This window comes from Centropristis striata, chromosome 22, assembly GCF_030273125.1.
Source record: "Centropristis striata isolate RG_2023a ecotype Rhode Island chromosome 22, C.striata_1.0, whole genome shotgun sequence".
NCBI lineage: Eukaryota > Metazoa > Chordata > Actinopteri > Perciformes > Serranidae > Centropristis > Centropristis striata.
This window is the reverse complement of record NC_081538.1, coordinates 18857221-18910967: the sequence shown is the minus strand read 5'-3', so window position 1 is coordinate 18910967 and position 53747 is coordinate 18857221. Positions and strand designations below refer to the sequence as shown.

Sequence of the window (53747 nt, the reverse complement as noted above, 5' to 3'; positions counted from 1 at the left end):
TCTTCTCTGGTAGCTGAAACAATAATGTATACTGTGTCACTGATTCTGGTGGCCTAAATAACATATGTGATATGACATTTTATACACTGCATGTTACCTTTCTTTTTTCCTGGCAAGATAGTCAGCTCTTGCTACCGGATCTGCATTGATCCGCTGCCTGTAGCGAGCAGTCTTTTGTTTGCTTGTTAGTGAGGCCATCTAGAAAAAAGTTATATAGTTAAACATACATAGAGCTAGAAAAGGAACTGAAAAATAGAATGAATGCTTAATATTCACACATTTCTCTGATAATGACACAATAATCAAAAAGAAGTGGTCATCTCTAAAGTAGTATGGAAATGTTTGAAATTTAGAAAAATATATGTTGAAATACAGAAAGAGCTATGTTAAAACAGAGAACTAAATGTATATAATGAATGAAAACATAAGCATACAGAAACTACAAATACAGGATATGTATTTTCTATCATTTAAACCGTCGACGGTGGTCGCCCCACATGATGCTCGGTCGCCCCACATGATGTTTTCAAGTTTAATCAAATATAACAGGCTAATGGTTAGCTATAGAATCCAAGCTAGCTACTTCTCACCACATATCACTAACAAATTTACCTTCAAAATATAGATTTGCGAATAAAAGTCATTATTCACAGTTTTAGGGTGGTCGCCCCACATGATATCCAAATGTGACGTATACATTGCAGCAATTAAAAAGATGATTTATTTGTAAAGATGAGAGAGACTACTGACCTGCAAGTTATCTCTCTGGGACCCTCACAGGTGTGGCTGGCTGATGCAACATCCTCCTTGAGATGATTGTCAAAATAAAAGTCCCATAATTATATTTTCTTGATGGTCGCCCCAGATGATATTTCAGACAATGAATATATTCGGACAAGATTTGTTTGTGTATTATGATTGAAATGTATGTACAAATGCTTCATAAATTCGTCAATAAATAGAAAACAAGTTTGAAATTATGCCAAATAGGGCAAGGGTTATATTTAAATTGTTTTAATATGATTTAAAACTAGTTGTCCAAACAGACGTCAAGGCCGGACGGTCGCCCCACATGATGTTTTCACACTTCAGATGGCAGAAAATGACCAATAACCAACATGTTTAAAGAAAGAAGAGTGGGCACATGTATAAGGAAGGTATTAGACATGTTATATTTTTATGCATTTTATTGTTTATTATTAGGTAATAAGTTCTGTCGGACAGAAAAAGCAAGCGTCACGTCTTTGACCCATCTATAGACCACCGATATACAACATAAGCTTTTTTGATGACTTTGCTGAGCTGCTGTCTGTAATCTGTATTGAATTTGACTGTTTATTAATTGTGGGAGACTTAAATATTCATATTGACAAACCCGAGGACAGATGTGCGAAAGAACTGTGCTGTGTCCTTGAAAACTTTGGATTACAACAGCATGTGGACCAGCCTACACATAACAAAGGACACACTTTGGATCTTATCATTTCCAGGGGCATGAATATCTCAAAAGTGGGGGTGACTGATGTGGGTCTCTCGGACCACTACTACTACTGTATTTTTTGAGAGTACAACTTCTGTGCACACAACTGATCAATCAAAAGTAATCAAAAAACGGTATATTACAGAAAATACCGGTGAAACATTTATTCATGCCTTTTCTTCAATACCCCCTCCCCCATTTAACTCAGTTAATGAGCTTTTAGACAACTTTAACGCCAAAATTACAAGCGTTATAGATGCTATTGCACCCACTAAAATGAAGGTTGTCCCTAGTAAGAAAAGATCTCCCTGGAGTAATGCCCCACAGGTCAGACTCAAAAAAAGAGAGTGCCGTAAAGCAGAACGCAGGTGGCGAAAAACCAATCTCCAGGTTCATTATGACATCTTCAAAGAGCAACTTTGCACTTTTAACTCAGAGCTGAAAAGTGCAAGGCAGTCTTTCTTTTCTGACAGCATTACCAAAAACAACAACAATACACATGTCCTATCTGCTACTGTCGACAGATTAACAAACCCTCCTGTGCCAGTAGCATCTGAACATCTTTCCACAAGAGCCTGCAATGAATTTGCCTCCTTTTTCACAGACAAAATTCACAAAATTAGACAAGCGGTCACCGCATCAATACCAAGTTCAACATATGTGTTTTCCCTGTGCCCACCTAAAATCAATGCAAATAAAAATGACAGAATTTTATCTGATCAACCACAAAAACCTGGAGGACATTATACAACACCTGAACTCCTCTTCCTGTTGCCTTGACATACTGCCCACAGGCTTCTTTAAAACCGTTTTTAGCTGTATGGCCTCAGATGTTTCACAAATTGTAAACATTTCCCTTCGCACCGGTGTATACCCACAGGCCCTGAAAACAGCAGTCATTAAGCCACTCCTAAAAAAGAACAATTTAGATACATCACTCATGAACAATTATAGGCCCATATCTAACCTTCCATTTCTAAGCAAAATCATTGAAAAAGCTGTTTATCAACAGCTAAATAACTACTTAGCAATGAATAACTGCTTTGATGTCTTCCAGTCAGGTTTTCGACAACACAACAGCACTGAGACCGCTCTGGTTAAGGTCCTCAATGACATCCACTTAAACACAGACAGTGGCAAAAGTTGTGTCTTTGTTTTACTTGATCTCAGTGCTGCTTTCGACACAGTTGACCACAACATATTACTAGATCGCCTTGCAAACTGGGTTGGACTTTCTGGAACTGTGCTAAGCTGGCTTGAATCCTACTTAAAGGACAGAGAATACTATGTGTCAATAGGCAATTTCACATCCGAGCGAACAAATATTGAATGTGGGGTTCCCCAAGGTTCCATTCTTGGGCCTCTTCTGTTTAACATCTACATGCTCCCACTAGCTCAGATTATGAATAAGAACAAATTATGCTACCACAATTATGCAGACGACACACAAATTTACATAACCATATCACCAGGTGACTATAGTCCAATTCAAACACTAAGTAAGTGCATTGAACAAATCAATGATTGGATGTGCCAAAATTTTCTTCAATTAAACAGCAACAAAACTGAAGTAATTGTCTTTGGTGCCAAAGATGAACAATTAAAAGTCAGTGCGGAGCTTAAATCTGTTATGTTAGAAACCACACACCAAGCCAGAAATCTTGGTGTTGTCATAGACTCAGGCTTGAATTTCAAAAAACACATTAAATCAATTAATAAGTCAGCCTATTACCACCTTAAAAACATATCAAGAATTAAAGGGCTTATGTCTCAGCAAGATTTAGAAAAACTTGTCCATGCATTTATCTTTAGTAGACTTGACTACTGTAACAATGTCCTTGCAGGGCTTCCAAAAAAATCTATCAGACAGCTTCAGCTAATTCAGAACACTGCTGCTCGAGTACTCACCAGGACCAAAAAATTGGATCACATCACCCCAGTTCTGAGGTCTTTACACTGGCTTCCTGTCACTCAAAGAATTGATTTCAAAATATTAATGTTGGTTTATAAAGCCCTAAATGGTCTAGGGCCAAAATATATTACCGATCTGCTGATACGTTATGAGCCGTCCAGAGCCCTTAGGTCGTCTGGGACAGGTCTACTTACAGTCCCCAGAGTTAGGACTAAACAAGGAGAAGCAGCGTTTAGTTTTTATGCACCAAATCTCTGGAACAAACTCCCAGAGAACTTGAGGTCTGCTGCAACTCTCAGCTCTTTTAAATCAAGTCTGAAGACTTTTCTGTTTCCATTTTAACCTGTAATTTTTATTCATTCGCTCTTAAATGTTTTATTCATTCATTTTATTTTATTTTTTTTTCAATTCGCTTTTAAATGTCTTCTAATGTCTTTTATGTATGTAGTGGTATGAGGCACTGTTATATTTTTGGTTTCACCCTGCCCTACTTGGCTCATCAGCCAATCACTGTTTACACCGAGAGGATAAAAGTAGGACAGGTCCCCCCCCTCTGCCCTTTCGCTTCCTGCCTCTTCGGCCCGCCCCCTTCCGGGTCGTTGTCTCTGCCGCGCACCGCATAGCACAGGTAGGCACACCTTTAGCTCGCCGGTTTTTCACTTATTAAAGTATTATTTAACTAAAACATAATCTTGTCGTAGATCGGCATTACTGAGGTGGCCGTGGTGATGCATTTGGGCCGTTTGCCTAGGTTGACCGGAGCATAGGTGAGTTGCTGTGAGCCACCGTTGCTAATTGTTTTTAGCCAGGTGCTAAGCCATCTCCGCTCCTCTCCCTCTAACAGCTGCTGGTCGCATGGTGTGTGGTGGCAGTCCTCCCCCGCTGCGCCGACCCTCTTCACCCCTCTCCCTCTTTGGTGGGGACGCAAACCGACCGGACTGGAAACCGGTATCTTGACCGTCACGGCCAAGTAAGAACAGTATAGAGTGATCTCGGCTATTTAGCCGCGGCTACCTGCTACTTTGCTGCTGCCTGCTACTTTGCTGCTACCTGCTACTTTGCTGCTACTTCGCCGGCTTGGTGTGGGGGTCCTGGCGGCCGTTCCCGGCCGACCTGTGTCTCTCGGCGGGCCCTGTTTCCTGCTGCTGCTGCTGCACGCAACGCAGTGTGGGTTTTGGGTGTGTGGCTCCGCTTGCACTGGACATTAAGAGTCCCGTTCGGAGACTCAGCCACCTGATCGGACTGTGTGTGTGCGTGGATGTTTGTGTGTTTTAATGTAATTAATCAAGGTGTGGTGTAATTCTGTTTATTTCTCTGGTTTACCTATTTTGATAATTTCTTATTATCTCAGTTGTTTATTGTTTTGTTTGAATAACCTGTTTATTTTGGGGAGTTTGTTGAAATTATTTAATTTTCTTTTGGGAGGGAAATTTGCTTTATAACTGGATTAATTGATTTAAGATGAACTGTTGAGTTTACCTCTGGCCAGAGACTCCTTAATTTTCTTTTTCATTAGTTTGGTTGATTTCTGATCAATTAAATTTACTATTCTTTAGCTTCTTATTTGATCATTCGTTAGTCCATTTATGTTTTGGAATATTGTTTGTTTCTTTGACGGTGAGCCCTGTTAACTGTGTTTTTATTATTTTCCTAGAGTTGGAGGCCGACGGTGGTGGTGGTGGTGGTTCCTCCTGGGTGGTGGTGGTCCCCTGTGTGCGTGTGATTCCCATTCAAGATTATTTTGTGTGCACCTCACGTTTTGCTGTGTGAATGGGGTGTTCCCCTCTTTTTTGGACGTCATTTCCCTTTTGTTGACCCCTCCTCCATCCGGTAAGCCTCAGCTCGCACCCCCTTCTACAGTTGGGCTCGCTTCGTATTTATTTTTTTCATTATCCCAGACCTTGTGATTATTTTTAACAATAAAGTTTTGTATAACATTTTGAACTCCGTCTCCTAACCTCCCTGTTTTGAACGAACCTGTGTCCTTTTACAATAGTTGATAATTGACCTTTCCTACGGGTCCTTGGGCCCTAACCCAAGGTGGCGTTGTCGGTAATATAGGAGAAAAGATCATTTGAGAGATAACTTAGTAAATCACCCCTAGTGCCGCCACATGTATTTTAATCTTGCCCCTGTAAAGCACTTTGAATGTCCCTGTGTCCGAATTGTGCTATATAAATAAACTTGCCTTGCCTTGCCTAAATAGTGCAGACATGCAAATCAAATTTCAAATAAAAAACACATCAATGTCATTAATTTATTAAATAAAAATTAAATAAAAATCGTATGCCTCTTTTCTATTTGCATCCTTCTGATTTAAATATCAAAACAAACTTTTTCAACAGGTTAACAAATTCTGCCTTTCTTTTCACCATTTTTGGGAAGGGGTAGCTCGGAGACAGCTCTAGCTTGAGGTTGCTATGACGACTGTCACAGAGGAGCGCGTTTCTTGGTCCTGTCCTGATTGACGCGCCAAAACAACAGCAGGGCATTGTGGGATTTGTAGTATTAGCGGTAAATGCGCCGTATAATACCCGCGGGTCAGCTTTTATAGTACAATAATTATATAATAATTTGGTATTGCCTCGCGGCCAGAGTTTGACACCCCTGCCCTTGAAGGATAGGGATATTTAGCTAATCTTAGCTTAGCTGTAACTGAAATGTTTGTTAAAAAAACTCAGTGACTTTGGAAGAGAGTGCTCAACGAACAAGTTTAGTTCCTCTATTTAACTGCAGGTCAAGGGGTTACATCCTGCCCTCATCCTGAGCAAGGCTCACTTCTTCTATTTGGCTATAGGTTAAAGCAGGGATGTAGCCTGGGTATACCCATACTGCCTTGCACGCTCGAATTTCATTTCGAACCTCCAGGCAGTCTGGCAACCAGAGAGGTTTCTTAGCCCTGTTTTAGGGATCCAATCACAGAACGATGACGCGTACTACTCGGCAGACGGAAGCTTGTAGTTTTCTTACGGATCCAACATAGCTGCAGCAGACGCGAAACTCTCTTTAGCTGTATGTGTTTTAAATAGTTTAGAGCGAAAGTTGAAAGGCGAAAGGTCTCTTGGCAGCTTCGCTGTCCCCCGGCTCGTAGCGAGATCACCGGCGTTACGGTAGCAGGGCTATTAGCTATTAGCCCCGCTAATAGAAATGTGTCTTTATGTATCCTGGGTCTATGTGTGTATATATGTTTGAAGTTCATGTACAGGCTGCGAAAACAAATTTCCTGAAAAGGACAATAAAGTATCCATCCATCCATCGATCCATCTTGTCAGTTGATGGAACATGTGGAAATGTTTTTTCTTCTTTTGTTGTAATTTTTTTATATATAAAAGCTGAAAAAAAAAAAAAAAAGTAAAATCCAATTGGAAAAATCTAATGAAAGTGGGAGATTTTTTTCTTTTAAGCACTTTAATAATATAATAGTTGTTTGAAGCTCAAATTAATTTGGAGTGTACCCGCTGTTGTACCATTTAAGAATTATGTATTTATGTATTTATACTTAATTACAGCAATACCACAGAAAAGTCTGGGGCAAAGTGACCTTTCACAAGGTGCCAAATCTCTAGCAACCAAAAATGACGTTAAACCATAAATGTTTGGAGGCATATCCTTTATTCCCGATTTATCGTAGTTTAAAATGTAAAAATGGAGACAGAACGAGCAAACATTTGAGAGAACAGACAACAGAAGACAAATGATCACTTGAGGAATAAAGAAATGGAGAGGGACACTTACTATAAAACAAATGTACATCTATATTTACCCCTGCAATAAAGTATTCAAAGAAGAAGCTTATAACAAAAAGAAACTGACACACTCCTTTATAAACACTGCACCTTTATAAAGCTCATCAAATTTTACTTCACTCAGGAATATTTGAGGGATAAAAAAGAGAGAGAGAGAGAGTGCTGGAGGCTATCAAACCGTTAATTTTTAACTCCTGTTCCTGATCAGCCTACTTTATTTTACTAGTTATACATTGATGGAGTTGTAAACCTCCTTACCTCAGTGTGGAATGAAGGTTTGAACTGTGAGTTACCATCTGGCTATTCACGTCATTACTACAGTGCAGTTTTTGTTTTATGGACGGACATGACGTCAACATCTGACCAAAGTTTGCTGAGTGAGTCGGTGAGTTTCATTGTCTGATTATCACGTTCGTTTTTGTAGTTTTTCTCATTGCGTATCAACTTTAATCGTGGTCCTATCTGCTCGTTCTTGTGCTTAATAATTAGGAGTCTTGATGACGATAATCTGTAGCTGTCTGTGAGTATTTAACTCCTTCCTGTGCAGTAGTTGATGTTACTGAGGTCATATTATGGGCTTTCCTTACTTTTCCTTCACACTAAAGCTGTTGTTGTTGCTGATGTCTGTGGACAGCGAGTCGGGACAGAGCCTGATGCCTTATCTTCATAAATTAAGAAGATAAGGCATGAACAAAATGAGAAACAGGTTTGTTTTAGCTGAATTAATGATTAATGCCGCAGTGCCGTCTGTGGTCTCTACCAGGCTTGGAATTTCGTCATTTTAGGGGCAAGGCCATTTGGCCTTCCCGTTCACATTTTTTTAAGGGCACAAAGGCCACATGACAGGGCACAAAGGCCGTTTGGTTAAATTCCGCTGGTTTTACCTTTCAGATTAATACAGAGAGAGAGAGACAGAGAGAGAGAGAGAGAGAGAGACTGAAACAGTGTACAAAGTCTGGCCATAGAAGTGAGAAGGTTCAGACAAATACTGCTACAGAAAGACAATAGCCACCACTGTGACCTAAACACAGAAGTATCAGTGATACACTTTCTCCTGACACAGTGCTGTGCACAATATATTAAATATATTAGAAAGAACCTTTTTGGAAAATGACAAATGAACCTGTTTTGAAAAGATGGCAAATGCATATATTTTGAAAAGATGGCAAAATGAATCTTCTGCGTGAGTTCATCTAAGAGTAAGGAAAGACACATGCCTCCTCCCTGCCATAAAAAGGAACCTGAGGTGAAATTGACATCAGCTAAATGTCAAGCCCTTGTCCCTGAGGTAGGGGAGAAGTTAGCGCTATCCCAACTAGCTAGCTATTGCTAGTTTTCATGAAGCAAAAATTTAATGTTAACGAGCTGACTTTAAATAGGCTAATACAATGGTAATTACCTATCAATAGTACTTTCTATAAAAACGTAAATGTTAAGTCCTGTCAAATACTACCACATAGTTCAGTTACAACATATCAAAACAGCTTGTCCGCTAGCTTACCTGTGCTGTGCATCAACACATGGCTCATTTGAATATTTAAATTAGCCATGTGTTGATGCGCATGTCTGAAGGACGGGGAGTGGGTCGGGTTTGAGCACTAGGATGGCTGTATAATTCCATAAGCCCAACACCCGTCAATAGCGTTGTGTTTATACTGGAACTTTGACAGGGGCGCAAAGGCCACCTTGGCCATAAATTGAACATTTTTTCACAGGGCATCAAGGCCAAAGTGCCGGGCAATGACGGCCATGGCCGTCGTGGCCGTAGTGAAATTCCCACCCTGGTCTCTACCCTCAGTCATTACTGGAAGGCAGCAGAGAGAACAAACTCTCCTGCAAACCAGAGAGACAAATGGCAGGAATACACTAACACTTCATCACAGGGGGTGGTCGGTAGCGTAGTGGGTTACGCAGGCGCCCCATGTGTAGAGGCTACAGTCCTCGCTGCAGCTGGCCCCGGTTCGAGTCCCGCATCGGACGGCCGTTTACTGCATGTCATTCCCCTCTCTCTGCCCCCTGCTTCCTATCTCTCTTCAGCTGTCCTGTCCATTAAAGGCATGAAAAAGCCCAAAAAAATACATAAAAAAAAAAAAAAAAAAAAAACACTTCATCACAGTGCTGTCTCTGCTGAAGAAAGACACATGTAACGCATAAATAAACTAAATTTAAAGTTGAATTTAAGGGAATAGAATATCCTTACCTAACCCTAACCCTTACCAACCAGCGAACCACTATTGTTAATCAGTGTTTAGTCAGTGTATTTGGTGCACAAATGGTTTACAAATCTCTCTGTACGACTTGTGAAAGACCTATATGACTTTCACTTCTTACAATCTTACAAGTACAATAGGACATTGAAGTGTAACCAGTGCCAAAGTGCAAAACTTAATACAATGATCATACCAAGTGTTCTATGAAAGGAGCTGTAATTTGCACAGACTTTTCCTCCTGAGGCCGTCAGAAAGTCCTTCTATCTCGAAAAAAATAAAAATAAAATTATAACATATATATTGTCTTGGCCCAAATCTCAAAACCAGCCTTGCCTGTTTGTAGGGCAGCAGTGAATGTATTATGAACCAAAAACATCTGTTAAATGCATTGTACAGGTCAGGTGGCATAAAGGCCCATAATAATTTATAGATACACATCTTGGTCTGCATGTAAGGTGTGTATAGCCAATGTTCCCTCAATCATTGTAATATCATCGGTTATAATAACCAAGGTTGCATTGTTTACTTTGTAAATAAAATGCAAGTTGACAAATTTGCTTACACAACATCAAGCTCTCTAAAGCCAGTCCGAGATTTTCTCATCTGGAGGTTTCTTGCTTTGCCACTCTCTCCTTTTTCTCCTCACATTTTCCTCCGTAATTGACCATTCACAAAATGATTAAAAAAAAATGCTGGATGTAACAAACATTTCTTGTTTTCATTAAGTTACATTGCTACTGAAATAGCAAGGGTTTGCAAACAGTTGTTAGTAGTATTAGTATGCAATATGTCTTTAATATCACTCTGATTGATGTAAACTAACACCTTCATTGATGTTTTCATTAAAGAATTATAGTTACCCTCAATGTGTATTGTACGCAGGGCTGAACTGGCCATCTGGCTGATGACCTTGCAAGTGTGGTCCGAACCACCTTTTTTAAATTTTTATTTTATAACCAATTTTTTTTTTTTAAATGTCAGACTGACATGTTCAGTAGCAGCAGCAGCAGCTGGACTTTTCTCAGCAGCTGTAGCACCACTGGTTGCAGCAGCGCCGGCCTCCGTGCATCGTATCCATATGAATTACTTCCAGTTGCTCAACATGTAGATTTCAAAATAAGAGCACATTGAATGTTGACAAGAAAGCTCTCAAAATATGCAACCTTAAATAAATATACAAATAGCCTTATTCTCCTTTATAATAAGTCCCTACTTTACAATCAGGTAGGCAAACTCATAATTTTAAGATCAGAGATTAAGATCAGTGTATATAATGGAATAGTAGCATAAGAATGTGCTAAAGGCCTCAAAATTTGGGCTTTCACTGCAAACATTTTCAGAGCTGGCTACTTTCCCCACTGGCTGACTTCTCCATGTCTGCGAGGAAAGCCCTGATTCAGGGGAGCACTCGGATAGTGGTTGTTTTGTAATCACTTGAAGTGGGCCGGTCAGGATAAAAATGGCACTGCAGTTTTTTTTTGTTCATGTACAGCCCTGATCGTACATGTATAAGTCAATAGCCCTGCACCCCGCAAGAGTGGTACGGCACACTGAAACCATGCAAACTGTACTGAAATGGAGTGCGCCATTAGTATCCTGTACTCGGGCCCGTGGAATCATAATTACACCAATGGTGTTAGGGATTCTTTTTGGAGTAATACCTCCGTGAGGTGGGCTGCCCACTCACAAAATGCTACAAAGATTAAAATAAATTTGTTCACAATGGCCTGTTGAGATTTTATGTTCAACATTGATATATATATATATAACTCACCAACTGTAGTTTTATTGAAGGCTGTAGCCCTTCCCAAAGATGTTGCTTCAGGCATATTGAAGGAGAGATGGTGGCGTGCCAAAAAATTCTTCAACCAATCTTTACCAAAAAAAAAGTAATGGTACTGTATTGAACGACACAAAATAAATGAGTCTATGCCACCTAATGAGTCATGTTATTTCTTGCACATCCTACCGGCTAAACCTTTCTCTATCCAGTTGCTGGGGGTAGGAATATTATTCCTTTCTTCCAATGACAATGTTGTAATTACGCAACGGGGCGTCAACTATGTTGGGGTATCTGTTTAAAGATACCAATTGCCTTCATCAAGGATCACCAAAAATGTTGGGGATTAAGGATGGCTCGTTTATGAATAAATGATGACCTTGCACAGGGCGTCAAATATATTAATAAAAGGGCGTTATCATAAATGCTATCCCTTCCATAAGGATACCAAATATGCAGAATGAACCTGAGCAACACTTGTGTGGATCTCACGGTTCAAAAGTGTGGTTGGATGGCTATAAGAATTATTAATAATTATCATAAACAATTATTAATTATAAGAAATGATATGACTTGATTTACTCTAAGTCAGCTCGTAAAAAGGGGCACCATCTGTAAGAACAGAAAAATATAGCCAATTCACCTAAATCAGTCTCATAAAGTTATTAAACTATCAATTTGGAACACTGATTATTAATTATGAATATAATAATCAAATTACCATATTAATATTTAATAGTGGTTGAAGGAATCGTGAGTTCTTGTCAAAGAAGAGGATGGCATATCATTCATAATGTAATTATATAGACAGCATTCGTAATCAAAGGTATTTATTCTAAACAAGTAAAGCAAATAAAAGCACACATCTATAAAATAGAGAATACATTACAAAAGAGAAGGAAACGTGTGTGTGTGTGTGTGTGTGTGTGTGTGTGTGTGTGAGGGGGGTTGCCACTCCTCAAACAATGAGCTGTGTTCAGCTCCAGTTAATTTAATCAGTGTGTAAGACTGACTGTCTGTATAAAGCAAGATTAACATACAACTTTGATCGTGACACGAATGTCACATAAATATACTTACAACACACATATAAACCAAATCATTAATCACAGGTCAAATCCTAGTTGCTAAAGTCCTTGCTGATTTCTTATCTAAGCCCAGTTACATTACTCACGAGTCCGGTGAAAAAGGGGGGGAAGCCTTTTCAGCAGAAGAGTGGAAGAAGGAAGTTGAGTTCAATAATTTGCCGTCTTGCAAATTAAGTTGCTGGTTATCCTTGTTGTTGAATTCGAGCTTTCTCTGACAAACGCAATGAACTTTGTGTTCATTAATGCAGCTTTGGTGTGCAGAGAAGGTCAGAGTTGCAGTTGTTCAGGATCCTTATGGAAAGGAGATTCTTGAAGCTTGAAGTCTCAGAAGAGAAGAGGTCTCACCTCAGCAGGACTCTGCGGGGGTGAGGGGGTAGGGCTGGTGGATCCAGGCCTCTGGATCTGCTTCCCCAAGCAGGAGCGGTGGAGAGAGAGCGATGGAGAGAGAGCAGACAGGGAGGACTGTCTCCTTTATAGTAGGCCAGTGGACCTCCTGTGGGGTCAAGGGTGCCTTGACCAATGACATGACACCTGAAAGGTGTCATAAATGCAGTGCATTCTGGGAACTGAAGTTCTTGAGAGGGGATAAAATGGAGGTTCTGCCATTTTGTTGAGTTGACTCAAGACAATGTCTCATTTAGTCCACAAATGTTAAAGTCCACAAATGAACCCAAAATTCACCTGTGGTAGAATCCCAACACCAAAGCTAGTTTACGGCATTTCTTTGGAGTAAGGCCATGGAACTGCTCCGAGAGCTTCTTGACATGCTCAGCTAGCTCCTTCTCCACTACCCTACTGTTTTCACTTTTTTTGCCTCCCTCTTTTTCACGTATCTCCTCAGTGTTGACCTGTCAATAATTCTCTCTTTTGCCACTGATCTGAAGAACTTTCCGCCCTTGACATCAGTGGCTGCTCTTTCCATTTCTTCAAGGGGTGTTGAGCTCCAGCTTGTTTTCCTCTTGTAGGTTCTCGGCATGATACCTTTTCTACAATGGTTAAGATATGACAAACACACCAAACCAGTTGAGTATACTCAATTGAAATACCATTTTATATGTCAGAGACTTAACTGAATTTCAGTGCCTTATGGTGGGGTAAGTTGATCCATTGGATCATAGCCTTTGGCTCACTTTGCCCCATACCCACCATTTTGGAAAAAACGGGCTAGCTTAGAAATTCAGGCTAATCTTTAGTGAAGTGATTCACATGATTTTATACGTTAGCAATTCAGCAACATGTATAATATATAATTTTAGACCTGGATAAATTTGTTTTGACATTCCAATGATTTTACCTCATATGCAGAAAATTTACTTTGACAAGCAAAAAACAGCTTTTTGTGTAAAAAAAAAAAAATACTTCTCCCATGTGCTTCTCTGCATCACTGCAAGATGGAAATGATGGGTCACATCATTCACTTCCTGAATTCATGGTCACATGACAAAACATGTGCATGGTTACCTAGATACAAGGGGTGGGTCAACTTACCCACTGGCTCTTCTTACCTAACTCTCCCCTACTTTACAGGGCTGCACATTTACTTTTTTTGCTCATAGCACTCGTGCTACAGAGATTGATAGTGTTGTAGCACAATCCACAAAATCTCTAGCAGCTGTGTGTAGTTACAAACACCTCATCTGTAGGCTACACTTTAGAAAACATGTAAAATAAGGTGACACTGGTGTTAAGATGGTAAATCATCCATAGCAGAGACTGATGTTTTGTAGCACGTGCTACATATATGTAGCACTGCACAGCCCTGTATTATGTTAAGCTCCTAGCAACATTGCTAGCTAGCTTAGTGTGCTAATTTTACAGACGTTATCATTAACATAAGTTTGTTGGACTAGTTTTGCACTAGTGGTGGTACTAGTTGATGGGAACCATAATTGTTAAATCCAGTTTGGGTTATCTCATGTAACATAGCTAGACAATCGTTAGAAAGCAGTCTAATGTGACTAACCAGATTAACCCAGGTTTTTAAGTATATTTTTTATTGCTATATGGCAAACAAGGTACCAGTAGGTGCGGTAGGTTCTCAGAAAACCAACAAGACCCAGCCAAGATTCTTTTTAGTTAAGTGTTTATTGATAGACACAGAGGCGTGGCAGCACCGGCTACCCCTGAAATGTGATTGGCCACCCTGCTGGCCACCACCACCAGAGCTGCCAATCAGTTTGTCCAAGTTGATTTTCAAAAATATGTAGGATTCACCAAAGAAGAAGTACTCTGCTCCGGTCGAACTACAACTCTCATTCAGACTCTCATTGCACTTAGCTTGAACTAGATCACCTTAAAAGAAGAAAAAGAGGGTAAGTAAACAGTCACTCACAATGAATAGTGTTAAATGATTTGCAAATGTTTAAAAAAATTTGATAATTAAGTCGTATCTAGAGTTAGTAGTGCACTAGTGTTAGAGAAATGCATTGAGGAAACCTTTAAAATTAAATTATCTGATTCCAACAGTAAATCCTCTCACCTATTTCTCTGTGCCGATCGTTTGATGGGGAATGATGAGCAGGAGACATCCAAGTTCTCAGTTTAACATCATTTTAATTACAATATGTAAAGAAATGTGCAGTTTAGAGTCTCTGGTTTCAAACCACACTTCCCTGATTTACACAAAAAGGCTGATCAGTTCATGAAGTCTGGAACAGCCTTCTTTCCCTCAAACTCTTTTTTATATCCTGACAAAGTTTTACTAAGAATGTAGGTAGATCTCCTCCAGAAGGTGCGTCCCTCTCGAACCGTTGATTTGTCAGTTTTAATCAATATTGTGGACACGTCATGTCACCAAGCAGAGAAGGTTGTTATCTTTCTGCTCAGCCTGTGCCGGTCAAGGAGGAAAAAAACAAACATTACCACAACCCCAAGCTAGACTAATTGACTGTAAAGACACACTATTTGCGAGCATATTGTGTATGTCTGTTGCCTTTCAAACAAAAGTTACGAAGTGCTTCATAAAGGAGACCTTTTTCATGATTAAAAAAAAAAAAGGCTGCAGATAACGATGATCAAGGTATCAGTCACTCCATCCTGAATCAGTCACACTCAAACTCACACTCCACCTCTGCCACACAACAATCAAGAACTAGAAAAGTTCCTCTGGGGAAATTCTGAAAGGGCCATGGGGGCTACTGCCGGTGTGTGTACACTATGATGAGATTCATCAGAGATTTCAAACAATAATACTAGTAATGTTATGATACTATATAATATACAAGAAGCACACCTACAACAAGCATTCCTTTTCAAGTATTTGGGGGAGGACACAAGTATCTTTAATGAAACTCAAACTCTTTCAGTTCACTGTGTTTTCTAGTAGACAATGAGTAGTGACTGCAAGCTTATGAGACTTGCTTTTTGAATGATCTGTAAATTTCTCCACAGCCTTTTTCCAATTTCTGAACCCAGTTGAGACCAAGGTTATTATAGTTAACGAAAACGAACGAAATAACGAAAACTAGAATTGAAAAAACATTTTCGTTAACTGAAATAAAAATAAAAACGAGAGTTTTGAAAAAAACGAAAACTAACTGAAACTGTATTGTGTAGTTACAAAACTAACTAAAACTAACTGTAATTATAGTTAAAATGTCCTTCGTTTTCGTCTTTGTCAACTTTTTTCATACATAATCCTTTTTGGTTAATATGAAATGTATTTATTTAGCTCTGGCAGTTTTACGCCAGCTGCCGACACATTACGGGACCTCATGGTCTCCGACGTCACCTCTGTTGACAATCTACACACGCCGCTTGGCACTATGGCGACTGCGAAAGTTGGGAGAAAGCGACAAAGTCCTATTTGGGATTTCTTCGAATACGACAGTGTTACAGATAGCAGCAAGTGCCTTATAGTGGAAGCAGGTAATAACGTATGTGGACAACTTCTGAAGGGGAAAAACCCCACCAACCTGAAAGTCCATTTGAAAAGCTCTCACAAGAATGCTAATTTAGAGTACCTGGACAAGGTAGCCTCTCTGCCCCCCTCCCCCGGAGGAGAAGCTACAGCCAGGCAGCACGGGGAAGGAATACAAAACAACCGTAAACATAATGGACTCCCTCCACCGGCGACCAAATAGCTGCTGGCTAGTAAATACGCAGGAACACCGCAAGCGGGAGGAAGCTTTAGTGAATATGTTTATTGAGACTGGGATGTGTACTAGATTGTGTGAGTCAACTGGCTTCAAAAAGTTCAGCACTTCGCTCGAACCAAAATCCAGAACACCCGGAGCTGCGAGACTCAATAACCTTATTGGGGCTAAGATGGATAAAGCAAAACAGAAATTGAAAGAGCTCATAAAGGAGGCGAGGAAGCTGACCCTGTGTGTAGATGGTTGGAGCAAGCGAGGATTAACAGCATCTTTCATGGGTGTGTCAGCCTGTTTTTACCATCGGCCTGGAGGCCAGGCTCACCATGCTTTGATTAACCTACACCGAATGGAGCACCCACACACCGGGGAGTCCATTGCCCGCTGCATCGATCAGACATTAGATGCATGGGATATAGGAGAGGACAAGGTGCTGCTCATTGTGACTGATAACGGCTCCAACATCGTCAAGGCTGTGCGGCTGCTTGGGGACAGACGCCGGGAGCAGTGTGGGAGTCAGCAGCAGGTTCACAGGCTCAGGCAAGAGGCGCTGGAGACGGCCAGGATGCTCTGACAATCGAGTCAGAGTCAGAGGAGTCAGACGTGGAGGATGAGGAGAGTGGAGACCTCGGTAAGTGTGGTTTTGGTGACAAATAATAACTACTTAAATATTTGATCGTCTGTTTTTTTATATAAAATATTATGATTTAAACAGCATTGTAAGCTTTACTTGATATTTCCCCATTGACAGTTGGAGAGGAAAATCCTTGTTTACTTGCTCTCATTTCGTGCAATTATGTACTCCTTAGATACTACAGATAGCCTTTGGTCATGTGTATGCTGCAACCTTGCCCAACCTTAGATGAATGTGGTCCCTTTTATTTTTTTCTTTGAAACCTAATATGAGTTATGATATTTAGATATTTTATATAAGTCATTATTGACACAAAAACAATGCTTTTGTACTCAATTAGCCTACACCAGCAGTCTGTTGGCTACTGATATAATCCAACTCAAAATCTAAAAGTTTCCAACCCAAGTAGTACACACCTTTTAAAAAGTAAAAATAAGTAGACTATTTTAGCACAGGTTCAAAAGTTTGAAGTTCACATTTACAGTCTTCACTTTGATATTATAGTTATTATCATTTCCTATTATTTTATGTCCATGATTGCAATTAATTGTGGAGACACAATATAAAACAATGTCATGAGTTCAGGAGGAGTTCAGGAGCTCGTAGTGTAAGAAATTAAATGTATTAAAACAAGCAAGGTTATGCAAGTACAGCTATTTTAGTGTGTTGTACATTTGATGCTTAAAACTAATTATTTGTCTGTTTTCTCTTTTTGCAAAGAACTTGACCTGCCAGATGATTGGGAGAACAACAAGTTCCAGAGAATGCCATGCCTTGCCCACACCCTTCAGCTCACGCTGAAAGATGCCATGAAGCACCCAAGTGCTGATTCACTCATAACAAGAGCAAGAAAGCTGGTACATGCTGTGAGGAAATCGTCAGTGGCAAATGAAGCAATGATCAAAAAGTGTGGCAAAACTCTGGTCCGGGACTGTAGCACACGCTGGAACAGCACTTTTGATATGGTGAGAAGACTGCTGGAGATCAGAGCTGAACTAAACCAAGTACTTGAGGAGTTGGGCCTGGACACACTTCTCACAAGCGACTGGGCTAAGCTGGAGAACCTGGTCAAGCTGCTGGAGCCCTTTGCCATTCACACAGACCAGCTTCCGAGTGACAGCCAGTCACTCTCACAAGTAGTGCCATGCCTGCTCAACCTGCTCACCTGCTGACGACTACTGCTGGGAAGCAACTGGCTCAAATCCTGCTGAAGTCCTTGCGAGAACGTTTTGCTGCCATTCTTAACCCTGATCCTACTGTTCTTCAGAAATACCGCTTCCTTGCATCCCGTATGGAGGTCAACGTGTCATCAACACATCAGCCTGATGTGAGCAATAGTTTGTCGACCGAAATGAAGAAGTATACCGATGATGTCAAAGTGGGTGTGTTTAATGAAACACCATTGCAGTTCTGGAGAGCAAGAGAGGGGGTCTATCCAAAACTGGCCCCTGCGGCATTAGATCTCGTTAGTGCCCCTGCCTCACAAGCCTTTGTGGAGCGCATCTTCTCTGTGTGTGGGCTTTTGTCATCTGGCCTGAGAAACAGAACAACCACATCTCTGGAGCAGCGTGTTTTCCTCAAGATCAACAAGAAATTGTTGCTTGACTGAAGTACACCCATCTCTCTCTTTCGCACCACAGTCAGACAGACAGACAGACAGACAGACAGACACAACACACACTCACACACACCTTGAAAAGCTGTATTTGAGACAGCTCATGCATTCAAAATGCAAGGACTTTTTGTTTACCATGTTGAACAGAAGGCTATGTATGTACGTTTAAATCAGGGCTCTTTATGTGTTCAAAACATTCACTTTATTTACTTTATGATGTATAATATAACACAAGAGGTATTGTTAATCAACTGCAATAATTTGCCATATAGCTGCTGCACCTCTAGTGCTGGGCAGTGCAATTCATATGCAGTTAATTTTGAGTTAGTTCGTCTGATGGGGTTTTTGAGTTTGTTCCTGTTTTTCTCAGATAGAGCTCACTGAGACTTGTGGCTCCTAAGCAATGTGACATGTCTCATAAATGGGTTTATCTTGTTATGGTCATGTGTGTCTCTTTAGTCTGTTGGCTATAGATATTTACCTGGCACACTACCTGCATCTAACCTCAGAAGCAGTATTATAGATGTTTTGTACTTAAGTCTATCTTGTGAACTGTGATTTGTGGATGGCTGTTCATCTTTCCTAACTAAATACATTTTTTAAAATTGTGTCTTTGTGTATGTGTTTTTATTACACAATATTTAAGGTGACCTTTTTGAATCTTGCACCCAACAAATACCCCATTACAAAAAACTAAAACTAACTAATACTAACTAATAAAAACTAAACTAAAACTAAGGATTTTCAAAAAATAAAAACTAACACACTCACTCTAAAAACTAACTAAAACTAACTAAATTTGAAAACAAAAATTAAAAACTAAATAAAAACTAAAACTAACAGAAAATCCAAAACTATTATAACCTTGGTTGAGACAAATGCTGGATCAGTGTTTTTTGTGAGTGAAGACTGGTCAATTTGAAATGCTTTTCGACAGTAAAAGCAAAGGACTCCATTCACACTATGGCTGTAATGAATCCAAGGAAATTCTTTGAACCATTTCTCTTGGAAATGTGGGGTTCTCTTTGCAAGTTTTTGAACTGCTATTTCCTTTGGATTGGGCTGATATGGCTCAGTTATCTGATCTGGCCCTGCTCTTCCATCTTATGCTCCTTTACTGCCTGAGCATCCACTGACCCCTGGCTGTTGCTGATCCGGCTAAGATAAACATAATAAAAGGTGAAATGTCTATCCTAATATTAATATTGCCTAATAAACTATGTCACTCCCTCCCTACTGTGAGTTCTTGACCCAGCTCATGTCACAATGCTTCATCTCATGACTAATGTTTATTCTTTCAACCTTACCTGTGAGCCTCCAGCCGCTCCTCCTCTACCTCCTCCAGCCTCTACTCCTCCATCTCCTCGAAGAAAAAAAAAAAATAAAGTTGCTCCTAACTAAACTCAACTGGTTGTTTCTGTCTCATTAAGGTAACAAAGAGCTAGGCTTAGATGCCTATGAAACACAAGTTTTATCGTGCTGAAACTTATACTATTACTACTAGGTTATACACAAGTATACTCTTCAGGAGCATAGATAAACCCATTCAAACAAAGAAAACATTTTACTCAGTCAGATATGATTTCTAAATGCCGGAGGTTACACTGTTCTGTGCAATATTTGGGTAAATAAAATAGTTCTATACATACCTCAGCCTACTGTTTATTATGTTTAAGACTGTGGGACATTTCAAATGTAATTTCAGTGTGCCACCTTTCCACAGTCTGTGCCCCGAGCATGCCCCCCCCCCCCCCCCCCCCCAAAAAAAAAATAGAAAGAAAGTCCTAGACACGCCCCTGGATATTTGGTGCGTGTCCCCATTCTTCTCAAATCTGGTTCTAACCCCCTGACTATTAGGCTTCTGTGTCCATATCTGTGTCAAACTTACAAGCCCTTACAAGTCAGTGTAGAAAAAAAGGATTTTGAAACATTTCTCTCATACAGGTTTGCCAGCACATCATTCAGTTGTTTTTTTCCCCCTATAGTGACCAAGAGAAAATCTGCTACTGCTGGGGAGAAGCATATATGAACATTGACGAACATAAAACCGGGTAAGTTCGCTAGTTAAACAAAGTTGTTTCTTAACAAGGAGCTTAGATAAATGATACAAACAAATGTCAGGAAAACTACATTCTATGACATTCCCTCCAGTTGATTTTGAGCAATTTTTGTAAATGCTACAGTGTGCTCGAGGCACTGCGTATTGATTGATTGATGGTCTTTTTGTCCCTCCTGATCCACCATCCTAACCTACTTACTTAATTTCAATATAGATACACTTACCTGATGCAGTCATGGTCCATACTGCTGCAACTATTTACTAATATACTGTTTCTTGCCAATGTATCACTTTATAATCTTACACAACATTCAAATTTTCATTGTGTTTTTTCTCCAAAAATGTGACGTTTTTTTCTTGGATTATTGCACCTCCTTTTTGAATATACAGTGGCAAGAAAAAGTATGTGAACGCTTTGAAATTACCTAGTTTTCTGCATTAATTTGTCATAAAACATCTTATTTGCATCTAAGTCTGAAGTATAGACAAACACAATGTGCTTAACCTCATATCAGACAAACTACTATAATATTTCATGTCTTTATTGCATCCATTAAACATTCAAAGTGATGGTGGAGAAAGTAAGTGAACCCTGGCTAATGACTCCATAAAGAGCTAATTGGAGTCAGGAATTAGCAAACTGGAGTCCTTACAATGAAAGGAGATTTGAGTGAGGTGTAGAGATACTTTGACCTGTAAAAAACACTCAAACTTTTTGAGTTTGCTATTCACAAGAATTATCTGCTGATGTGAACCTTGCCTCGCAAAAAAAGAGATCTCTGAAGAAATCAACAATTCTTGATCTGCGATCAACAATTCTTGATCTGCGATCAAGAATTGTTGATTTGCATCAGACTGGAACGGGTTACAAAGTAAATCAAATACTTTAGGTATTCACCAGTCCACAGTCAGACAAATGGTCCTCAAATGGAGATGATTTAGTCCTGCTACTCTCCCTAGAAGTGGACGCTCAGCCAAGTTCACTCCAAAGGCCCAACGCAGAAAGCTCAGTGAGGTAAAAAAAAAAGAACTTCAGAGTAACAAGTAAAGACTTGAAGAATTCATTGGAACTGGTTAACATCTCTAGTCATCTCTAGTCTACCAACACACACAAGATTGAACAGGCATGGCGTCCATGGCAGGACACCAAGGAGGAAGCCGCTGCTTTCCAAAGAAACATCACTGCATGCCTGAAGTTTTCCAAAGAGCACCTTGACGCTCCGCAACACTACTGGGAAAATGTTTTGTGGACCGATGAAATTATCGTGAAATTGTTCATGAAGAACAAGCAGCAATAGTTATGGTGTAAAAAGGGCCCTGCATTCAATAGGAGAACATCATCCCAACAGTGAAGTATGATGGAGGAGCATCATGACATGGGGCTGTTTTGGTGCCTCAGGGCCGGGACCACATACAATCATTGAAGGGAAAATTATTATTAGTATTCCCAATTTTATCAAGGTATTCTACAGGTTAATGTCAGGGTGGCTGCCTGTCAGCTGAAGATCAGTAGAAGTTGGGTGATGCAGCAGGACAATGACCTTAAACATCAAAGTAAATCTACTTTGACTTCACAAAAGTAAATCTGCCTTTTGGAGCAGCCCAGTCGGAGCCTAGACCTCAATCCAATAGAGATGCTGTGGAATGACCTCCAGAGAGCCGTTCACACCAGACATCCTATCCATATGGCTAAGGTGAAGCAGTTCTGAAAGGAAGATTGGTCCAAAATTCCTCCTGAACGTTGTTCAGGTCTGATCAGCAGCTATCAGAAGTGTTTGGTTGAGGTTATTGCTGCCAAAGGAGGTTCGACCAGTTATTAAATCAAGGGTTTACTTACTTTTTCCACCATCACTTTGAATGTTTAATGGATGTTGTGCTGACCCCTGTTCAGTGATCCCTTCAGTTACTACCACCTAGTAGACAATTTTGGTAGTGTTGAGTTTCCTAAGTTTCGTTTTCACTTGTTTCACTTTGAGTGAAAGTTTCACTTTGAAGCCATGTTTTTCAGTTGAACAAAGAGCAGCCTAGAGTGTGCATGCAGCCCAGTGTTTTCTTTATGTTTGAGCCTTGGAAAAAATTCCGAATATTGCCAACAATCATCCCACTTTTAATCCCGACTTCTTCCTTTTGATAAAAGAAATATCAGCACAAGTTGTTTCATTCATTTTTGTTTTGTAGGTTAAATTGTTTTATATGGTGTGCTCCTGAGTTAATGTTGCTGATCAATTTGAATTTATTATTTATTGATTTTATTTAATTTTATTTTTCAGTATCAAACTATTAGAGCACTGAATTAAAAATCTTTATAGTTAAAATAAGGAGTTAATATACATTTTTTATTTTGCAAATTGCAAGCATTTTGATGCACTTTAAATATTTTCTGTTACAGACTAAAAACAATGTTAATAAGGTTATTCTTTGTTGTAAGTTGATCTTTATTTCAGTCAGACAACTCACGTTGAAATGTTTATTGCAGCAGTAGCACAAGATTTACATTGGCGTTTAGACTCCGACCTCATCACTCCTCGCAGACAATTTAAGCAGGCATATATTGAGGAGTGATGAATATATTCCCCCCAGTCGGAGTCTACAGGTGGATGCTGGGGTGGTGGTGGGGCTGAGAGAGCAGGCAGCGATATGACGGGGTAGCAGCAGCAATGACAGGCAGAGGGAGACCTGTGGGATTTTACTGATGAGGTGTGTCGCCTCTAAGGCTTTTTGTAATGTTTACTTTAGATCATTTATTGGTATTTAATTTAAGTTAGAAACAAGAGGTGGATGATTACTTAAAGTTTACAAATTTATTTTGTAAATATATTATTTGTTTACTTAATATTATGATGTCACATTCTGTTTAGTCACTTCCTCTGGGATCAACCCCTATTTAGTCACTTCCTGTTTAGTTACTTCCTGTTTGACTGGAACAAAGGAAGGCAGACATGTGTTGCATGAATCTGCGCATCCACTCTGAAGCATCATAGAGGCAATGCCGTAAGTTTGATTTGCATTTGACATGTTTATATATAAGCAGTGATTTCATAAATTAATGTATTTGATAAATTAAGTTAAGTGTTTTCATTTACAATTATATACAAGCAATGTTTATCATGTTTACAGCTGTGTTTGTTGTAATGTTTAAGTTAAAAATCGCTTTATTTGCAGTTTTCACCAACATGTTAATGAAGAAGTGTGAGGCATGTCTTGTGTTTAGCAGAGGACATATGAGGAGTGAGGCATGTCGTGTGTTTAGCAGAGGATATATGAGGAGTAAGGCATGTCGTGTGTTTAGCAGAGGAAATATGAGGAGTGAGGCATGTCGTGTGTTTAGCAGAGGATATATGAGGAGTGAGGCATGTCGTGTGTTTAGCAGAGGAAATGTGAGGAGTGAGGCATGTCGTGTGTTTAGCAGAGGAAATATGAGGAGTGAGGCATGTCGTGTGTTTAGCAGAGGATATATGAGGAGTGAGGCATGTCGTGTGTTTAGCAGAGGAAATATGAGGAGTGAGGCATGTCGTGTGTTTAGCAGAGGATATATGAGGAGTGAGGCATGTCGTGTGTTTAGCAGAGGAAATATGAGGAGTGAGGCATGTCGTGTGTTTAGCAGAGGATATATGAGGAGTGAGGCATGTCGTGTGTTTAGCAGAGGATATATGAGGAGTGAGGCATGTCGTGTGTTTAGCAGAGGATATATGAGGAGTGAGGCATGTCGTGTGTTTAGCAGAGGACATATGAGGAGTGAGGCATGTCGTGTGTTTAGCAGAGGATATATGAGGAGTGAGGCATGTCGTGTGTTTAGCAGAGGATATATGAGGAGTGAGGCATGTCGTGTGTTTAGCAGAGGATATATGAGGAGTGAGGCATGTCGTGTGTTTAGCAGAGGATATATGAGGAGTGAGGCATGTCGTGGGAATTAAGCAGAGCATCTCAAGTCGTCTGCCTGAACTAGCTCGCAGGCGTAACTCCATTTTTCTTTTTTGTTTTCTTTAATGTTAATAAGGATACAATGTTATGCATATAATATAAGTACACCTAACACCATTGTTATAAGTCCTTAATTTTAAAGAGAAATTCTACTATTTATAGTCGCAGCGGAGAGAGGGGGGGCACAAAAGGTTTTCTTCTTCTTGGGGGGGCATAACAGAAAATAATTGAGAAGCACTGGTTTATAGTAAGCAGTGTATGCAGAAAATGTATATATTTGTTTGTATTGTATGCTTCAGTTTTACAGTAGAAACATCAGTAAAGCCACACCTTCTTAAGTACACGTTTTATATGAGTTTTTGTTCGCTATCTGTCTAGCTTTGCTTGGATACGTCGTGAGGTCAGAATAGATGTGTTCAATAAAGACATGAAATATTATCATTGTTTGTGTGGCATTAGGTTAAGCTGGGACAACACTGTTGAACACACCGACGGCATCTTGATTTACAAACTCTTCCATGGCAAAGCACCTCCTCCATTACAAGAATTTGTGAAAAAAAACTCAAACAGATCAACAAGAGCTGCTTCTAGAGGTGACTGTGTAGTTCCTTTTAGAAAAAGTGCCTTTAGTCAAGCCACTTTCTCTGTTCGTGCTTCTCACACCTGGAATTCAATACCAAACACAATACGTGAACTCCCGACTCTCGCCTCTTTTAGCAAACATCTTAAAGCTTGGCTATTGGCAGAACAACACTGTTGTCACAACTGTGCCTAAACTTGTATATTTGTTTTAATGTTAGCTAATTGTTGGGGTACCATCCGCAATTTCTACTGAGTACATACATAAACATCACTGCTTTATTATGATTACTATACTCCCTCTTCCCCATTAATATCTTCGCTATTTATTATATATTTATTTACTTTTTAGGTATTAGGGCTACGTGCAAGGCAAGATGCACTTTATATTCTTAAAAATGGGCACTCCCAATATCATAAAATTACCATTGCTGGTACTTAATAAATGTAATGTGTATTGATTATTGTGCATTTAAAATAAGACTTTATATTTACTGTGCAATCGGGCAATCTGCAATATAATTACGCACCTAACACTTTAACACTTAAGCACTCTGCACTTTAATCAACCCTTTGATATAATAAACATAGCGTTTAACACTAGTGAAATACGTTTGGTCCCCTGACCCCTGGCCTGGATGTTCCATGATCCACTATACTTTTCATTGTTCTTGCTTCTCTTTTTCTTTTCTGTTCTATTGTGCTGAAGGACACGTTTTCTCTCCTCCTGCTCATTCTGGCCATGAAGGCCAACTGCCAACTTGTTATCGATGTTTTATTGTTTTTATTGTTATGGTATTGACATCAACCTGCCAAAGGGACTAAAGATGGAAATTAGCTGTTGGCTATAATCTTGCATATTTACATGTATATGTTCATTAATATGTATTGTCCCTGTTTTAAATAAATAAACTCAAACTCAAGCACATTGTGTTTGTCTGTACTTGGGACTTAGATGCAGATCAGATCACGTTTTATGACAAATTAATGCAGAAAACTTGGTAATTGCAAAGGGTTCACATAATTTTTCTTGCCATTGTGTATATATAGTATATATTTTCCCCAATAACAAAGGTGTCATTTACCCAGTTGTATTTTTGCTTATATTTTTTGATTCAGTACCAAAGGAAGTGGTCTATCATGACTATCATGAATGTCAGAGCTTGTATGAGAAGGGAGTACATCGCCATCTTCCTTTTTCTGGCTGTGGCTGTCCTAATATTTATGCTACGCAACATGGAGGTCCTGAAGGTGAGAACTTGGATTTTGTAGGATTACACAAAAAGTGGAACATATTACATATTGATTGGCAGCCTGAGCTATGTTTCTTCCTTTTCTACTGAAGCAGGGCCCCACCCTCCTAAGGGCTCCCAATTGACATTTATTTTCTCTAAACAGTTCTAGGAGTTGATTAAAATGCTTATTGTAGGTATATATGCTCGTTAAATTAAATTCCAAAATCTTATATCTATATTTCCTTTTTATAGTGTACTTTTAACCTTCTGCCTTAGAAAAACATTGAATAACAGTTGACACAGAGTTGTAGGGGCTGGGAAGTTGTGTGTGTGTGTGTGCGCGCGCGCACTCTGGGAGTGCCATCCTATTTTGTGTGTGTGTGTGTGTGTGCATGCGTGTGTGGTTTCTTCTAGAGGTTTGTGTGTCTCTTCCTGTTCTCTGCTTAGTGTTTAACTGCTCTCAACTTTACTTTGTCAGCCTGTACATGTATTTACATTCACATAACACAATGTGCCTGTAAAAATCACATATTTGAAAACACATTTAAAAATTATAGCACATTTCACAGTCCAGATATTGAAAGGATAACAACAATGTCAGTCAGTCCTTAGTATAAGTGGTGTTTGGTATATAGACCAACAGATATGTAATTAATAAGATATTTGTTAATTTTTGCCCATTAGAGTTGGAAATTACTTGTTTCACAATCAAAATTTGAACAATTTGGTCCTGTTACATTAGGAGAGTCAAATAGAGCCTCACAATTACATTTTTTTAGACTCTAGAAAGTCAAAGTAAGGTTAAACTGGAAGTTTGATTCTTCAGCCAGCGGAAGTCTCCTCTTGTTTGGTTTATTAGTACAAATTTACATTAAAGGCGCATGCTGCTACCTACTGAACCAGGGTGTATAAGCTTTACTCTGGAACTGTTCATTGGGCCTTGAAATGCTCCCCAAAAAGGCTAAATCACACAGCACTGTCTTTCTTGTTGGAAAAAACCAAGATCAAACAGCGCAATTTGTAGTCATGTCCATTTTTATTGTTGTCACTGAATCACCTGTCCTTAGCCAAAAATGGTCAAAGGTCAACTTCACTGTTCTGGCCATTGTTCAACACCATAACCCAGGAACAGTCATTTGGTCAGATACTGAAGTGCTTAGACCAAAGTTGCATGGCAACCTTAAAACTGTGGTAATTGTACAGATCTTCTGAGAGAACTGGTTGAAGATGTGTGCGAAGCATCCATTTTTTTTGTAGCTTCTTTGATGAAACATCTGTATTTGAAGTAATGTCTACTGTCTTGGCTAAATGCGTGACTGGACAGACATGGATGTAAACTGCAACTCGACAGGTTTGCAGAGGGGCATACAACCCCAGGCAGTAACTGTAGATTTTGGATGAATTTAATTAATTTGATCAGACAATGGGGAAAAAGCATGAAATCTGGTGCATTTTCACTCAGTTTAAGTTTTCTCAACTCAAGGCTTTCACGCACTTAGAGTGGAAAAATGAGAGGCGCTCAGCAAAGCAAATGCTAGTTAGTTCAAGCTGCCTAAGGGATGCAACAGGAAATGTTAATGTCAATCAGTATTCACGGTATTGCTTAATACATTTGCATTTGTTTGATGGCACTTTTCTCTTTCTCTCTCAATCTTTTGCCAATTTCAGCATGAAGTCATTACAAGCACTATTAGTGTTCTGAGTGATTCCACTGAGCATGCCAAGCATCACAGCTTCTGCACCTTCCAGCCACAATCACCTGAGGATGCTCTGGAGGAACGCCTCCTACTAGACTCCATTGCTTGGCCTGAAGCTCCGCCTCTGTCAGCTCCTCTTTCCCTGGATCAGACCAGTGATCCAGCTCACAGCTCCTTCACCATTCTCCCAGGGAGGGGAGGAGGACAGTGGCATGTAGGGGATCAGCTGGAGGTTCTGATCAAAATGTCTGACTTCCAGGGCCGTCCCAAGAAGTTTGGGGGAGACTTCTTACTCGCCCAGCTGCGCAATCAGGAGCTTGGTGCAGGTGTGGCTGGGCAGGTGGTGGATCATCTCAATGGCAGCTACTCTGCTGTTTTCTCTTTACTCTGGGAAGGAGACGCACAGGTTCAGGTGATGCTTCAAACTATCATTTCAAAATAAGATGCACTGTAGGGATTTTAAATTGATATACCAAATCATTGTTTACTAAGCATTGCCCCCCTTGTTAAACCTGCTAACCCTTCACTTCTTTCATTGCACTAAGTAGTTTATGTTTTTGACAAAAGCAGGGTCTCATTTCGAGCCTTCCACAGAAAATGTCAGGCCCAAGAAGGCCACATTAGCTATCAGCAGTAGCTAGGTAGCTTGTTAAAGCTACAACTCTATGAGTTGGGTGAAAACGTCTGTGCTATGGATTTACCATCTTAGCACCAGTGACAGTGTTTGTAACTATAGTTCCTTACCGCTGATAGAGATTTTGTGGATTGTGCTACCAAACTATCAACCTCTGTAGCACCAGTGCTATGAGCAAAAAAAGTTAATTTTCAGCCCTGCACATACATATGCATTGTTGAATGTGTTGAACATAACCACCCAACCAGGCGGCAATCTCCATGTCTGAGCATTGAGGCCAGGAAGTGCCTTAAGCCTGCAATCCACCGAAAATTCCAGCAGGGGGAAAATCTGTCCATTCATTTCAGTGCAAAATTTGAAAACTTCTGACTTGATTTATTACCTCAGAAAAAATTTTCAGGACAACAATATGGTCTCAGTTGCTAGTAAAAAATCATCTTCAAGACAATTTGATGTCAATAGTTCTAATAATGGTAGCCTGGCTAACACCAGACTAATCTCAAATGAGATTTGGGCTGGCAACCAGCCGTTCATTTCTCCGTAGAGGAGGCGTGGTTTACGATCCTCCGGAGCCGTTTATTGGGCGCTACTATTGTCTATCAAAAGCGTCTGTAGGTAGCTCTTAGCCAATTGTATCAGTTAAACCAGATGACGTAGTAGAGCAACAGAAATGGATGTTTGTCGTGTGTGTGTGTCTGTGTGAGAGTGTTGCTTGCTGCGTTGCTTCTCCAGTTCTCGCTTTCTGCAAGAAGAAAGCGGGGCTATTATCGCTAGCGGCGATAATAGCCCCGCTACCGGTGATCTCGCTACGAGCCGGGGACAGCGGAGCCACCGAGAGACCTTTTGCCTTTCAACTTTCGCTCTAAACTATTTAAAACACCATCTAGAGCTAAAGAGAGTTTTGCGTCTGCAGCAGTCATGTTGGATCTGTAAGAAAACTACAAGCTTCCAAGTGCCGAGTAGTACGCGTCATCGTCTTGCCGTCCCTCCCCGCTCTGTGATTGGATCCCTAAAACAGGGCTAAGAAAGGGTCCTGGTTGCCAGACTGGATGGAGGTTCGAAATTAAATTCTAGCGCGCAAGGCAGTATGGGTATAACCAGGCTATAATAATGGCCCCATTTAGAAGAAAATAGAAGATAAAGAATCGTATGATTTGGGGCGTGGCTACAGGTCACTAACAAGGCGAGCCGTCATAAGGAGAGAAGCAGAGCAATGCGTATCCACAGCAACGTGTCAATAAAGTTATATATAACGTTATATAGATAGAAAAGAGGACTTTACCGATTTGGTCTCATAACTTTGACCCTTTCACACTGTATTTTCACTTAATGACAATTTGTTTGAACGTTTTGTTAAGTAAAAATGTCTTGTTCAACGTTTGGTTGGACTAACAGACACCCCAAGGAGTTGCTGCTCAGTTTTCTGAGGTAAGAAAGATACATTTTGTTTTTGTTTTTTTGCTAGCCAAAACTAACATCCCAGTTAATGCTCCAATTAATGCTAACATGAATTAGCAGCGGCTTCTCTCAGTCGGGTTGCCGGTGTAGAGAGGCGTGTAGTCAGTGATCAGATCCTTCTCGCTCCTCCATAGTCCAAATATGGTCCACTCCGCGTATCGGAAACAAGATAGCGATGCAAGATGGCGACGAGTATAACAATGAACTCAAGCCTTCCAACGGGCAGTCCACAAACCAATGGGTGACGTCACGGTGACTACGTCCATTATTTATATACAGTCTGTGCACCCAACAGGCCACTATGAACTTATTTTAATCTTTGTAGCATTTTGTGAATGGGCAGCCTGTCTTGTGGAGGTATTACTCCAAAAATAATCGCTAACACTTGCGAAACATCAAATCTCTGATCCATCGCTGCTGACAGTCCTAGGAGCTTGACATACATGGCAACAGTAATCAAGGGACCAGAGTTTTTGAAAACGGTGAATTAATTACCGCTGTTTGCAATGTGATTGACTGTTTTGGGTCTCTCAGTGAATTAAAGATAGAAATACAATAGTAGGCTTGCCAATTTCAAATAAAGATTTAAAAATAAAATGCAGACTAAATGTCGGATTAAAAAAAAGATTAAAATTAAACAAAGAGTAATATACGCTACGGCTAGTTACGTATGTCTGCAGATAATTGTCAGCCTCTTACATGACTGGTAGCTCATTGCCAATTATTATCAGGAATAACCATGGCTGATTGTGAGAGGTGCAAATGGGGAAAAAAATGAAATGGTCGCACAAACGGACTTTATTTTGTGTCCAACTTGTGCATGAAGTAAATAATTCAAGGTAAATTTGGAAATGGGATAACTGGAAAAGACAAAAAAAATAAAATAAAAGCAGAGGAAAACATATGCCAGAGAAGCTTTCAAAAGCTCAGAATCACTAAAGGTTTCTAAAATGTTGACATGATCGCAAGGCAGATTACCAGCAGCTGCCATTTTATGATTGTTTGTGATTTGCACTGAGTGACATTGGAGTCCTCTTAACCACTTCTAACTCTTCACAGATTTGGGAGATGGTTTTAGCCCTAAAACCCTTTGTGAAATAGTCGATAGGCAATCAAAAATTTAGAAGTCCTTAAATTAGGGCCGACACTCACCTTATTTTGAAGAGATACTCCTAAATCAATAAGTTAGGAGCTTCTTTTTGCTTTAAGATGTTTTCTGAATACGGCCTCTGAGGATCAGTCTGGTGTTTTGGTGACAGACCTTTGGTTCTCTACCCAACCAGGTGATGCTGGTTCACCCTAGTGAGGCTATCCAAGTGCTGAGCTGGCTGGACAGTGAACAGCCTGACAGAGTTGACTTCCAGAGTGTCTTCCGCTCAGGCTCACTCTCTGAAACTACCATCTGTAACGTCTGCCTACGTCCAACACAGCAGCCGCTGTGCAACTTCACTGACCTCCTTACAGGCGAACCTTGGTTCTGTTACAAGCCAAAGAAACTGAGCTGTGAGGCCAGGATAAGCCATGCCAGGGCAGGATTCAAAGAAAACCTCAAGGCCAACGACAAGAAGCTTTTACAAAGGTGAGAGAGCAGAGAGAAACTATTTTTTTTGTGTGACTTCTGATAAATACATACACTCATTGTGTATCTTGTTGGTGAAATGTCAGAATTTTATCTCCATCAGTTAAAAATGAATTTCTCTAAGGACACTGGATATTATTTACCGTAAACATCATACAGATGTGGTCTTCTTAAATGCATTAGGATGCATACTTAACCCTTTTATGGGGCACTCAATAAAATACTTGAAATTAAATTGAAAATTCCAATGTGTTATAGAGGACATTTCAAGACTTTTACATTTGTGACTTTTAAAAAAAAAAATGTTTCAATTTTATGTTGCAAATTAGGGTCAATTGAGTTGTTATTATTATTATTATTATTATATTGTCATTATTATACTGATTGGTCAGATGCGATTGTACCACTATCTGTGACGTAGCCTGATCTTCACTGATTAGATGGAGAAATCCATGTGGTTCTATGACCTCATGGCATGGCATGGGGACCCTATTTCGGATGTCCGCTGAAGGTACCAAATGTGGTTCTTTGCCCAGTAAAGGGTTAATAGTTTTCACACCTACAGCTTGTTTAAGTCACAGTGAGTCAGGGCAATGGCAAGCCCATAGACAAGGGGTTTTAAAAAGTATTACTCAAGAGGTCCGGAATGATTTCTGAAAAAACACTACAAACGTGCAAGTTTTGGACAGGAAAGGATTGCCAAAATACATTGTTTGCCTTCAATCAGTTACTTAAACCTAAAACATATTCAAGTTTAAGGCAGCCAAAATAAGTTTTACCTGGCTGCAATCAGTTACTTGAACCAAAAACAAAAAAAGTTGGAATAAATGAACAGTCACATCTCATGTGACTGGGCCAGCGAGGAACCACAGCAGTGTTGTTCTCCTGTATTGTGTGCCCAACGTGACCATGGACATAAATGAGAATGGAGTGATATGTCTGTATTATTTTGTTAAATTAAGTTTTGTGGAGGGAAAACAACAAAATCGAGGCCAAGCAACATGGCTCAAACCCAGCCAGACTGACACGGCTTAGAGATCCTTATAATTTCAAAAGACATTCTCACAACTATATTTATACTAGTTGTAGAAATTGTGTACTCGAGAAAAGTAGACGAAGACACACATTCTGTATCAACAATTCAGTAGCTGTAGGTAGATTCTCCAGTATAACGGCAGCCAAAATACATTCTTCCACAGTTGTTGGTAGGAAATTCAAAGACAAAACTAGGGCTGCAAGCATGAAAGATGCTACAAAGTTCTGTAGAGCTGAGGAAAACTGCAAACTTTAGTGGTAACTATTTGTGGGTTCAGCACAGGCGGCAATCTCCGTGCCTGAGCATGGAAGCCACCAGGAAGTGCATAAAGCCTGCAATTCACCAAAAATTCCAGTAGGGGGTGCTGAGTTTGGCTGCAAAAGAAATCTGCCCATTCATTTCAGTGCTAAATTTGAAAACTTCTCACTTGATTTATTACCTCAGAAACATTTTTCAGGGACAATATTATGGTCTCAATCGCTAGCAAAAAATCTTCTTCAAGACAATCTGATGTCAATAGTTCTAATAATGGCCCCATTTAGAAGATAAAGAATCTTATGATTTGGGGCGTTTCTAGCTTTGATTGACAGGTCACTGACAAGGCGAGCCGTCACCAGGAGAGAAGCAGAGCGTATCCACGGCAACGTGTCAATAAAGTTATATATAACGTTATATAGATAGAAAAGAGGATGTTTAGCGGTTTGGTCTCATAACTTTGACCCTTTCACACTATATTTTCACTTAATGACAGTTTATTTGAACGTTTTGTTCAGTAAAAATGTCTTGTTCAGCGTTTGGTTGGACTAACAGACGCTCCAAGGAGTCGCTGCTCAGTTTTCTGAGGTAAGAAAGATACATTTTGTTTTTGTTTTTTTGCTAGCCAAAACTAACATCCCAGTTAATGCTCCAGTTAATGCTAACATGAATTAGCAGCGGCTTCTCTCAGTCAGGTTGCCGGTGTAGAGAGGCTGTAGTCAGTGATCAGATCCCTCGCGCTCCGCCACAGTCCAATTATGGTCTGCTCCGCGTATCGGAAACAAGATGGCGACGAGTGTAACGCTGAACTCGAGGCTTCCAACGGGCAGTCCACAAACCAATGGGTGACGTCACGGTGACTACGTCCATTATTTATATACAGTCTATGGTTCAGCACTACGATCAAGCCTTACAAATTATACATATAAAAATGTTAACTAGTGCAGCTTTAACTCATGAGTTTTTTTAACTAATGAGTTTTTACTATTGGTAGTTTAAACTATGTGTGATGATTTCAGATTTCTGGCCTTTTTGTTTTTTATGTTAATTTTGTAGTGTGTGTAAGTGAAATGTTTATTAAATTTGCTTTTCCTCAGTGGTGTCAACATGAAAGTCTACATTCCTGCTTCAGGACCTGCCAGTGTCCCCGTGTTGCCAAAAAATGAAGGTAAAGCATGATTTTTAAAACGGCCACCACTGCCGATGATAATAATAGTTCAGAACAGAATGTGTTAAGCCTGATTTCCACCGGGCGCGTTACAGCAGCGTCACGTCAGCGTCGCGTTCGCCGTTGCAAATAGGTAACACTCTAATCAATGAGAGCATTTCCACCGGGCGCGCTGCGTAACGTTACAGCAGCGTCTCTACGCGAGCATTAGGTAGGACTTCTATTTCTCCGTGAGTCTCAACAGAGCAGATCGCACCAGACAGGAAGTCCGACTCAGAATCAGCGTAAAACACTTCTGCCCCCTTTCAAAATAAAACGCAATACGCAGTTCATGCAGCCTAAAACTACTTCACATCAACATTATGTTATGACCGGGGCACCAGATCAGCAATCAATCAATCAAAGGGTCTCAGAGGATCGGCGACACGGACAACAAGAGACTGATTGTTGAAGTGGAACATCATACAATCATTTATGACATAACATATTGTTTTTATAAGGATAGATGGTCAGATCAACAGATCTTTCACGCCAGAGAAGCAAAGTAAGCTGTTGGTTGTTGTTGTTGTTGTTTACTTTATACACACAGTTTATCCATAGACTGTATAAATAGAGTTTAGAGTTTATCACGGGATCTTGCGGTCTCCCGTATGGTCAGGATTATCGCGTGATCTCGTTATCTCGCAAAAAAAAATCTCTAGCAAAACCGCGGTGGAGCCGTGCTGCTGCTGTAACGCGCCCGGTGGAAATCCCCAGTTACAGACAATGAAAGTAAAACAGGCAGACAAAAACATTTTAAATCTTACCATGAGAGATCCTCCCCTTAAAAAATTTAAGTGATTTCCTTTTACCTGGATTCTGGTGAAATTTTAACCACCTATTTGTGCCTTTTTTTTGCATTAAGTAATGTCACATATGTTTTTTATTTAAAGGAAAACATAAAATTTAAGTGAAAGGTGATAATTTCAAATATAATGGAATATGCAGTAATGCTCTCAGACATTCTGTATTGCTTTCAGATATTATTCTCTCGATCAACTTTTCATATTTAATTTTATCTGCTCAGTGAACGCACATGTCAGCATGATTGCACATTCCACCTTCTATTGTTAGATATAACCTTTTTGAATCCAAATGAGTCACTTTTCATGTCATTGACAATTTGATTTTAATTAATTTGGACCCAAGCTTACTGAAGTAGAGAGATAGTCCTAAACCGACAAAGCTAGCTATAAGCGTTGGGGACACAGAGACAGCGATAAGGAGCTACTGGTCAGATAACACCACACTAACATTCATACTTTTCAAACTCAGTCGAACTCGCCTAACTGGAGCATACTGTTTATGTCCCTTCCTTTCAGCCAATCAAATGGCAGCATAACACATTGTCTTTGTTAGGGCACATTGAAATGGCCTAATATGCTGAATCAATCCGACTTTCAACTGTTGCATGTTTGGCCAATGTATGACATGGCTTTCTTATCTCTATTCTTTGCTACATAAAATTTCATTTTCATGGACATATTGTTCTATGACTATTAAGATGGGAACTGTATTTCAACACATTTCTTCATACACTCCTGGTAATTACAAAGACATTAACTGTGTATGAATCTGATATTTAAGCAATTAGTGTATAAAACAATAGTAGAGTAAAAGTTTTTTAGTTTTTTTTAGAAAACTACAGCATCCACCTGTCAATAACTAAGCCATTTAAAAAAAAGGGAACACATAAAAACTGCCTTCTTGTTGTAACAAAATTATTTGAGCTTGAGTGATTAGGCAGGTAAGGGAGAGACCTTGGTTTTCGTTTTTTTCATTTGTGGACAAGAAAAACAAAAAAAGAACCCCATCCTTATCTTTTAACTTCAACTCAGGTCAACCTGAGGTGAAGAGCAGCATTGTGAAGTCTGGACCCTCTGGCTATTACTACCAGGGTGCGTGGCGAGCACTAGATGGCACCACAGTTCACCAATTCAACACCGCCTCTGCCATCAGTCAGTGCCTGAAAGGCAAAGTGGTCCACATGTATGGAGACTCCACCATCAGGCAGTGGTTTGAATTTCTCAACGCAGCACTACCAGGTATCTTATCCACAGGAATTTCTGGAAACTTTTTTTTTTGTTACCACTGCAGCTTCATCTGTTCTCTCTGTGATACTTTCAGATCTTAAGGGGTTTGATCTGCACAGCCCAAAGGGAGTTGGACCTTACATGTCCTTAGACTACGCAAACAACATATTGGTGACGTTTCGCTGTCATGGTAATCCGATCCGCTTCACCCCATTCCCAACCACTGAGCTTCGTTATATTGCCAATGAACTTGATGGCATAATAGGAGGCACCAACACCATCATCGTTCTTGGCATCTGGGCTCATTTTGGCAGTTTCCCTGTGGAGATCTACATCCGGCGGCTGCAAAACATCCGCAGAGCAGTGGTGCGGCTGCTGGACAGGTCTCCGGGTACACTGGTCATCATCAGGACCGCGAACCCCAGAGCTTTGGGGCTTTTTGAGGCTCTAACCAACAGTGACTGGTACACATTGCAGCGTGATCAGGTGCTCAGAGCCATGTTCAAAGGACTGAATGTTCATCTCATTGATTCCTGGGAGATGGTCTTGGCTCACAACCTACCTCATATGATCCACCCAGAACCTCCCATTATTAAAAATATGATTGGCATTCTCTTGTCTTATATATGCCCTGAAAAAGGTCGCTAGATGTGTTTGGTGAGGAAGAGTGGGGATTCCAGACCACGCTGAGTGTAGGAGCCGCATTTAAGTTTCTTTAATGATTTTTGATTTGTGCTTGATTATGTGTTCCCTGGCTTGAGCGAGTGTTATGGCGAATCAACACATGGCTCATTTGAATATTCAAATTAGCCATGTGTTGATTCGCCATAACACCTGTGTTAATGTCAGCAAGGAAAACAAAACAAAACATGTCTATTGTCTTCTCAGGCGCTTATAGCAGAAACATAGTTAGAATAGTAATACACTGGGTAAATATCCATCTCACCTTCTTCTCCTTGTGCACGATGTCCATGTGCCGAAGCTCTGCTGAGCTTGATACCGCGGCACAGAAGTCCAGACCGGACCAGCAGCTGGTTGTTGCGGCTGCTGCGGCCGCGAGATGGAAGAAGCGACACAAGTAGACTCTCCACCATGTCGGCACCTGAGGCAACCTGTGACTGTTGCCCGGTTGCATTAGACAATGTTCGAATTGTCTCTGCCGATGCCAAAATGTTGTTCAGTAAAGCAGCAGCGTCTGTTAAATTACCGGAGAGCTCCCGGGATGACATGTGGGCTCCAAAGCTGTTCCACTTCCTCTTCGGAGCCGCCTTCCTTTTACACTGAAACGCCTTCCAGTTACACTGAAAAGCCTTCCGATTACACTGAAATCTCAGTAGTATTTATGAGAGCGTTTCAATAATGTGTGTGATAGCTGTTAGAGCGTAAAGCTTTTACAGCTTCTACCGCTCACCCGGGTTCTTTCTTCTAAACTTGGTTTTACAAAACACTCAGGACAAATGAATAAAGTCAACCATTTATTGAAAGAATCATAGCCATATGCAATGCTCAGCGCTGGACTCTACAAACTCCCTTAAAGTTACACTTATTCTTCTCGGATTTTGGCGAAATCCCGTACAATGGGTGGGCTCTTTAACGCAATTGGTCAATTTGTTTGTGATATGCATTGGTTACCACCCATTAACCAAGCATCTGGAGATTGAACATCTCAATGACCTTTCAAACTTTGTATGTTTTGTTGTCTGCTGAAGCTTTCACATCCTGTCCTTGCTTATTCTGCTTCTCCACCTGCATACCTTCCCTGAACTCTGACCTCTCCTATCCCTTAATGACCCAGTCCTGTCAGTGAATAACCCAGGTCATAATTATAAGTCTCAGGCAACCTGAGTATATTCCCCCGCTCCCACATAGCACAACATTTCAGTTGTATGTATAAAGCATTTCACATGTATGTATGAAAGCATTTCACTTGTATGCATAAAAGCTTTTCAGTAGTGTGTGTGAGACAGCATAACATTTCAGTAGTGTTTGTGAATGCATTTCACCTGTATGTGTGTGAGGTTTTTACTATAGTGTGTGAATGTGTTTTGTTTTATATGTGTGTGTGAATGGTAATTCTGAATTATGGCCTATACGGCCCCTCATAGTTGCGCATCTGCACGCATCAAGATCAGGAAAGGCTTCACATTTAACAAGGAGAATGAACATTGTAAACAATCTGCTAATTGGTAAAGAATACCTTGACGAGGTTAAAGGAAACAGCTACTACAGCCAAAATTAACTATCTTAAAGGAGCTGAAACGGCCATGCTTAACCCTGTTCAACCTATTGCAGCTCCAGCTGTAGTTCATAAGCTGGACTTTAGTGCATCAGCAGCTGCCCAGGTGCAGCTGGATGAGAAGCCACTATGTTCACTCCCTGATGAAAGCGCTCCAGTGGTTAGAGGCAGAGCAGGGGCTACCTTTTAGTCCCCCTTTTTTTATTTTGATGAAGAGCAATACCAAAGTCACCGTTATTCAACCTGAAGATAGGAGTCATGTACAGCAGTAGTTCTCAACCTTTTTGAGTCGCGACCCCCAATTTAACATGCATGTTGTCCGCGACCCCGCTCACTGAACACAATCTCACATGCTCAGTTCAGATCACCCTAAAATGAAACAAAATGACCCAAAAAAGAAACAAAATGACCAAAAAAAGTAAACAAAATGACCAAGAAAGACACAAATTGACCACAAAATGATCAAAAAAGACACACAAAATGACTAAAAAAAAGACACAAATTGACCACAAAATGATAAAAAAAAAAGACACAAAATGACCTTAAAAGACACAAGATGAACAAAAAAAGACATTAAGTGACCAAAAAGACTAAAACAAATGATTTGGCGACCCCCAGAAATCATCTCGCGACCCCAATTGGGGTCCCGACCCCAAGGTTGAGAATAGCTGATGTACAGCAATGGCCATGCCCAACCTCAGTGCCCCCTGTTACAGACAGACAGGTAGGCAGGCGTACACCTTCCTGGATCCTGGCTCCACTGCAACTTTCTGTTCCAAATCCCTCATGTCTAAGCTCAACCTGAAAGGTAAAAAGACACACATTCTCTTAAGCACGGAAGAACTGAAACAGCCCCAAGGAAAAGTGTGGTTCATCCCACACCACAGGGTGTATCATCCAAAAAAAGAGGAAACTTAGAGTGGTTTTGACTGTTCAGCCACTTATTTAAGGCATATCCCTTAACACAGTGTAGCTACAGGGCCCTGACCTGACAAATTCTCTCGTTGGAGTTATAATGAGGTTTTGCAAAGAGCCCATTGGAATCATGGCTGACATCAAATCCATGTATCACCAGGTCAGGGTGGACAAAGCTCATGTGATTTACCTGCGTTTCTTGTGGTGGTCACAAGGTGATACCAGTAAAGCCCCTGAAGAGTATCGCATGCTGGTTCACATTTTTGATGCAGTGTCCTCCCGAGCTGCGCAAGTTTTGCATTGAGAAAAAAACAGCTGAAGAAAATAGGAGCTGCTTTCCTCCTCAAGTGGCTGACACTGTCCACCAGTGACACTGTCCACCGGTGCTCGTTGACCTAGCGGGCCGCCACTGTCATGGTGGTACAAGAAGTAGGCGGCGACCTACTTGATATTCAAGACACAAGGCCTTGTGAGAATTCACTAGGGCCTTAACTCTGATAACACCATGATTGAGGGGAACATGTAGATCAGGGGGCTCTGTCCTGATGTGATGTATAGGGCAGGAAGATAGGGCCGCATTGAGTCTTGCTGAAAAGTCAATGCTGAAAAGTGCAACAGTCATAAGTCGAGCTGTCATAAGTGTACGGGACTTTTTTGTACTGTAAAATAGCCATTCGGAATTGTGCAGTGTATGGAATACAAATGTGCTCATAAAACTTGCTGAACAGAGTATTGAGTGCTTTGTGTTTGGCCAGCTCACCCATTAACTTAGTGCAGTTGTCAAAATTGCCACGACACACTAAATATACAACATCAATAAAGATTTGTCATATTTTACTGAATTTTAATCAATTCAATTTTATTAATATTTAATAAAAGGACATGGAGACTAATGTAAGTTTACGTTTTAAAGTATCAATATTTCTAATGCTCCTCAGATCCTCTGACAGGCTGTTCCAGCGTTTTAGAGCATAGTTGCTGAAAGCTGAATCACCAGGGGCCTCATGTATCAATGCTGCTTACGCACAAAAACATTGCGTACGCTGTTTTTCCCGCACATGCCACATGTATGAAAAGTGAACTTCCCGTGAGAATGGCCCTCATTTATCAAACAAGCGTATGACAGAAAGTGAGCGTAAAGTGGGCGTAAGATAATTTCTACGCAAGGTTCTGCATTTATCAATTTGGACGTGAGCGGAAGGTACGATCAGATCTCACATCTGCTCTCAGCTCGTGTACGCAAATTTTAGCCAGCGTGAAGTCCACACGTCTGAGTCAGAGAATTGATCTTAGACAATTGCCTGGAGCTGATCAAACTTTGCAGTGTTTTCATTTTTAATGGTGACAAAGCATAACATGTTTAGTTTTATCATTAAAACATAATTTAAAATAAATACATACAATATACTGCGACCGTGAAATCAGAATCAGAATACCAGCCAAGGATAAAAAAAAAAGTGCAGCCACAGTATTGTAAAATGAAAAAGGCATTTAAATAGAACAGTATAAAAAAAATAGTCCAACAGCAACTTAAATCATTTAAAAAAAACATATAGTGCAACACCAACCTATAAAGTAAACATTCAAAAAACACAAATCAAAAGAGCAGAAGCTGCACAGTAAACAAAACATACCTTAAGACAAGTAGGCTGCACATTGCTGTAGCATTTTAGCAATTTAGTATTGCTCATAATTTCAAGTGCAAAAGCAGATTATTTTTCAAGAAGATGAGCATTTCTGCTCTCTCTCTTCCTAGCTTGTTCCTTCTTGCATCAACAATGTTGGATACTACACTGAACAGTCTCTCACTGTCAACACTGGTAGAAGGAGCACAGAGAAACTTTGCAGCAGTGGCAGCCTGGGTGGGAAACCGAATTTGGTTGACTCCCCAGTACTGGAAGGGGCTGTCTGAGCATGGGACGGTTTGCTCTGTCAAATATGTCTGTATTTGAACCTGTGTGCTTGTGCTACTTGCCCCACGTTCCTCATCATGCTCCTGCAGGATTTCCTCAAACAGGCCTTTCAAGCTGCTCTTTCTGCTGCTGCTGTCTGGCTGTGCTTCCATACGTGGGGCTTTACTGGGCAAGGCACTGCCTCTGCTCCCTCAGGTGTAGTCCGGTCCTGCTGCTCAAAGCCTCCATCTTCTCCACCTCTTGGGTCAGAGCATCCTTGGCATGCTTGATGCTGTCTGCACCTGTGAAGTATCTGAAACAACAATGAAAAAATATAAAGTGTCTTAATTTGTAAAATAAACAAACAACCTCCTCTATAGTAGCTTTTGATTGTAACATTAATGCAGTAGTAATCAATAATAATGCAATATGTAGTTATCCAAAACACCATTTCAAAATGTTTATAATATAGATATTTAATCAAATATATTAGACATACCAGTCTTTGAATCGTGGGTCTAAATGAGTGGCAACTGCATACAAGGGCTCATTCTCAATGGTCTTGAATCTTTTCTGGACAGCCTCAAGAAGGGTTGTTTTCATGGTTTTTTATACCGTGTCCTCCTCGTTCTCCCGAGCAAGCAGGCATTTCAGCACTGTGACAAAGGGGATGACTTCAGCTGCAGATGAGGTGGAGGAGCTCATCTGTCTGGTCAGTTCTTCAAATGGTGCCAGAACAGTGATGGCTTTTTCCAGTAAAGCCCACTGGTTAGCCGTAAGGGTCACTGGCAGGTCGTAATCAGCTCCATATGCTGAAGTTGACCGCTTCTGCTCCAGTAAACTCTCGACCATGTAGTAGGTGCTGTTCCATCTCGTTGCTACGTCTTTCCAGTCGTTGCTCCATACGGTGCAGACGTTTGGTGGGCATTTTGAGGTCTTTTTGAAGATCCTCAAGGCGTGTAGTAGCCAGTGGCGAGTGTTTGAAATGCGCAACTATCTTGCGTCCATTAGCTAGTGCGTCACTCACACTTCTCTGTGACAGTAGCCCTTCATGTACCACCAGATGGAGAGTGTGGGCTCGTTGTGCTCTTTAGGGTGACGCATCTTCAAGTGTTTAATTAAATTGCTCGTATTAAAATTAGCAGCACCCTTGAGAGTTTCTCTTTGCACAGGTTACACGCCGCAGTCTTACTGGTGGGAGATTCCAGCATGAAATATTGCCACACCACCGACATGATATTGCTAGTTAGCTTAGCTCCAAGCCTCGCGTCGACCTGCTCTGACCATTCGCTCCGACACACGTGTCTGTATTGCATTCAAGTCCTCCTCGTCCCTCTAAAACAGCAGGCTGCAGGTTGCAGCACAGCACCACTGTTTTTAAAGCGGTGAAGAACTGTGCCAGAGCTTAACGGAGCGAACCAGTAAATAGATGACTCATTTAATAAATCACATGGTGTCGGATCGGTGCCTGGACTCCAGTACTCGCAGATACCGATGGCGGCATTTTCTGCAGTATCGGAGCAATTTCCGATACTGGTAACGGAATCGGAACAACTCTAATAATAGTGTTAATAATATAATTTATATATTTCCTAAGAGGACTGACAACTGAAACAGGACCATAACATATGTAGAAAATCTCCCTTCACAGCCTCAGTGCAACAGTCACTGTAGGTTATTTTCATTTTATATCTGGGTGATTCTTCAATTAAGGGAGTTTTTCTGTCCCCAAATTTTGAAAAAATTTTATATATATATTATATTTTATTTAATAAAAAAACTCTGTTTTTTCTATTTTAAAAAGTTTATCAATTGGTCTGGAACAAAGATCTTAGCATAGCTTTGATTGTATTTCATGATGATTTTGATATATGTTTATAATTTTTTCAAAGTTGTCAGAGCAAAATGTCATTACCATCACGAAAACAAAACACTGATTTTAATACAAAATTATTTGAAAAGCAAAGTTTTCACAATCATTCCAGTAAGTACAAAACATGCTCTTTAAGAATCATATTCTAAATATTTGTAAATACAATTGGTCACTGTTCAATTATGTATCATAGTAAAGTAGTAAATAGTAAGTTAAGCTAATATATTCTAGTTTTAAGGTAATAAACAGCTAAATTGTCATTACCATTACTGATTGTCATTACCATCACAGTCACTTGTGTGATGGTAATGACACGTGATGGTAATGACAATTTTCACTTGCCGCACAAAATGTTGGCTAGGTTTTCGCTAAGCTAAGCTGACTGGTTAGCTAGCATACAATTTACACTAAATATACGTAAATAAAGTGAAATTTCCTATGAATTAATTAAAATACTCAAATAGTAACTTGTTTGGTAATGACGCCTAATAAACATACTCTCAGATCAGGATGTATAAAACATCAAATTACTTACATATGTGGGCATCAAAAAATCAGGCTACTGCCTCATGTCTGGGATTGGTCCTCTGGAGCATCTAATTTGCATGCAACAATGTAAGTAACTTTTTGTAAAAACTTTATTGCTCTCTAAAATGTTGAGTGTGATGGTAATGACAGATGTATGAGGGACAGTGATATTTAACTATAAATAAATTGTAAATTGAATAAATATAAATTATATGAATTTAAAAAACGTCTTTTTAAGTTGTTATGAGGAAATGCAAAGTAAAGTTTTAATGAATTTAGCACTTTTTATTGTTTTATTGAAGAGGGGATGTCAAAAAGTCTGGGTTGGGGACAAGCCCAAAACAGTGAAATTCTTGCCCATTTCAATTTTCAAACACTGAAAAAGTATTAAAATGTCATCATTGAGACAGTTATTTTTTTCATAGCTACTACAACCTAACCTTAACAAATACAATAATTGTTTTTCCTAAAAAACATTTTTTTCTTGAAAATCTACCCTGGGGACAGAAAAACTCCCTTAATTGAAGAATCACCCATCTGCGCGCTGGAGTGAAATAAAATGTATGTGTAAATTTATAATTAATAATCTGGTGGGCTAAATTTTTAGTGTTAACAAAGAATAAAAAAATTAATTTGTGGGAGTATATTGATTTTTATAACTGAGACACGCCGTGTAGGCCGGCATTCAAAACAGACCAAGTACTGAGATCTTTCTTGACTTTGGAATGAGCAAAATTTAAATTATCTTTAATTAATTGTGATACTGTAGGTCTGATATGGATACCCAGGTAAGTGAAGCCCAGATGTGACAAGGAAACTGATATATGGGATAGATCCAAAGTTGTTCTTGATTTAAACAATGGCATGAGTGTGGATTTTGACCAGTTTATTTTATAACCAGAGAAGGAGCCAAACTTACTAAAGAGAGTAAAGACATGAGGGACCGAGCTGACTACGTTGGACAAGTACAATAAAATATAATCCGCGTACAAAGAAATATGATGCGGTGTTCCTTTAATTGTGATAGGGAGAATGTCTTGACTTTCCCTGACTGCCTGGGCTAATGGTTCCAAAGCCAAGGCAAAAAGGCCCGGAGAGAGAGGGCAACCTTGCCTGGTTCCTCTTGATAAAGTGAAGTTAGAGGAGCCAGGGTGACCCATTTGGACATGCGCAGAAGGAGAGGAGTAAAGTGTACAAACCATCTTTATAAAAAAGAATTTGTTTTATCCCAAAAAAATTACAAAAACATACATCTGACGTTGCTTATGAAGATCTGACGGTGTTGACGGGAAACTGACGGAGTTGACAAAATTGTATTTGCATTTCTGATTAATAAACAAATGCTTTTTTAAACAGATGGAGGTGACAAAAGATTAAGAAATAACAACTCTATATAACTAAATAACAATTTTTAATTAAAAATAAAACTGTAAATACACGATTTCAAACTTTAACAAATTGCACCATTTCCACTATTAAAAAAACAAGTGAAGAAATGTCATTAAGCTTATAACAATCAGCCATAGGTGTTGCAAAACATGGCATGCTTAAAAACTTGGGAAAAGAAGAGAACAGGAACAAGCATAAAAAAAATACACTAGGCTGTAACATGAATGCAGTCATGAGGCACTTATAACTTGAGCAGTAGGCGTCGGACATGCTCGCGCTCTATGAAGTCCATCACGTCAGGAACAATACTGTAAATTTCGCGAGTTCTTGATTGGACTGGTGATGCATCTCCAATTAGTTTTACCATGATGTCTTGAAGTGGGCAGAAACAGACATCTTTCTTGCCACACTTAGGCTTAACCTTTGCGGTTGGACCATGGGGATGCAGAAATTCCACTTTCACATCCTGATGTTTAGTGTCCACAGCAATGGTCTTAGCTAGCCACCAGTGATCATCATATACAACTGCTAACCAGTCTCCATTATTAAGGCTGCTCACAGTTGTTACTGGCACAGTGCCCTCAGGACCTTTCAATGGCTCCTCTTCCATCACAGCTCTCATTTCCACATCTTCTTCCATCTCCCTTCCCATCTCATTTTCCATCTCATCCCACAACATCTCTAACGGTCTTTTCTTTCTTGCCCTCCGGGTATCACTCTGCTGTTCATCTGGGCCCTGAAAATACAAGGTAGCTGGGCAGAAGCACTGGCAATCCAACATCTTGCTGCAAAAGCAGGATAGTTGTCTGTGGTGGATCCTGTTCTCATGTGCGATGACTTGGTGTATTTTTCTAGTTAAGGGAACTGGTCTGAGAGGATCCATGAGAAGTGTATCGTATCTTTCCATGTCTTCTTCTACAATGTGGTGCAGCTGAATGCCCTTCAGACTGTTTGAGACTGTTTCAGCCGCTTTCAATGATTCACCCCTGTATGGGCCACAACTGGACATTATCTCTGAGTGTAGTGCTGATCAGCTTCATTCTGCATTCTCATCAGCTTGCTCTGACATTCTGGACTCTGTTGCCCCTCTCAAACCCAAACAAGCTAAAGCCCAGTTAACACCATGGCTCAATGATGCAACGCGTGTCCTCAGACGCTCCTGTAGGCAGGCTGAGCGCAAGTGGCAGAAGGACCGCCTCCACGTGTCCCTCCAAATCCTCCGAAGTCGCCTAGTGGACTACCAACGAGCCGTTAAAACTGCCAAATCACAGTACATTTCCACCCTGGTCTCCAGAAACAGTCACAAACCTCAGTTTCTCTTTAATACTCTAAATTCTCTCATAAATCCCCGTAATGAATCCCCTGTTGTGCCCTCACCTGCCCTCTGTGAAAGCTTTCAAAAATTCTTCATTGACAAGATCGCAGCACTCAGGCCCTCTGATACCTCTGCCAGCCCCCTCCCCCCCTTCCCCAGCCGGCTGTCTTCGAGCAGTTTGAGCCCATTACCCTATCCTCCCTCTCCGATGCAGTCAGACACCTGCAGCCTTCTAACTGCCCCTCTGACTGTCTACCCCCCCGTCTACTTAAGGATGCTACAGTTTTCAACACAGTTGCCCCCTTCCTTCCACTGTTGTTTAATTCCATCCTCTCCACTGGTTGTGTCCCGGCTGCCTTCAAGTTCGCCGTGGTGCAGCCACTACTAAAGAAACCCAATCTCGACCCCTCCATTCTCTCAAACTTCAGACCAATTTCTAAACTACCCTTCCTGTCTAAACTCCTCGAGCGAGAAGTCTACATCCAACTGAAAGCCTTTCTCACCAATAACAACATCTATGAAAAATTCCAGTCTGGCTTCAGAACAGCCCACAGCACAGAAACTACACTGCTGAGAGTGCTAAACAACCTGCTCCTAGTCGTTGACTCAGGGAGTCCTGTGATCCTAGTGCTCCTAGATCTCACAGCAGCCTTTGACACGGTGGATCACAGGATCTTTCTGTCTCGGCTTGAGCACCAAGTTGGCATCAAAGGCACAGCCCTGAAGTTCTTTCAGTCCTACCTGGCTGACAGGAGCTTCTCTGTCCTGCTTGGGGATTTCTTCTCCTCTGTTGCCCCCCTCACCTGTGGGGTCCCTCAGGGCTCTATACTAGGTCCCATCCTCTTCCTATTATATATTTTACCCCTAGGGGACATCCTGGTCAAACACAACATCTCCTTCCACTGCTTCGCTGACGACGTCCAGCTATATCTGCCTCTTAAGGTTGATGGGCAGGCTGCACTCCAGCCATTGCTTGATTGTCTGGCTGACATCAGATCATGGATGGGTGCAAACTTCCTCAACCTTAATGAGAGCAAGACGGAGATCATTATTTTTGGAAAAACCTCTCCGGCCTTCTCCACTGATGCCCTAGGCCCTCTAGCCTCCAACATCCGGCCTTCTGTCAAAAATCTTGGCGTGATTTTTGACAGTGCTTTTAAGTTTGAACAGCAGGTTAGTGCAGTGGTAAGGAGAAGCTTTTTCCACCTGAGAACTCTAGCCAAGACAAAAGCCTACCTGCCTCAGAGTGACCTGGAGAAAACTATCCATGCCTTCATCACATCACAACTGGACTACTGTAACGCCCTCTACACCGGCATGGATCAATTGCAGCTTCGCCGCCTGCAGTTGGTCCAAAACTCAGCCCCCAGACTCCTCACCTGCACTAAAAAACCTGATCACATCACCCCGGTCCTCGCATCACTCCACTGGCTCCCCATCCGCCACCGCATCAACTATAAACTACTTCTGTCTACAAATCCCTCCATGGTCTGGCCCCTACATACCTGTCTGACCTTTTGCACCACCACACCCCCTCCAGAGCTCTACGGTCAGCTGACCAGCTGCTGTTGGAGGTGCCCAGGTCCAGACTAAAAACAAGGGGTGACAGGGCCTTCTCAGTAGCAGCCCCCAGACTCTGGAACTGCCTCCCCCTCCACATCCGTGCAGCGCAGTCCCTAAATGTCTTTAAATCTCACTTAAAAACCCACTTCTTTTCTCTTGCCTACGATTAAAGTTTTTGTTTTGTTTTGTTTTGTTTAGTTTTAGTCTCTTTTTACCTTTGTCAATTCTGTATTTTTTTGCACTTTTATGTGAAGCACTTCGGTGCGGCTCAGCCGTCTGTAAATGCGCTATATAAATAAATTTGACTTTGACTTTGAGACCTTCTCAAAGAATGTGTGTCCATCCGTCACATCATTTCCTCTCAGCACCAGGTTGTCAGCTGTTCTTTTTACTGTTCCACCAATGCCGTCTGGTGCGCCTTTACCGTGGGAAGTGGGGAAGAAGGTCCAGGTTGCTTTTTCAAACCCTAGTGTAGGTGGAACAGCAGACAAAAGAAAAAAGTTCTTCTTGTTCTTGTACTGTTTGCTTGGTCCATCAGACCAAAAGTGCACAGTGGTGACCTGTGGATATTTAGTCTTGATATCTTTTAAGACAGGTTCCATGTGTGTCCAGATTGCCACAGCATCTTGTCTCTTCGACTCGGACAGTGTGCAAAACGCTGCCTTTTCACCCTTCGTGTAATACATTCCAGTATGGAGTGTTATCTGTGGCAGATTTTGTCCAAAATGACAGGCCTGAACTTCAGATTTATATTTGCATCTCCAGGATTCTGAGAAGTCAACGTGGACGATTGCTGTACTTTCATCACAGGACTCAATTGTGTTGATGTATGCTTTTGATTGGTTTTGCACTGAACACACGTGTTGTAGTTTCATTTCCGAGTTTTCACTCATAGAGTTTTATGAGCTCTGAAAGGCTGCCACTGTGTTGGACAAGCTTAGTGTTGATGTGGATTCCATTGCCTGTGTCTTCTTGAACTCTCTCCCACTGCCTCCACTGAACATGGATTTGGTCTTGCTCTTGGGTTGTAATTGTCCCTTTGTTTAGACATCGTGAGCAGCTACGAAGAAGGCAGGCCTCACTTGCTGGAGAACAAACTAATTGAAAACTGTCATCTAGTTTGTTTGACTTCACAACACCAGACATTCTCAGGACCTCAAGCATTAAGCAGGCATTCTCATGTATTTGACACAGACAGGTCTTCCGATCAGATGCTTTTGGTGCTGTGACATAGAAGGGCTTCAGAACACAGAATGAAGAATAGCTCAGCTTTACAGTGGGGTTCCTGATAAGAAAATCAGTATGGAGGTTGATCATGGAGACTGTCAGGATCATTCTCTGCTGCTTGATCTTGTTCCTGGTGATTGTGTCAGTCTTATCAGTTGTCACACGTGCAGAATTCAGGAAGAAATCCTGAACAGTCTGTGTGATACCCTGTAGGAATGTTGGCTTTTTTGTTGGCTGTTCCTTTCCTCTCATTAGCTTGTAAGTTAGCCCAAACTGCTGGATTCGGTGAAGAAGACGGTACTTTTTTAGGATCTTGCCTGATGACACACTTAGTCCTGGTTTCTGACGCCGTAGCGGAGGTTGTTTGTTTTTCTTCAGCTCTTTTCTGATAATGTTGTGGAATAGAAGAGCTTTTTTGATGTCTGGATTTCTTATGTTGCTTCCTAATAGCATCTTCTTTGTTTCTGTGCCTGGAGAGTCCAGTTGTGTTTTACTTGTGGCCTTTTTTGTGCGCAATATTTTTTTTCTGAGTTTGTTTCGTTGCTTTGTTACATTCTTAAGCTTCTCTTTCAAAATTTTTATTTCTCTTGAATGCCTTTTTCGTGTTTTACTTCTTTCCTTTCTTTTCCTTTCCTGTCTGCGATACTCTCTGGCATTGTATTCTAGAATATCTTGATCTTGCGGACTATCTGGGGGGGTATCTGCCTCCTGCACTGCACCTTTGTGGGACCTTTTCTGTCTAGAACTTTTCTGGGCCTCTCTCCAATACTTTCTCTGATTCCTCTGTGCCCTGTCTCCCATCTTTTCTATCTGTATTACTTTTTTGTCTTGAACTCTCCTCTTCCACCTCTGTCTTTCCTCTGCTTGCATGGCATATTTCTTCTCTGGGTCACTGTTTAATTTTCTCTTCTCCTTTGTTGGTACTCTATTTCTTCTCCTTTGCTCCTCAACTGACAATTTCTGTCTAGCCATGCTTTCCTTTAATACAAAAGTCATAAAAAATGTATTTGAATATTACTATGGAATCAGATGCCCATTTACTTAACATGATTGATTGATGGAAATTTTTTAAAGGTGCAGTGTGTGTTCCTACAACCAGATGTTAAAAACATCTACACACTGGCTTGTGCAGACAAAATCAATGTCCAGTGGAAGTAATGGGTATTATTGTAGTAGGTAGTATTGTAACACAGCCATTACAATATTCCTAAGAATGAGAAAATGTTCAGGATTTCTTCGTGAACTCTGCATGTGTGAGAACTGATATAATTGTGATAATGGATAAGAAGTAGCAGATTCATTACACTAATGACGGTGGAGAGGCAGGGTTTTGCACACTGTCCGAGTCAAAGAGACAGGATGTTGTGGCATTCTGGACACAAAGCTTATGGATCCTGTCTTAAAATATATCAAGACAAAATTACCACAGGTGCACTTTTGGTCTGATGGTCAAAGTAAACTTAAGTAAGTAAAGTAACTTCTTCCCCGCTCTATAAGAAGCCAGTGTGTATTTTCATTCGTGAAAACTACACACTGCACCTTTAAGATTTTACATCAATCAATCAATCATGTAGATAAGTGCTATATATAAGACACATGCTGGAAAATGATTCAATAAGTAGAACACAGCCCAAGTATATTGTAAAATAGTGTATTTGCATGCTATATATATACATTATTGTGCAGATAAAACCCTAAAATAACATTCTATTCCTTTACTATGTTCAAAAATAGTATAATATTAGCACATTAAGCAATTATTGGTGGGTTTGTCAACTCCGTCAGACTATATGTCAACTCCGTCAGACATAAAACCTGATGGAGTTGACTCTGACGGAGTTGACAAAATGGCCTCCTTTTTCCCTCTAGAGAAAAAAACACTGCAGCTAGCTAGCTAGTTTTTTGGCTATTGCTAGCTGTCTTCATAATCTCAATAAAATACTTTCATTGAATACACTAAGGTTTAATAAATGTATCATAATGGAGAGACGGTGTTGACATGCTCCAGCTGTGACCATAGGAAAATTGACATTGTTCATCTAAAATATCAAAAATGTCAAACATACCAGACCTTGTGTGGTATTAATGCATTCACCACAGCTAGCAGAATGAAAAGGGACCCTCAGGGATATAGCTGACCATGCTATTGCCCGATTTAATGAGGTTTATGAAAAAATCTGACGGAGTTGACCGAAACAGAGGACACAACTTTGATAGGCAGATTTCTATGGAAAATATTTTTAGATATTCATGGCACACATTGTTTTATACATTTATAACCCTTATCTTTGATTTGATATAAATGTTTTCACAATTGTAGAGGTTTTTAAAGTTTTTTGGGGCTGGTGAATATTGTGACCTCTTGCTGAGGACAAGAGAAATAACATGGGCTGTCTAACCACTGGTGATACATTTAAACAAATATCCCCCCAAAAAGTAATTATCTATGCTTAAACTTAACATCAGTATTCACAATTCCTTTAGATCTAACTTTGTGAGTATGTAAATCATTATTAATTTCTTTATTTTTGATATAAATAAGACTTGTCTATGTGGGACATGTTTTGTCCCGACTCTCAAGAATCAGTGATATGCAAAAAAAATTCTTATTAAACAATAGAGTTTTAAATCACCATCTCTTAACTTTAGCCGGTCCTAAGACGTTATCCAAAGAGAGTATATTGGGGAGTGATCAGAAAGTAACATGGGAAGTATGGATACACAGGACATGCACTTTAATAAAATGGGAGAAATAAAGAAGTAATGGATACGAGAGAAAGAATTATGTTGTGATGAAAAAAAGTATAATCCTTGGCAGTTGGATTTAATATACGCCAAATATCAACTACATTTAAATCTCTTTAAAAAGATGTTATATAGGCGGATCAGGCTCTTTTTGAAGCCGATACAGAACTCGAGGAGCCCATATCAGGATCAACAAACAAATTAAAGTCGCCCGCCAGGATCAAAGTAGCATCAGGAAACTAGAAAATTTCCTCTGGGGAAATTATGAAAGGGCCACGGGGGCGACTGCCGGTGTGTGTACACTATGATGAGATTCGTCAGAGATTTAAAACTATGCCCTTTAACCTCAAAATATGTGTGTGTGTGTGTGTGTGTAATTAAAATCACATAAAGTTACGTGTGTGTGTGTGTGTATGTGTGTGTGTGTTTGAAGCATGTGTATGCATGTGTGAGGAGTGTGCGTGCTTATGCGCATGTGTGTGTGTGTGTGTATCAGATCAAAGCAATCAACAGAATTAACTGACACCACCTGTTAATGAAAGAGTGACAGCAGCCAGAGGTGGACTGGAATTTCTGACCTCGAACAGAAAGCATTTTTGGCAAAACCATAATATCTATCATTGATCCGACTTCACTTTGAGCATCCCGAGTTCGTCCTGAACGTCTACATATGTTTTTTTTTAAGAAAAATGAAAAAATAGCTTTGTTAGAGCGATCTAAAAAAACTGTTACATCTCCCTTCTTTTAAAAATCTCCCTGCGTTTTTAATATGGGACCCAATGAGGCCGTTGGTGCGTGTTGGTGGTGCCTCTGTGGGTCCTATGCCCAAACTATAACTCTGACAGCTTTACCAGAGGATTGTGAGTGAGAAGACAAATTTTCCTACATTTCTATGTATAAATTATTTCTGTAGAGTGGAATTTATGGCCTGGAGCGCAGTTTTCAAATGTATTTTTTGACAGTTTTTTCTCTCCCTCTACACTCTGGCGATGATGTCACACACTGTGGCACGAACATTCCGTGCAAAACACACCCATTATAATCTCAGGATTTCTCCAAAAATGATCATGGTCATTGAACAGGGATTGATAAAAAACTATATGACCTATCGAAACGTGGATTAATACACCGATACACAAGACTTGTGTCTACTGTTTAAAGTTTAAATGGAGTCTCTAGGTGAAATTATGCCAGAGAAGTAGAAGTTTAAAAATCTCCAATTATTGTTCTTTTTCACTCATTTTTTGTCGGCCGTCCCATTCATTTCAATGCAAAATTTTGTATTCTGGAGAGAAAAGTAATAGCACACCGATCCCGATCAAACCGCACGTTTTGATGTATCATTTGTCCTGCAACTCTTCAGGTTGTAGGACTAGTAGCGGGACGAAATTGCATCCGGAAGAGGAAGAAGAAGAAATCCACAGTATAACAGTGGTCCCTACAGCTATTGCTGTATGGGACCAGTGCTCGGTGTGATTGCCCCGAGGCCCTAATGACAACAAAGTGGATTTGATGGAGTCAAAAAAAAAAAATCAGGATTCAAGACATTAGGAGCATAGATTGAAGCCAGACAGAGTTTAGTATTGTTAAGGGTCACTATTATATTACAAAATCTTCCTTCACTGCCAGAGGATTTTAAAGAAAGTTTAATTTTCTTCTAGTCAATATTAGCACTCCCTTCGTCTTATTTAAGGCAGAGGAAGAAACTAACACTTGCATTAAGGCGATATTCAAATTTTTTTCACATCCACAAGTATTGCAGGCACTTCAGTCTTTTACTGGACAGTTTAACCCTCGCACATTTAAAGTCAAAAG

General features: G+C 40.3%; 2 protein-coding genes across 2 annotated transcripts; both read left to right on the top strand.

Moving 5' to 3' along the window:
- Positions 1 to 7409: 7409 nt before the first annotated feature.
- LOC131960866 (NXPE family member 3-like) lies at positions 7410 to 41024 on the top strand. The gene is made up of 8 exons (XM_059326141.1): positions 7410 to 7523; positions 20542 to 20607; positions 26235 to 26366; positions 28019 to 28459; positions 31423 to 31718; positions 34107 to 34177; positions 36055 to 36261; positions 36344 to 41024. The coding sequence occupies exons 3-8, from the start codon at positions 26256 to 26258 to the stop codon at positions 36895 to 36897; spliced, it is 1680 nt and encodes a 559-aa protein (XP_059182124.1). The 5' UTR covers positions 7410 to 7523; positions 20542 to 20607; positions 26235 to 26255; the 3' UTR covers positions 36898 to 41024.
- Positions 16764 to 20312, top strand: LOC131960882 (E3 SUMO-protein ligase ZBED1-like). The gene is made up of 2 exons (XM_059326155.1): positions 16764 to 16938; positions 17662 to 20312. The coding sequence occupies exon 2, from the start codon at positions 17706 to 17708 to the stop codon at positions 18111 to 18113; it is 408 nt and encodes a 135-aa protein (XP_059182138.1). The 5' UTR covers positions 16764 to 16938; positions 17662 to 17705; the 3' UTR covers positions 18114 to 20312.
- Positions 41025 to 53747: the final 12723 nt, after the last annotated feature.

Excerpts from the sequence above, each read along its gene's own strand:
- LOC131960882 (XM_059326155.1), top strand. The coding sequence starts at position 17,706 with ATGCCATGCCTTGCCCACACCCTTCAGCTCACGCTGAAAGATGCCATG.
- LOC131960866 (XM_059326141.1), top strand. The coding sequence starts at position 26,256 with ATGACTATCATGAATGTCAGAGCTTGTATGAGAAGGGAGTACATCGCC. Across the intron at positions 34,178-36,054 it reads CGTGTTGCCAAAAAATGAAG|GTCAACCTGAGGTGAAGAGC; the intron begins GTAAAGCATGAT and ends ACTTCAACTCAG. Across the intron at positions 36,262-36,343 it reads TCTCAACGCAGCACTACCAG|ATCTTAAGGGGTTTGATCTG; the intron begins GTATCTTATCCA and ends TGATACTTTCAG.